The 71875-nt window shown below is 46.0% G+C and overlaps 2 protein-coding genes and 1 pseudogene across 2 annotated transcripts; 1 reads left to right on the top strand and 2 right to left on the bottom strand.

The window, feature by feature from the left end:
* Positions 1–24116: 24116 nt before the first annotated feature.
* LOC147956768 (uncharacterized) lies at positions 24117–37245 on the bottom strand. The gene is made up of 3 exons (XM_087531447.1): positions 36645–37245; positions 24686–25123; positions 24117–24253 (listed from the first exon to the last, which is right to left on the bottom strand). Exons 1-3 carry the CDS (start codon positions 37243–37245, stop codon positions 24117–24119), a joined length of 1176 nt encoding a protein of 391 aa, XP_087387573.1.
* Positions 37246–52371: 15126 nt separating this feature from the next.
* LOC147956767 (uncharacterized) lies at positions 52372–53546 on the bottom strand. The gene has a single exon (XM_087533037.1). It carries the CDS (start codon positions 53141–53143, stop codon positions 52418–52420), a length of 726 nt encoding a protein of 241 aa, XP_087389163.1. The 5' UTR covers positions 53144–53546; the 3' UTR covers positions 52372–52417.
* Positions 53547–58440: 4894 nt separating this feature from the next.
* LOC147956766 (uncharacterized) lies at positions 58441–60173 on the top strand (annotated as a pseudogene).
* Positions 60174–71875: the final 11702 nt, after the last annotated feature.

Below are 71875 nucleotides of genomic sequence, written 5' to 3'. Positions count from 1 at the left end.
TCTTCTTCTCCTCTTCCTTTTCTTCCTCTCCTCTTCTTCTCCTTTTTCATCTTCTTATTTTCCTTTTTCCTCTGCTAAATATATAGAACTTTTCTAAAAATGAAACTAACCTAAAATGTACTAAATCAGAGAACATATATAGATAATCCTTTTCTAAATATATAAATCTAACTTTTGCATATATGAACATATATACACAGAGAACATACAAACATATATACATTTTTATAAAAAAGCAAAATACAAATCATCATATGTATGAAAAAAAATCTGAAAAGAAGCAATATACACAATACATATACTCACACATATATATATATATAATCTGAAAAAAAAACAAGCATATAATATATGAAAAAAACAGGGGAGGGGCGACGGCCGGACCAACGGAGGGGCAGGGGCGCGGGTTCGGAGGCAACGACGGCGACGGGGCAGGGGGCGCGCGTTCAGCGGCGAGGACGGCGACGGGGCAGGGGCGACGATCGGCAAGGAAGGGGGCGGGGCAGGGCGACGGCGACGACGGGGGCGGGCCGGGGCGCGCGACGCGCTTCGGGGTTGGGCGGCGAGCAGCGACGGTGTCGGGCGAGGGCACGGGCAACGGCGAGCGGGCGGCGACGGCGACCTCTGGCGGCTAGGGGAGGCGACGGTCACGTCGGGGCAGGGGCCGGCGTTGAGGAGCAGCGCAGCAGCCTGGCGGCGTTGGAGAGAGAGAATGGCGGGTGGGGGGGGGAATTTCCTAAGTGTTTGCTTATATAGGAAAGGCTTTGGTCCCGGTTCGTGGCACAAACCGGGACCAATCCGCCCCTTTAGTCCCGGTTGGTGCCACCAACCGGGACCAAAGGCCTCTTTTCAGCAGCCCAAAGGGCGGGAAGCGGCGGCCTTTGGTCCCGGTTGGTGGCACCAACCGGGACTAAAGGGGGGGCATTGGTCCCGGTTTGTGCCATGAACCGGTACCAATGCACCCCTTTAGTCCCGGTTGGTGGCACCAACCGGGACCAAAGGCCTTGTGCTGGAACTGGCACGGTGCGGTGGGATGTTTAGTCCCACCTCGCTAGTCGAGAGGCCTCGACAGTGGTTTATAAGCGCTGCTGTGCTGACCACTTCGAGCTCCTCTCAAATGCAGGCTTACGGGCCTAAAGTCACTTATCTGCCTGTGGGCCTACTCGGCCTCCTGCGGGCCTGAATCCTGACCCATGGTAGGGTTTCTAGTCGTATTCAGGCCGTTGGGGCCCACTAGGTGGCACTTTTTTTGCTTTCTTTGTTGCTTTATTTATTTTATTTTGTTTCTACTTACAACAAAATACTTATTGTTGCTATTTTTTTCAGTTTTTTGTTTTGTTTTCTGCATTATTTATTTTCTTTTGTTTTTTGCTTTATTTTTAAATTCTTTTTGCTTTTAGTTTTAGAAAAATTATAAACTTTCTATTAGTGCCATTAGTTTTCAAATTTGAAAATACTTTTTTTGTTTTTTTGTTTTCTTTGTTTCTTTATTTATTTTATTTTGTTTCTACTTACAACAAAATACTTATTGTTGCTATTTTTATTTTTTTTCCAGTTTTTTTTTGTTTTGTTTTCTGCATTATTTATTTTCTTTTGTTTTTTGCTTTACTTTTTAATTCTTTTTTCTTTTAGTTTTAGAAAAATTATAAACTTTCTTTTAGTGCCATTAGTTTTCAAATTTGAAAACACTTTTTTTGTTTTATTTGTTGCTTTATTTATTTTATTTTGTTTCTACTTACAACAAAATACTTATTGTTTCTATTTTTATTTTTTCCAGTTTTTTTGTTTTGTTTTCTTCATTATTTATTTTCTTTTGTTTTTTTCCTTTATTTTTTTAATTCTTTTTGCTTTTAGGTCAGCAAAATTATAAACTTTCTGTTAGTGCCATTAGTTTTAGAAAAATTATAAACTTTCTGTTAGTGCCATTAGTTTTCAAATTTGAATAGTTAAAATTTGATGTTCTACCGACACAGGGCTTCGCCTAAGCACCACTACGATATTATTGAGGTGGATTATGGTGGAGGGGGGCACCGCACACGGCTAAGAGATCCAAGGGATCAATTGTTGTGTCTATGGGGTGCCCCCTGGCCACGTATATAAAGGAGTGGAGGAGGGGGGAGAGGGCCGGCCCCTATGGCGCGCCTTGGAGGAGTCCTACTCCCACCGGGAATAGGATTCCCCCCCCCCCTTCCAAGTAGTAGGAGTAGGAGTCAAGGAAAGGGGAGAGAGAAGAGAAGGAAGGAGGGGGCGCAGCCCCTCCCCCTAGTCCAATTCGGACTAGGCCTTGGGGGGTGTGCAGCCTCTCCTCTCTCTTTCTCCTAAATCCCAATAAGGCCCATATACGCCCCGGCGAATTCCCGTAACTCTCCGGTACTCCGAAAAAAATACCTGAATCACTCGGAAACTTTCCGATGTCCGAATATAGTCGTCCAATATATCGATCTTTACGTCTCGACCATTTCGAGACTTCCCATCATGTCCCCGATCTCATCCGGGACTCCGAACTACCTTCGGTACATCAATACACATAAACTCATAATATAACTGTCATCGAACTTTAAGCGTGCGGACCCTACGGGTTCGAGAACTATGTAGACATGACCGAGACACGTCTCCGGTCAATAACCAATAGCGGAACCTGGATGCTCATATTGGCTCCCACATATTCTACGAAGACCTTTACCGATCAAACCGCATAACAACATACGTTGTTCCCTTTGTCATCGGTATGTTACTTGCCCGAGATTCAATCGTTGGTATCTCAATACCTAGTTCAATCTCGTCACCGGCAAGTCTCTTTACTCGGTCCGTAATACATCATCCCGCAACTAACTCATTAGTTACAATGCTTGCAAGGCTTATAGTGATGTGCATTACCGAGTGGGCCCAGAGATACCTCTCCGACAATCGGAGTGACAAATCCTAATCTCAAAATACGCCAACCCAACAAGTACCTTCGGAGACACCTGTAGAGCCCCTTTATAATCACCCAGTTATGTTGTGACGTTTGGTGGCACACAAAGTGTTCCTCCGATAAACGGGAGTTGCATAATCTCATAGTCATAGGAACATGTATAAGTCATGAAGAAAGCAATAGCAACATACTAAACGATCAAGTGCTAAGCTAATGGAATGGGTCAAGTCAATCACATCATTCTTCTAATGATGTGATCCCGTTAATCAAATGACAACTCATGTCTATTGATGAAACGTCAAGCCGGATGTGCTGACGTTCGCAGAACTCCTTCATGGCACCCTTGGACAAATTGGTACCATTATCTGTGATGATACTGTGTGGAAAGCCAAACCGGAAAATCACCTTTTTGATGAACTGGACCGTCGTGGCCGCATCACACTTGCTAACAGTTTCTGCCTCCACCCACTTTGTAAACTTGTCAACCGCCACCAGGAGGTGGGTCTTCTTATCCTTGGACCTTTTGAAAGGTCCAACCATATCCAGCCCCAAGTTGCAAACAGCCAAGTAATTGGAATCATTCTCAATTCTTGAGCTGGCACATGAGCACGTCTTGAAAACTTTTGGCAACCGTCACATCGTCTGACCAGATCTTTCGCATCAGCATGAGCAGTTAACCAATAGAAACCATGGCGGAACGCTTTAGCCACCTAAGATTTTGAACCGGCGTGGTGACCACAATCTCCTTCGTGGATCTCACGCAAAATTTCATAGCCTTCCTCAGGAGACACACAGCGTTGAAACGCCCCTGACACACTGCAATGATGCAATTCGCCATTAACAATAGTCATAGATTTGGATCGCCGGATTATCTGCCAGGCCAAAGTCTCATCCTCTGGTAACTCGCCCCGGTTCATGTACGCAAGATAAGGAAGCGTCCAATCCGGAATGACGTGGAGAGCTGCCACCAATTGAGCCTCTGGATCAGGAATAGCCAAATCCGCTTAACCAGGGAGCTTGACCGACGGGTTGTGCAGTACATCAAGAAAAACATTAGGCGGGACCGGTTTACGTTGAGAGCCCAGCCGGCTTAAAGCGTCAGCCGCTTCATTCTTCCGGCGGTCCACGTGGTCCACCTGATAGCCCTTGAAGTGACCTGCAATAATATCCACCTCACGACGATATGCAGCCATGAGTGGGTCCTTGGAATCCCAAGTGCCAGACACCTGTTGAGCCACCAGGTCCGAGTCACTGAAGCACTTAACTCGGCTTAGATTCATCTCCTTAGCTATTCGGAGACCATGGAGCAAGGCTTCATACTCAGCTGCATTGTTAGTACAAGGGAACATTAAGCGGAGAACATAACAAAACTTATCACCTCGTGGGGAAGTTAATATGACTCCAGCCCCCGAGCCCTCCAATTGCCTGGATCCGTCAAAATGGATGGTCCAATATATATGATCCGGCTTCTCTTCAGGTGCTTGCAGCTCCGTCCAATCATTGATGAAATCAACAAGTGCTTGAGACTTCACCGCCGTCCGAGGCATGTACTTCAACTCGTGCAGCCCAAGTTCTATAGCCCACTTGGCAATCCGGCCAGTCGCTTCCCGGTTCTAGATAATATCGCCCAAGGGAGCAGAACTGACCACCGTAATGGGGTGCCCTTGGAAGTACTGCTTAAGCCTCCGGCTTGCCATAAAACTCCATATACCAGCTTCTGCCAATGCGGATACCTTTGCTTGGACTCAATAAGTACCTCGCTGATATAATAGACCGGACGTTGAACCGGATGCTCCTTTCCTGCCTCCTTCCGCTCCACCACAATAGCCACACTGACCGCACGAGCATTGGCGGCAACATATAGCAGCAACGGCTCCTTGTCAATGGGAGCGGCGAGCACACACGGATTGGCCAGTTGCCGCTTTATGTCCTCAAATGCCTTATCAGCAGCAGAACTCCAGACGAATTGATTCGTCTTCTTCAACATCTGATACAAAGGGATTGCCTTCTCACCAAGGCGGCTGATAAACCGGTTCAACGCGGCAATCCAGCCTGCCAGACGTTGAACATCATTGATACACTTAGGCTTAGCCAGGGAGGTGATGGCTGTGATCTTCTCCGGATTAGCCTCGATTCCCCTGTTGGACACCAGAAAACCCAATAACTTGCCTGCCGGTACACCAAAGACACATTTAGCCGGATTGAGCATCATCTTGTACGTCCTCAGATTATCAAAGGATTCCTTCAAATCGGAGTCTCTTTCTCCCTTGACTTAACCACGATATCATCCACGTAAGCATGTACATTACGGCCAATCTGCTTGTGAAGGCAATTCTGTACACACCGTTGATAAGTCGCCTGGGCACTCTTGAGCCCAAAAGGCATAGATACAAAGCAGAAGGCTCCAAAGGGACTGATGAACGCCGTCTTCTCCTGGTCCTTAACTGCCATTTTGATCTGATGATAGCCGGAATATGCATCCAAAAAGCTCAAACGTTCACAACCCGCCGTAGCGTCGATAATTTGATCAATACGGGGGAGGGCAAAAGGATCTGCTAGACAAGCCTTATTAAGATCTGTGTAATCCACACACATGCGCTAGGTGCCGTTTTTCTTAAGGACCAGCACCGGATTAGCAAGCCACTCAGGGTGGAAAACTTCAATGATAAAGCCAGCTGCTAAGAGCCTGGCTACCTCTTCTCCAATAGCCTTGCGCCTTTCTTCGTTAAACCGACGGAGGAACTGTTTTACCGGTTTGTATTTAGGATCCACATTAAGAGTGTGCTCAGCGAGTTTCCTCGGTACACCTGGCATGTCAGAAGGCTTCCATGCAAAAATGTCCCGATTCTCACGGATGAACTCGATGAGCGCGCTTTCCTATTTCGGATCCAAGTTGGCACTGATGCTGAACTGCTTGGACGAGTCACCAGGCACGAAGTCAACAAGCTTAGTTTCAGCTGCCGATTTGAACATCAGGGCCGGATCATGCTCCGTAGTTGGCTTCTTCAATGGAGTCATGTCCGCCGGATCAACATTGTCCTTATAGTACTTCAGCTCCTCGGTGGCACAAACCGACTCTGCGTAGGCCGCATCTCCTTCCTCGCACTCCAAAGCGACTTTACGGCTTCCGTGAACCGTTATTGTCCCCTTGTGACCCAGCATCTTGAGCTGCAAATACACATAACAGGGCCATGCCATAAACTTGGCGTAGGCCGGTCGCCCAAACAGGGCGTGATATGGACTTTGGATTTTTACCACTTCAAACGTCAATGTCTCCGACCTGGAATCATGATCATCTCCAAAGGCCACTTCCAGAGCTATCTTACCAATAGGATATGCTGACTTGCCAGGTACCACACCATGGAACACCGTATTGGACGGTTTGAGATTTTTATCTGTTAGTCCCATACGATGAAAGGTTTCATAGTACAAGATATTAATGCTGCTCCCTCCATCCATGAGTACCTTGGTGAAGTTGTAACCTCCCACCTGAGGCGCCACCACTAAAGCCAACTGACCCGGATTGTCAACTTGGGGAGGGTGATCCTCTCTACTCCATATGATTGGCTGTTCAGACCAGCGTAGATAACGGGGCACGGCCAGTTCAACAGAGTTGACTGCCCGCTTCTGAACCTTCCGGTCTCTCTTGTCCAAGCTAGTGGTGAAGACATGGTACTTCCCACTATTCAACTGCTTTGGGTTGCTCTGGTAACCCGACTGTTGCTGCTGCTGGTTGTAACCACCCTAGTTATCCTGATTATTTTGATTGTTATGTCCGCCCGGATTACCATTAAATCCTGAACCGAAATTTCCTCCACCGTAACTCGGCCCGGATCCTGAGCCACCGCCGGAGCCGTGATCATACCGTAAAGCATTAGAATTCTTGAACTCCTGCATAATGTAGCAATCCTTCCAAAGGTGGTTTGCTGGCACCTCCTTCGTCCCATGCTTTGGACAGGGCTGGTTCAATAGATAATTTAAGCGGTCCGGGTTAGGGTTAGGCGCTCCACTGCGATTCGGCGGTTTACCCTTGCGTCGCTGGCCCTTGTCCTGCGCGTTGGTATTAGCCAAAAAGTCCATGTTGCCATCCGCTTTACGCTTGCCTCCGCTACCATTACCTGCCGAGTGATGCTGCTGACCCTTGGAGTTGTTGTTCTTCTTTCCCTTCCCTGTCTTGTCATCATCAGACTCGGGATCCTTGGTACTATCAGAATCAGCATACTTTACCAAAGCCGCCATGAGAGTCCCCATGTCAGTGCAATGGCGCTTCATCCGTCCTAACTTCAGTTTTAGGGGCCCAAACCGGCAATTGCCTTCTAGGGTTATAACCGCGGTGTCAGCGTTGATGCGGTCTGATGAATGCAGAACTTGCGAGACCCGGCGCACCCAATGAGTCGTCGATTCTCCTTCCTCCTGGACACAGGCAGCTAAGTCCACTATCGACATGGGCTGCTTACATGTATCCTTGAAATTACTGATAAACCGGGCTCGTAATTGGGCCCATGAATTGATAGAATTGGCCGGTAAGCTTTTTAACCAAGTATGGGCCGTTCCTTCGAGCATCATGGTGAAGTACTTCGCACATGCCGCATCATCCACATCAAGCATCTCCATGGCCATCTCATAGCTCTCCACCCATGTCTCTGGAGGTTGATCCGCCGTGTAATTTGGTACCTTGCACGGGCCCTTGAAATCCTTGGGCAGGCGCACATTGCGTAAAGCGGGGACAAGGCAAGGCACCCCCAAAGAGCTAGAAGCAACACCAGGCTCGATCGAGATAGTGGGACGAACCGGCGTAAGTTGCCAAGCCTGATACTGGGCGGCTAACTTGGCCTCCCTGCGCGCTCGGGCTCAGTCCACCACTTCCTGAGCATTATCAGCACCACCCGCCGGGTTGTTGCTGCGGGGTGCTCCATGTCGTTCATTACTTGACACGGCCGGTTCATCCATATGTCTGCTATAGCTCTGGCTTGGCTGAGGAGTGGAATGGATCCGGTCGCGGCTGTACGAGTATGCTTCCTGTTGGACCAACGCTGTCCTAAGAAGCTCCTTGACCTGGCACGTCTCCACTGCCTGCGGCGAATCACCTTCAATTGGAATGGCCTCCAACCGTGCAGCAGCTGCAACAAGGTTGTCCATCGGGTTGGAGTAGTGACCCGGAGGTGTTGGAACAGCCTGAGGTGCAACAGTGTTATGACAAGGCAGATCTATCAAACGGGGCTGAACCGGTGCGCCCGTCCCAGGTTCTTCCGCCCAGTTTACCACTGGCGGATTACTGGTTCCCGCCCCTGGGGTATTGAAGAGATCTCTGGCTTCGAAAACTGGAGGCAAACGGGATCTGTATTTCCTCTTCATGACTTCATGCGATGCGCTTTGATCCAACATAAGCCTATTGAAAGTGTAACTATCCCTGGGTGGTTTTGGTAATTCCTAACAACATATAACTCATTGAGCTAACATTTTTCCAAGATGAATATTTCAAAAAAGCTCAATGGATGGCATGGCATGGATGAGGAAAGTGGATCCCTCAAAATTATAAGGACAAAGAATTGGCTCAAGCTTCAAGATCAAGACTCTACATTTTATATTTTAGTGATCCAAGATCACATTGAGTCTATAGGAAAAGCCAATACTATTAAGGAGGGATGAGGTGTTGCTTAATGAGCCTCTTGCTTCATGTGCTCAGTGATATGCTCCAAAATTCTCAACTACCTTTCCATATCCACATATGACCTAAACCAAAAGTCAAACTCGGCCCCACCGATTCTTTCTATCCAGAGCCACCGAGTTTCACATGTCATAGCCACTTCCACAAACCCTAGCAAATCGGTTTCACCGATAGGGATCTCGATCTCACCGAGATGGGATTGAAATTTCTCTGTTTCCCTTCGTAACGTTTCGGTCCAACCAAAGTGAACGATCGGTCCCACCGAGATTGCAATGTAAACTCACTGTTTCCCTTTCGTAACATTTCTTTCTCACCGAAAAGAGCGAATCGGTCCCACCGAGTTTGCCTGACCAACTCTCTGGTTAGCTTATTACCAAATCGGTCTCACCGAGTTTGTGTAATCGGTCACACCGAGATTACGTTATGCCCTAACCCTAACCATATCGGTCCTACCGAGTTGCATCTCAGTCCCACCGAAAATCCTAACGGTCACTAGGTTTGCTAAATCGGTCCGACCGAGTTTAACGATTCGGTCCCACCGAGTTTACCAGATTGTGTGTAACGGTTAGATTTTGTGTGGAGGCTATATATACCCCTCCACCCACTCTTCATTCGTGGAGAGAGCCATCAGAACAGATCTACACTTCCAATACATATTTTCTGAGAGAGAACCACCTACACTTGTGTGGAGCTCAAGATATTCCATTCCAACCATATGAATCTTGATCTCTAGCCATCCCCAAGTTGCTTTCCACTCAAATCTTCTTTCCACCAAATCCAAATCCTGTGAGAGAGAGTGTAGTGTTGGGGAGACTATCACTTGAAGCACAAGAGCAAGGAGTTCATCATCAACACACCATTTGTTACTTCTTGGAGAGTGGTGTCTCCTAGATTGGCTAGGTGTCACTTGGGAGCCTCCGACAAGACTGTGGAGTTGAACCAAGGATTTGTAAGGGCAAGGAGATCACCTACTTCGTGAAGATCTACCGCTAGTGAGGCAAGTCCTTCGTGGGCGACGGCCGTGATGGAATAGAGAAGGTTGCTTCTTCGTGGACCCTTCGTGGGTGGAGCCCTCCGCGGACTCGCGCAACCGTTACCCTCCGTGGGTTGAAGTCTCCATCAACGTGGATGTACGATAGCACCACCTATCGAAACCACACCAAAAACATCCGTGTCTCCAATTGCGTTTGAATCCTCCAAACCCTTCCCTTTACATTCTTGCAAGTTGCATGCTTTACTTTCCGCTACTCATATACTCTTTTGCATGTTTGCTTGAATCATGTGAGATTGCTTGACTTGTGCTAAGATAGCTAAAATCTGCCAAGAACTAAAATTGGGAAAGTCTAGATTTTTATTTGGTCAAGTAGTCTAATCACCCCCCCCCCTCTAGACATACTTCTGATCCTACACCTATAAGCTTGCGCATCCAAAGCGGCCTGCTTTGCAGTCATCCTGGTATTTTCAGCTGCTAGGTCCACCTTGGCCTGAGTGATCTGTTCCCTCACCTTTGCAATCTCCGCATTGTGAGCGTCCTGATCCGCCGGGTTAGCCTCCGCCATGAGCGCAGCCAACGCATCAAACAGATCCGATAAAACTTGAGCCGGCGGGCGCACAGAGCCTCCTGCCTCGCCAGCCGTCGTAGCTACTGAACCGGAGATCATTGCCGTAGCGGTCGAAGAATGAAGCACTTCTTGTGTACCGGCCATGAATATTCCAACCCGGTTGGGCAGATCAGAGGGGTCCGGAATACTGTCGCCATCGGAACAGCCCCCAATCCGGCCATCTTGTAGCTGATATAGAGATTCAGTTTCTCCGGTTGACGACTCGTCGCCGGAGTAAACGACGGTCTCGCCACCAGATTCCGATCCATCCTCATAACTTCCTCCATGGATGACTCCCACGAAGGCACGCTTCACGGCCGGTTTAACCTGGGCAGATCGCGCACGCTGAGCCGTTTCGACGAGGTCGGTGCAGATGTCCGGCTCAGGGCCCGGTTCACCGATCTTGCCAATGAAGACGTGTATGCCACCAAAGGGGACCCGGTATCCGTACTCAATTGAGCCGGCCTCAGGGCCCTAGCCCGCGTCGTCGATGTAGAGCTTGGCGACGACTCTTAGTCATCTGGCCCACAGCATAGCCCTGGAGTCCTTCGAAGCGGCCCTCCAAGAACTTGAAACCATCGTGCGATAGCCCCACGGTGGGCGCCAACTGTCGTTGTTTTGTCACGGCAGATGTCCTCATGAAAGGACTTCGTCGTGGAGCCATCGCGACGGGTTAGCTTGAAGGGGTTAAAGCGGACAAAGGGACGTAAGAGAGTTTATACTAGTTCGGCCCCTTCGATGAAGGTAAAAGCCTACGTCTAGATGTGATGGAATTGATAGGGTTTCGATGACTAGGGAGCAAACAAGCTTCGCCTAAGTCTCGAGTTGTTGTCTGTCCTTGAACCGTCTCCGGGTCGTCCCCTTATATACACGGGTGACGCTTGTCGGTTCACAGAGTCCCAACACCGGTTCATATTTGTATCCGGGTTGGTCTCTCCTTATTCCTAACTTATAGTACAAGTTTATATACAAACGCCGGTTTACGGCTACGGGTTTTAAACCGACTACGGGCCTTAGGCCCTTGTCTGCCTCTTTGGGCTTTAACACCTTTGAACTGCTGATGAAGTTAACCCGGCCCAGATAGGACGGTTTACGCCTAGTAGTAATATCCCCAACAGTTAGGAAAATTAACCATCTTTGATTAACGAGCTAGTCAAGTAGAGGCATACTAGTGACACTATGTTTGTCTATGTATTCACACATGTATTATGTTTCCGGTTAATACAATTCTAGCATGAATAATAAACATTTATCATGAAATAAGGAAATAAATAATAACTTTATTATTGCCTCTAGGGCATATTTCCTTCAGTCTCCCACTTGCACTAGAGTCAATAATCTAGTTCACATCTCCATGTGATTTAACATCAAATATCTTTATGTGGTTAACACCCATAGTTCACATCGACATGTGACCAATACCCAAAGGGTTTACTAGAGTCAGTAACCTAGTTCACATTGCTATGTGATTAACACCCAAAGAGTACTAAGGTGTGATCATGTTTTGCTTGTGAGATAATTTTAGTCAACGGGTCTGTCACATTCAGATCCGTAAGTATTTTGCAAATATTCTATGTCTACAATGCTCTGCGCGGAGCTACTCTAGCTAAATGCTCCCACTTTCAATATGTATCCAGCTTGAGACTCAGAGTCATCTAGATTGGTGTCAATGTTTGCATCGACGTAACTTTTTACAACGAACTCTTTATCACCTCCATAACCGAGAAATATTTCTTTAGTCCTCTAAGGATAATTTTTACCAATGTCCAGTGATCTACTCCTAGATCACTATTGTACTCCCTTGCGAAACTCAGGGCAGGGTATACAATAGATCTGGTTCATAGCATAGCATACTTTATAGAACCTATGACTGAGGCATAGGGAATGAATTTTCATTATCTTTCTATTTTCTGCTGTGGTCGGGTTTTGAGTCTTACTCAACTTCACACCTAGCAACACAGGCAAGAACTCCTTCTTTGACTGTTCCATTTTGAACTACTTCAAAATCTTGTCAAGGTATGTTCAATATGTAAACAGCGTCACCAAGGTCTTTCTTTGAATAACTCCTTTCAAACACTCCTTTATGCTTTGCGGAATAATTCTACATTATTTCCGATCAACAATATGTCATTCACAATACTCATCAGAAATGCTGTAGTGCTCCCACTCACTTTCTTGTAAATACAGGCTTCACCGTAAGTCTGTATAAAACTATATGCTTTGATCAACTCATCAAAGCGTATATTCCAACTCCGAGATGCTTGCACCAGTCCATAGATGGATCGCTGGAGCTTGCATATTTTGTTAGCACTTTTAGGATTGACAAAACCTTCTGGTTGCATCATATACAACTCTTCTTTAATAAATCCATTAAGGAATGTAGTTTTGTTTATCCATTTGCCAGATTTCATAAAATGCGGCAATTGCCAACATGATTCGGACAGACTTTAAGCATAGATATGAGTGAGAAACTCTCATCGTAGTCAACACCTTGAATTTGTCGAAAACCTTTTGCGAGAATTCTAGCTTTGTAGATAGTAACACTACTATCAGCGTCCGTCTTCCTCTTGAAGATCCATTTATTTTCTATGGCTTGCCGATCATCGAGCAAGTCAACCAAAGTACACACTTTGTTCTCATACATGGATCCCATCTCAGATTTCATGGCCTTAAGCCATTTCGCGGAATCTGGGCTCATCATCGCTTCCTCATAGTTCATAGGTTTGTCATGATCAAGTAACATGACCTCCAGAACAGGATTACCGTACCACTCTGGTGCGGATCTTACTCTGGTTGACCTACGAGGTTTGGTAGTAACTTGATCTGAAGTTACATGATCATCATCATTAGCTTCCTCACTAATTGGGGTAGGAGTCACAGGAACAGATTTCTGTGATGAACTACTTTCCAATAAGGGAGCAGGTACAGTTACCTCATCAAGTTCTACTTTCCTCCCACTCACTTCTTTCGAGAGAAACTCCTTCTCTAGAAAGGATCCATTCTTAGCAACGAATGTCTTGCCTTCGGATCTGTGATAGAAGGTGTACCCAACTGTCTCCTTTGGGTATCCTATGAAGACACATTTTTCCGATTTGGGTTTGAGCTTATCAGGATGAAACTTTTTCACATAAGCATCGTAACCCCATACTTTAAGAAACGACAACCTTGGTTTCTTGCCAAACCACAGTTCATATGGTGTCGTCTCAAGGATTTAGATGGTGCCCTATTTAACGTGAATGCAACTGTCTCTAATGCATAACCCCAAAAAGATAGTGGTAAATCAGTTAAGAGACATCATAGATTGCACCATATCTAATAAAGTACAGTTATGACGTTCGGACACACCATTACACTGTGGTGTTCCAGGTGGCATGATTTTGTGAAACTGTTCCACGGTGTTTTAATTGAAGGCCAAACTCGTAACTCAAATATTCGTCTCTGCGATCAGATCGTAGAAACTTTTTTTTCTTGTCACGATGATTTTCCACTTCACTCTGAAATTCTTTGAACTTTTCAAATGTTTCAGACTTGTGTTTCATTGAGTAGATATACCCATATCTGCTCAAATCATCTGTGAAGGTCAGAAAATAGCGATACTTGCCGCAAGCCTTAACACTCATCGGCCCTCATACATCAGTATGTATTATTTCCAATAAGTCAGTTTCTTGCTCCATTTTTCCGGAGAACAGAGTCTTAGTCATATTGCCCATGAGGCATGGTTCGCAAGCATCAAGTGATTCAGAATCAAGTGATTCCAAAAGTCCATCAGCATGGAGTTTCTTCATGCGCTTTACACCAACATGACCTAAACGGCAGTGCCACAAATAAGTTGCACTATCATTATTAACTTTGCATCTTTTGGCTTCAATATTACGAATATGTGTATCACTACGATCGAGATCCAACAAACCATTTTCGTTAGTGTGTATGACCATAGAAGGTTTTATTCATGTAAACAGAACAACAATTGTTCCCTAACTTAAATGAATAACCGTACTGCAATAAACATGATCAAGTCATATTCATGCTCAACGCAAACACCAAATAACACTTATTTAGGTTCAACACTAATCTCGAAAGTATAGGGAGTGTGCGATGATAATCATATCAATCTTGGAACCACTTCCAATACACATCGTCACTTCACCCTTAACTAGTCTATGTTCATTCTGCAACTCCCGTTTCGAGTTACTACTCTTAGCAACTTAACCAGTATCAAATACCGAGGGGTTTCTATAAACACTAGTAAAGTACACATCAATAACATGTATATCAAATATAGCTTTGTTCACTTTGCCATCCTTCTTATCCACCAAATACTTGGGGTAGTTCCGTTTCCAGTGACCAGTCCCTTTGCAGTAGAAGCACTCAGTTTCAGGCTTAGGTCCAGACTTGGGCTTCTTCACTTGAGCAACAACTTGCTTGCCGTTCTTCTTGAAGTTCCCCTTCTATCCCTTTGCCCTTTACTTGAAACTAGTGATCTTATTAATCACCAACACTTGATGCTCTTTCTTGATTTCTACCTCCGTCGATTTCAGCATCACGAAGAGCTTGGGAATCGTTTCCGTTATCCCTTGCATATTATAGTTCATCAAGAAGTTCTAGCAACTTGGTGATAGTGACTAGAGAATTCTGTCAATTACTATCTTATCTAGAAGATTAACTCCCACTTGATTCAAGCAATTGTAGTACCCAGAATATCTGAGCACATGCTCACTGGTTGAGCTATTCTCCTCCATCTTGTAGGAAAAGTACTGTCAGAGGTCTCATACCTCTAGACACGGGAATGAGTATGAAATACCAATTTCAACTCTTGGAACATCTTATATGCTCCGTGGCGTTCAAAACATTTTTTAAGTCCCGGTTCTAAGCCGTAAAGCATGGTGCGCTTAACTATCAAGTAGTCATCATACCGAGCTTTTGTCAAAACCTTCATAACATCTGCATCTGCTCCTGCAATAGGTCTGTCACCTAGCGGTGTATCAAGGACATAATTCTTCTGTGCAGCAATGAGGATAAACCTCAGATCGCAGATCAAATCCGCATCATTGCTACTAACATCTTACAAATTAGTTTTCTCTAGGAACATATAAAAAACATAGGGAAGCAACAACGCGAGCTATTGATCTATAACATAGATATGCTAATACTACAAGGACTAAGTTCATGATAAATTAAAGTTCAATTAATCATATTACTTAAGAACTCCCACTTAGATAGACATCCCTCTAATCGTCTAAGTGATCACGTGATCCAAATCAACTAAACCATGTCCGATCATCACGTGAGATGGAGTAGTTTCAATGGTGAACATCACTATGTTGATCATATCTACTATATGATTCATGCTCGACCTTTCGGTCTCCGTGTTCCGAGGCCATATCTGTTATATGCTAGGCTCGTCAAGTTTAACCTGAGTATTCCGCGTGTGCAACTGTTTTGCACCCATTGTATTTGAACGTAGAGCCTATCACACCCGATCATCACGTGGTGTCTCAGCACGAAGAACTTTCACAACGGTGCATACTCAGGGAGAACACTTATACCTTGATAATTTAGTGAGAGATCATCTTATAATGCTACCGTCAATCAAAGCAAGATAAGATGCATAAAAGATAAACATCACATGCAATCAATATAAGTGATATGATATGGCCATCATCATCTTGTGCTTGTGATCTCCATCTTCGAAGCACCATCATGATCACCATCATCACCGGCGCGACACCTTGATCTCCATCGTAGCATCGTTGTCGTTTCGCCAACTATTGCTTCTACGACTATCGCTACCGCTTAGTGATAAAGTAAAGCAATTACAGGGCGATTGCATTGCATACAATAAAGTGACAACCATATGGCTCCTGCCAGTTGCTGATAACTCGGTTACAAAACATGATCATCTCATACAAAAATATAGCATCATGCCTTGACCATATCACATCACAACAAGCCCTGCAAAAACAAGTTAGACGTCCTCTACTTTGTTGTTGTAAGTTTTAGGTGGCTGTTACGGGCTGAGCAAGAACCGTTCTTACCTACGCATCAAAACCACAACGATAATTCGTCAAGTTAGTGATGTTTTAACCTTCTCAAGGACCAGGCGTAGCCACACTCGGTTCAACTAAAGTTGGAGAAACTGACACCCGCCAGCCACCTGTGTGCAAAGCACGACTAGTCTCGCGTAAGCGTACGCGTAATGTCGGTCCGGGCCGCTTCATCCAACAATACCGCCGAACCAAACTCTGACATGCTGGTATGCAGTATGACTTGTATCGCCCACAACTCACTTGTCTTCTACTCGTGCATATAACATCAACGCATAAAACCAGGCTCGGATGCCACTGTTGGGGAACGTAGTAATTTCAAAAAAATTTCCTACGCACACGCAAGATCATGGTGGTGCATAGCAACGAGAGGGGAGAGTGTGTCCATATACCTTCGTAGACCGTAAGTGGAAGCGTTAGCACAACGCGGTTGATGTAGTCGTACGTCTTCACGATCCGACCGATCAAGTACCGAACGCACGGCACCTCCGAGTTCAGCACACGTTCAACTCGATGACGTCCCTCAAACTCCGATCCAGCCGAGTCTTGAGGGAGAGTTTCGTCAGCACGACGGCGTGGTGACGATGTTGATGTTCTACCGACGCAGGGCTTCGCCTAAGCACCGCTACGATATTATCGAGGTGGATTATGGTGGAGGGGGGCACCGCACACGGCTAAGAGATCCAAGGGATCAATTGTTGTGTCTATGGGGTGCCCCCTGGCCACGTATATAAAGGAGTGGAGGAGGGGGGAGAGGGCTGGCCCCTATGGCGCGCCCTGGAGGAGTCCTACTCCCACCGGGAGTAGGATTCCCCCCTTCCAAGTAGTAGGAGTAGGAGTCAAGGCAAGGGGAGAGAGAAGAGAAGGAAGGAGGGGGCACAGCCCCTCCCCCTAGTCCAATTCGGACTAGGCCTTGGGGGGCGCACAGCCTCTCCTCTCTCTTTCCCTAAAGCCCAATAAGGCCCATATACTCCCCGGCGAATTCCCGTAACTCTCCGGTACTCCGAAAAATACCTGAATCACTCGGAACCTTTTCGATGTCCGAATATAGTCGTCCAATATATCGATCTTTACGTCTCGACCATTTCGAGACTCCTCGTCATGTCCCCGATCTCATCCAGGACTCCGAACTACCTTCGGTACATCAATACACATAAACTCATAATATAACCGTCATCAAACTTTAAGCGTGCGGACCCTACGGGTTCGAGAACTATGTAGACATGACCGAGACACGTCTCCGGTCAATAACCAATAGCGGAACCTGGATGCTCATATTGGCTCCCACATATTCTACGAAGATCTTTATCGGTCAAACCGCATAACAACATACGTTGTTAACTTTGTCATCGGTATGTTACTTGCCTGAGATTCGATCGTCGGTATCTCAATACCTAGTTCAATCTCGTTACCGGCAAGTCTCTTTACTTGTTCCGTAATACATCATCCCACAACTAACTCATTAGTTACAATGCTTGCAAGGCTTATAGTGATGTGCATTACCGAGTGGGCCGAGAGATACCTCTCCGACGATCGGAGTGACAAATCCTAATCTCGAAATACGCCAACCCAACAAGTACCTTCAGAGACACATGTAGAGCCCTTTATAATCACCGTTGTGACGTTTGGTGGCACACAAAGTGTTCCTCCGGTAAACGGGAGTTGCATAATCTCATAGTCATAGGAACATGTATAAGTCATGAAGAAAGCAATAGGAATATACTAAACGATCAAGTGCTAAGCTAACGGAATGGGTCAAGTCAATCACGTCATTCTCCTAATGATGTGATCCCGTTAATCAAATGACAACTCATGTCTATGGTTAGGAAACTTAACCATCTTTGATGTACGAGTTAGTCAAGTAGAGGCATACTAGTGACTCTATGTTTGTCTATGTATCCACACATGTATTATGTTTCCGGTTAATACAATTCTAGCATGAATAATAAACATTTATCATGAAATAAGGAAATAAATAATAACTTTATTATTGCCTCTAGGGCATATTTACTTCAAGCTTAACTAGTGTGGCTCGGGCATTTCATCGAACACCTCATGTGCATAGGAGGTGAGCTAGAGTACCACAAAGCTCTCCCCTCGCCGGCCAGAAAAAACAGAGCACTGTGGAGTGCTTTGCTCGCGGGCGAGGGGTATATATAGGCAACTCATTGGTCCCGGTTCGTGGCAGGAACCGGGACTAAAGGCCCCCTTCCGTCCCAGTTCTAGGCACGAACCAGGACCAATGGCTGTGGGCCAGGAGCGAGGTCCAATTGTCCCGGTCCGTGGCTAGAACCGGGACAAATGGGTCCACGCGAACCGGGACAAATGCCTCCCGAGGCCCGGCCGGCCCCGTGGGCGCACGAACCGGGACGTATGCCCCCATGGGTCCCGGTTAGTGACAGAACCGGGACTAATGGGCTGACCAGGCCCCAACCAAAGCCCTGTTTTCTACTAGTGGGATGGGGCAAATATGTAGCTTGCAAAAAGAAACATAAATGATCATAAAGTTAATTTTTCAGACAACGATACAACTATTATTTTTTTATTTCCAAAGATTCAAGGCTTGGCATATTAAACTCTTCCTCTACCTTCAGAAATTGGTTGGCAATGTCCTGTTGTAAAGGCCCAACTTAAGCAATGCATTTTCAGCTCCCATGATGTCATGTGGTGTCGGAAACCTTCCAAAGATATTACTCTTCACCAATGTGGATAGATGACGAGGAAAGAAATAATCCAGTGAAACCAAATCACTTTGTTTTTTACGGTTACTACGGCGGGCTTGTGTCGGCCTTAACTTTCATTAAAAGGGTGAGAAAACCAGTAGTGGTTAGCAAAGTTGCACCAAATTTAGAAGCTAATTAGAGGGCATAAGGACCAGCCCAAGGCAGACTAAAATGGAGTGAAAATGAAAAGCTAAATTCTCCCGGCCAAATGATACAACATAGAACACCAATCGCTAAGAAGATATTGGATTGCATCGTTAGTGCATCTGTTAGACAATAGATCGATGTCATCGATGCAACACCGAAGAGAGACGTGCAGATCTTCCCAGATGTTGCGGAACACCAAAGCGTTCCTCCTCTTCCGAATGTGCTGAAGATACGAAACATGGTCAATGGAACCTAATTTTAGTAAATTTCATGTCCTTTTCGAATGAGTTGTTGTTTATGGAGCGTGCAAACTGCCCTTATCTGGCATCACAGACGGCAGCTGAAGTAAGAAATCTTATAGTTCTAAAACCTCATATAATTGCAAGCATTGCATATTTATAACCTGGAATGCCATATTATACCGTGTAATCTCCGCGTTCAAGTTTTATGCGCTTAGCACCATTGCTGAAATTTATTGAAGCATCTTGAGTATTTTGTTGATGGTCTTGCTATATGGACACTTGCAGATGGAGGCATTTTCAAGAACCGAGGGTTTTCCAAAGATTGTCGAGGCATATTCGAGGCCAGTTAGAATTTCACGTGGAAAGAAAATCAAGTCTGCTTGGGAGGTATTGGATTGGATGTTTTCACATAGACAAACTCAGAGTGCAGCTTGAGTCATTAACCAGACTTGCCCATCACCAACAGTGTATATAGTATCGGTGGCCACTGCGTCAACATTTCTTGCCTTACTGTGGAAGAGGGCCTTGTGGAGCGTATTTGACAAGGACGAAGAGAAGGCCTTGTGGAGCGCAAACTTAGAGGCTGCCGATAAGATCCATCCTGGTACACAAGTCTACTATTCTCAGTCCTCAGGGCGACAAATTTCAGTTGTGCAGGTCATACTGTTGGCATCTATTATGCTCACCATGATTTCTTGCAGGCGTCCACGTTAAAACCTTCGCTGAGGCCTCCCTTATTCTGACACAGCCCCTGGAAGATTTCTTCAACAACGTTTTTGTCATGGCGGTGATGTTATGTGTCGCGTTCAGCAGTCCTCAATTACTCGCTGGAATTCGAGTTTTAGAGTTGATACAAGAGGATCAGGGAAGGAATTGGGGAGGAGGGGAGAAGGTGAGGAGAGGAGAGGTACAGTAGTCTGAATAAAACACACAACACTCACACTACATACGCTTCAGATCTCAGGAGTTCCCTAGCGTCAGCAATGATAAACATTCAGACAGAAAAAGGCACTACAAAATTGACTGGCTATATATTCAAGATGCTTCTGAAATCTACTCAACATAAGTAAGTAACTTGGGAACCTTGTTCTAATTCACTGCTCTCCGTAGCCTTCTTCACTTTATCGAGTAGGAACTCCAGTTTCGGACAAGTGCAGGGAGCAAACAACAGCGATAGCTTTAGCTTGGGGGGTTCACGCGAAGAACGCTCTTTCCGTCCCTAAGCAGAATTGAGACATCGAGTGCACGGCCAGTGGCATCAGGGCCACCTCGCTCGTTTGAGCATCCAACAGCATCAAAGTCTCCTGCTTGTCTTCGCATGCAAGGCGACATCCTTGTTCCCGAGCTTCAGTACCGGAGCGGTGATCTTGTCGCGCACCCAGGCATGGAGGGCCCGCGCATGGCCGGCGCCTTGGAGAGCGAGACCGCCGTAGGGGCGCCGGCGGCTGCGTGGTTGGAGGACCCTAGTAGGAGCCTCCGGAGGTCGGCGGCGACGTCGGCCCTCTCCTTGGAGGCGGCGGGCGCTTCGGGGACGGCCCAGGCGCGCGTCCTCGCAGGAGAGCGCGGCGACGACGTTGGTGGCGCAGGAGAGAGGGGTCGCGCGGTAGTCGAAGACCGCGGCGATGGTGTGGACTGCCGGCGCGGACGCCGCTGCGACGGTGGCCTGTCCGCTGGTGAGCGTGCCGGCGTTGAGTGACCCGGCGGCGAGGGCGTGTGGCCGTGTGGGCCGTGGCGGCGGTGAGGACGAGCCCACAGGAGGAGGAGGCGGAGTCGGCCGGCCTGAGGAGGAGCTTGTGCAGCAGCACCACTGCGGCGCAGCTGGGGTCGTCAGAAATGGGTCGGGCTGGCGCAGGGGTTTAGTCCGGTGAGGAATAGCAGCAGTACAAGATAGTCTTTTAATTTATACTAGCACATATGCCTGTGCGTTGCAACGGGAGATAAAATAATATGCATTTAAAGTCAGTGAGAATTATATGTGCATACAAAACCATGTGCACACACGAAAAAGAAACATTTAGCTTCTCGGTTTCATCGTGTGTGAAGGAATCAATCCGCTATTTTTTATTCATTGATCAAGGGCATTTAAGAGTTTTGTTACGTCAGCATACGTCAGAGCTTGATGCGGGATGTTGTGGCGGCGCAGGTGGCGGTGGATCATGGGATCCAGTTTCCGAGCTCGTGCAGGGCACGCATGACGGCCGGAGCTTTCTTCGGTGTCAACCGCGCTTGATGCGGGATTGCGGCGGCGGTTGCCATTGTATGGGCAACGACAGCGGCTGACGCGGTGGTGGGTGCTCCGTGTAGCACCTGGAATCGGGGTGGCGGCCCCTCTTCATCAACAGTGGCGGACACCGGGGTCGTGTGGGCGACTCGGAGTCTGGATCTCGAGGTGGTGACAGCCTTCTGAGGCTGATGGCGGTATGGGACGTCCCTTCCATTAACAGATCGGGTTCGATGCGGCTCGGCAGGTGAGACTTGTGACTTTTTCAGAGTTGTTAGGCAGTACCTGTCGTCGGCAGGTGAAGCTACCGGGTGGATGTGCTACCGGAGGATGTTACGCGCAACATCTTATGTGGAGACGTCAAATCATGCCTGCTATCGGCAGGTGACACACAATGGCTCTGGTGGAGGGCTCCTGCTTAGCCTGTTAGCGGGAGGCAGGCGGTATGGGACATCTTTATCTTCCATTGTCTTCTCCAGAGGTATCCGAATATCGAGGCGTTGGTAGACGGATAGGCTTCAACGATGATTTTATGCACTTCGGTGGAAACACAAGATCTCAGATCGGGCTATGTCATGTCGCGCCTGTGTCGTGTCCTTGTTGAAGGTGGTGGATCAAATGAGAATCCAGAGTTCAACCTTGTGGTGGACTCGCCATCATTGGTGCACGTCCGACGTTTTCTTCTTGAAGGTGTAACCTAGGAGTTGTGTAATTTTTGTCTCTGTTGTGTCTTGTAACATATGGTTAGTGGCTATCTAGGGAAGTTGTTGTCACGAGGTATTTGGCCTCAGGGTTTGCTTTTCTTTTTATTTTCGAGTCGAGTTTCATTAGCTGCTGGATTTTGGATTTTCAATAATATATGGCTGCATGCATCGTCCTGTGCAGACCCTAGGGGTTATGCTCCTTTAAAAAAATGTACGTCAGAGAAGGCTCATGAGTTATTCAATCTAATTTTGCTTTCAAATCCTTTTAGTGGAGGGGGTTTTAAGAAAAGAAATTTCTAAAAATATTAAGAAACATGAACAATTTTCTAAATCTTGATTTTTTTTTCAAAATTATATACACTTTCAGAAAATCACAAACGAAATATGAAAGGGAACTTCTTTTAAAATTCTAAAAAAAATTCTGAAAACACCAACTTTTTTGATCAAAACATCAACATTATTTGAATTTCTGAACTTTTTTTAAAACGGGAATATGTGTTCTAAATTCATAAGCTTTTTAGAAAATGTGTATCTTTTATACATGAACGTTATTTTAAATAGTGAAAAATTCACTAAAACAAGAATGTTTTTCGAATTTAGACCATTTTTTTAAATACCATTTTCTTTTTAGAAATCTCGAACAATTTTGAAAAAAATAATTGTTTTTGAAAAATTGGAAACATTTTGCAAGTACCAAATATTTTTCAATATAACGACGAAAATTCGGAATTCTGAACATTTTCCATTTTTTTTATTTTGAACGGTTTTTGACAATTTTTAATTTACTATATAAATTCTCAAAGAAAAATAAATTTCAAAAGGAAAAATGAGATAGAGAAACAACAATAAAAATGAAAGGAAAACTCAGAAACATAGAAAAATGGCACAACCCATAATTTGTTGGCCTGGGGGAAACTTCAACTAAAAAACATGATCATTATTTAAATTTATGAACATTTTTTCAAATCAGGAACATGTATTGAAAATTCATAAGATTTTCAGAAAATGTGTATCTTTGATACCCAAACATTATTTTTAATTGGAACATTTTTAAATATAACTAATATATTTTTCGAATTTGGAGGATTTTTTTGAAATGCCATTTTATTTTTCTAAATCTGGAACAAATTTAAAAAGAAATTATTTTTTAAAAAATAGGAAACTTTTTGCAATTTTCGAATAATTTTGAAAACAGAAACAATTTTTTGGAATTTGAATTTTTTATAGTATTTTTTATTTAAGAAATACATTCTAAAAAAATTGGATTGAAAAAAAGAGATAGGTAAAGGAGAATAAAAATATACTCCCTCCATTCCACAATGTAGTGCTTCCTCTATCCCCGTGCTTCAACTTTGACCATAAATTTAACTACCAAGACCGATTGCGGCGGGAGCAAAAATTATATCAGTGAATTCGTATTCGAAAGAAGTTTTCAATTATATATTTTTTTCTTCGGCCGCAGTTGGTCTTGTTGGTTAAATTTATGGTCAAAGTTGAACCTCGGAAAGCACGGACGCACTATATTTTGGAATGGAGGGAGTATGTAAAACACACGAATTAAGAAAAAGCCAGCCAATAATTGGTTGTCCTGTGCGAAACTCTAATTATTTCTTGCCTAGTGCGTAAAATAGAGTTTGCCAGCTACGTGGGTGGAGTAAATAAGTGGGCTGGCTTCGCTGGTCCATAGAGCAAGGCCCACGCACGAAAATTCATTTTCTAGTAGACAAACGCATAAGAATTTAGTACCACCTCGAATAGAAAACAAAATATTTTTGGCGGTGAACGGATGAAAAAATTAGCGAAACACATCTTGCTTTATTAGTAGGTATAGATAAAAGTTTGTCAGATTTACTCATGAAATTTGCCCAGAAAGTTGGTTCTGGCCAAAGTCCAATTTATAAAGGTTTGACAAATTTCCAAGGCTATTTGGGATGGGACCTGTCAGTGAATTATTTCTGAGAGACAAGTCCTCTAAGTTGACAAAATAACCTAATTCTCGGGGAATTTGGCCAGAAAGTTGGTTATTATCAAGGTACAAGTAACGGAGTTTTGTGAGATTGCCTAGGTTTTTGGCGATGGAACATGTCAGTGTGTTGTAGTTAAGCTCCAAGTAGTCTAAGTTGGCTAAATAACCTAGTTCTCGTGGAATTTGCCTAGAAAGCTGGTTATTCTCAAGGTGCAAATGTGTGAGTTTGGTCAAATTTCCTATACTATTTGGGAGGGAACCTGTTAGTGTGTTGTTGCTAAGCATCAACTCCTCTAAGTTCTCAAGGTAGCCTAGTTCTCGAGGGATGTGTCCAAAAAGTTGGTTGCTGAAAAGGTACAAGGCCGTGAGTTTGCTCAAATTTCCTATGCTATCTGGGATGGAACCTATTAGTGTGTTGTCTCTAAGTGCTACCTCTTCTAAGTTCTCAAGATAACCTAGTTCTCGAGGGATGTGTCCAGAAAGTTGGTTTTGAAAAAGGTACAAGGTAGTGAGTTTTGTCAAATTGCCTAGACTATTTGGGATGGAACCTGAGAGTATGTTTTCACTAAGATCCAGGTACTGCAAGTTCCCAAGGTAATCTAATACTTGTGGAATTATCCCAGAAAGTTTGTTGCCCCAAAGAATTAGCACGGCGAGCTTGGTCAAATTACGTAAATTTCTTGGAATGGAACCTGAGAGTGTGTTGATGCCAAGTTGCAGGTCCTCTAAGTTTAGAAGGTAACCTAGTTCTCGTGGAATTTGTCTATCAAGTTGGTTACAGTAAAGGTATAAGGAAGTGAGTTTGGTCAAACCACCTATGCTACTTGGTATTTTACCGGAAAGCTTATTACTAGACAAATCTAATGCAACTAAGTGCTTCATGCGTCCTATTTCAGAAACTAGTAGAAAAGGGGGCAACGGTTCAGGCCGGGGTAGCCCATTAGTCCCGGTTCAGTCTAGAACCGGGACCAATGGGGGCATTGATCCCGGTTCGTGAGCCCAGGGGGCCGGTCGGGCCACGTGGGCCATTGGTCCCGGTTTGTCTGGACCTTTTGGTCCCGGTTGGTGGGACGAACCGGGACCAATGGGCCTCGCTCCTGGCCCACCACCATTGGTCCCGGTTGGTGGCCTGAACCGGGACCAAAGGCTCCCCTTTAGTCCTGGTTTATGCGACGAACCGGGACCAATAGTGCTGCCTATATATAACCTCGCCCGCGAGCAGAGCGCTCCAGTGCTCTGTTTTTCTGGGCCGGCGAGGGGAGGGGTTTGTGGTGCTCTAGCTCACGTCCTATGCACATGAGGTGTTCGATGAAATGCCCGAGCCACACTAGTTAAGCTTTCTCCTCTCGAAGCTCGACCTCAAAGCTCCATTTTCCTCGAGATTTGTCTAGATTTAGCGGTCCGTCATGCTCCATCCCCGTCTTCACCGCTGTCGATCACCCGCGCTGATCTCATCACCGACACCACCATGGTGAGCCTCTTGTTCTTATCTTCTTTCTGAAAGGAAAAATATTGTTACTTGTATGTTTAGATAGATACTTGTATCATTTTCTTACTTTTATTATTGCATCTTATATAGTGCGAAGGTTTTGGTATCTGCCCCCGTCGGCCCTCGTCCTGTCTATGATTCGGATGTGGTACATATATTAATCTTTATAACTATTGGTTCATTTATTGTTTATGAAAATTATGCGGACCAACGTGACATAGATTTTATTTATCTAGGATGTATGTGAACCGGAAATTCCAACCGACCCTATTGTCGAGAGGTTAAATTTAGTTGAAGAAGAAAACAATTTCTTGAAGGAAAAAATAAAAAAAATGAGGAGGAGAAGATGATATTGGAGTTGCATGTTGCGGATGTCGTCGATGATCACAAGATCAATTTGGATGCAATGCGCTTGAAGATTAGAAAGATTAGAAAATATGTCATTCATACCGAGGCTTGCTATCATTATGCCGTTGGATCAATTGTTACCTTTGTTGCGATTATGATCACCTTTGTTTTCGCATTAAAATGTTTTACATAGTTTCAATGTATGGTTTAATTAATTAGATGCTCTGGAGAGCTATATGTTGTTAGATGAGAACTATGTATGTACTTTGCTTTTAATGTGATGATGAACTTCTATTAATTTGGACACTTAATTATATATAATGCATGCAGATGAACCGGCAATGGATGTACGGTGACAGACACACCTCCGAGTACATTAAGGGCGTGCATGAGTTTCTAGATGCGGCTGAGGCAAACAAGCAGAATGGTTTTATGTGTTGTCCATGCCCTGATTGTGGGAATACGAAGTCTTACTCTGACCGGAAAATCCTTCACACCCACCTGCTTTACAAGGGTTTCATGCCACACTATAATGTTTGGACGAGGCACGGAGAAATAGGGGTTATGATGGAAGACGACGAAGAAGAAGAGTACGATGACAACTACGTGCCCCCTGAATACCGTGATGCTGCAACGGGGGGAGCTGGTGAAGATCAAGAGGAACCAGACGATGTGCCAAATGATGCTGCAACGGGTGAAGGTGCTGAAGATCAAGAGGAACCAGACGATGTGCCCGATGATGATGTTCTCCGCCGGGTCATTGTCGATGCAAGGACGCAATGCGAAAGTCAAAAGGAGAAGCTGAAGTTCGATCGCATGTTAGAGGATCACAAAAAAGGGTTGTACCCCAATTGCGAAGATGGCAACACAAAGCTCGGTACCGTACTGGAATTGCTGCAGTGGAAGGCAGAGAATGCTGTGCCTGACAAAGGATTTGAGAAGCTACTGAAAATATTGAAGAAGAAGCTTCCAAAGGATAACGAATTTCCCGACAGTACATACGCAACAAAGAAGGTCGTATGCCCTCTAGGATTGGAGGTGGAGAAGATACATGCATGCCCTAATGACTGCATCCTATACCGCGGTGCATACAAGGATCTGAATGCATGCCCCATATGCGGTGCATTGCGGTATAAGATCAGACGAGATGACCCTGGTGATGTTCACGGCGAGCCCCACAGGAAGAGGGTTCCTGCGAAGGTGATGTGGTATGCTCCTATAATACCACGGTTGAAATGTCTGTTTAGAAACGGAAAGCATGCCAAGTCGATGCAATGGCACAGTGAGGACCGTAAGAAAGACGGGAAGTTGAGAGCACCTGCTGACGGGTCGCAGTGGAGAAAAATCATGAGAAAGTACTGGGATGAGTTTGCAAAGGACCCAAGGAACATATGGTTTGCTTTAAGCGCGGATGGCATTAATCCTTTCGGGGAGCAGAGCAGCAATCACAGCACCTGGCCGGTCACTCTATGTATGTATAACCTTCCTCCTTGGATGTGCATGAAGCGAAAGTTCATTATGATGCCAATTCTCATCCAAGGCCCTAAGCAACCCGGCAACGACATTGATGTGTATCTAAGGCCATTAGTTGAAGAACTTTTACAGCTGTGGAATGGAAACGGTGTGCGTACGTGGGATGAGCACGGACGGGAGGAATATAACTTAAAGGCGTTGCTGTTCGTGACCATCAACGATTGGCCCGCTCTCAGTAACCTTTCAGGACAGACAAACAAAGGATACCACGCATGCACACACTGTTTAGATGACACTGAAAGTATATACCTGGACAAATGCAGGAAGAATGTGTACCTGGGCCATCGTCGATTTCTTCCGACCAACCATCAATGTTGAAAGAAAGGCAAGCATTTCAAAGGCGAGGCAGATCACCGGAAGAAGCCCGCCATGCGTACCGGTGATCACATACTTGCTATGGTCAATGATTTACACTACGTAATCTTTGGAAAGGGTCCCGGCGCAGTAGCTGTTCCGAATGACGCTGAGGGACATGCACCCATGTGGAAGAAGAAATCTATATTTTGGGACCTACCCTACTGGAAAGACCTAGAGGTCCGCTCTTCAATCGACGTGATGCACGTGACGAAGAACCTTTGCGTGAACCTGCTAGGCTTCTTGGGCGTGTATGGAAAGACAAAAGATACACGTGAGGCATGGGAGGACCTGCAACGTTTGCACGAAAAAGACGGCATGCCTCAGAAGCAGTATGAAGGTCCTGCCAGCTACGCTCTTACGAAAGATGAGAAAGAAATCTTCTTTGAATGCCTGCTCAGTATGAAGGTCCCGACTGGCTTCTCGTCGAATAAAAAGGGAATAATAAATATTCCAGAGAAAAAGTTCCAGAACCTAAAGTCTCTTGATTGCCACGTGATTATGACGCAACTGCTTCCGGTTACATTGAGGGGGCTTCTACAGGAAAACGTCCGATTAGCCATTGTGAAGCTATGTGCATTTCTCAATGCAATCTTTGAGAAGGTGATCGATCCAGAAATGGTACCAAGGCTAAGGAGTGATGTGGCGCAATGTCTTGTCAGTTTTGAGCTGGTGTTCCCACCATCCTTCTTCAATATCATGACGCATGTCCTAGTTCATCTAGTCGACGAGATTGCCGTTCTGGGGCCCGTATTTCTACACAATATGTTCCCCTTTGAGAGGTTCATGGGAGTCCTAAAGAAATATGTCCGTAACCGCGCTAGGCCAGAAGGAAGCATCTCCATGGGCCATCAAACAGAGGATGTCATCGGGTTTTGTGTTGACTTCATTCCTGGCCTTAAGAAGATAGGTCTCCCTAAATCGTGGTATGAGGGGAGACTGACTGGAAAAGGCACGCTAGGAGCGGACTCAATAATATGCAGGGACGGGCATTCTTGGTCTCAAGCACACTACACAGTTCTACAGAACTCTACCTTGGTGACCCCATATGTCGATGAACACAAGAACAGTCTGCGCTCCAAACACCCGGAGCAGTGCGACGACTGGATTACATGTGAACACATTAGGACTTTCAGCAGTTGGTTGGAAGCACGTCTCAGAGGTGACAACACTGTTTGTGATGAGTTGTACTTGTTGTTCAGGGGACCATCTTTGACTGTATTGATTTACAAAGGATACGAGATAAATAGGAATACATTTTACACGATTGACCAAGATTAAAGGAGCACCAACCAAAACAGCGGTGTCCGCTTTGATGCAACAACCGAGAAGGGAAAGGACACATATTATGGTTACATAGTGGACATATGGGAACTTGACTACGGACAAGATTTTAAGGTCCCTTTGTTTAAGTGCAAATGGGTCAATCTGTCAGGAGGCGGGGTACATGTAGACCCACAGTACGGAATGACAACAGTCGATCTGAAAAATCTTGGGTACACTGACGAACCGTTCGTCCTAGCCAATGATGTGGCACAGGTTATCTATGTGAAGGACATGTCTACCAGACCGAGAAAAAGAAAAGATAAGGAAACGAATACATCATACGATGAGCCAAAGCGCCACATAGTTCTTTCAGGAAAAAGGGACATCCCAGGAGTGGAGGGCAAGAGAGACATGTCTGAAGATTATGAAAGGTTTCATGAAATTCCTCCCTTCAATGTCAAGGCTGACCCAAGCGTCCTGATAAACGATGAAGATTATCCATGGTTACGGCGCAATAAGCAAATGACACAAGCGAAGAAAAAGTGAAGACTTTCTCCCACAACTATTATGATGATACCATGCCAAATTTGTAACAGACGAGTATGCTATGCCAACTTTTTCAGAGTTCATTTGAAAACTATGAATTAAAAAATAAAGCAAGAAACAAAATAAAATAAAGAAAGCAACAACGAAAACAAAAAAACTAAAAAAGTGTTTTCAAATTTGAAAACTAATGGCACTAACAGAAAGTTTATAATGTTGCTGACCTAAAAGCTAAAAGAATTAAAAAATAAAGCAAGAAACAAAAGAAAATAAATAATGCAGAAAACAAAACAAAAAAACTAAAAAAGTGTTTTCAAATTTGAAAACTAATGGCACTAACAGAAAGTTTATAATTTTTCTAAAACTAAAAGCTAAAAGAATTAAAAAATAAAGCAAGAAACAAAAGAAAATAAATAATGCAGAAAATAAAACAAAAAAACTGGAAAAAAAATTAAATATAGCAACAATAAGTATTTAGTTCTAAGTAGAAACAAAAAAACAAAAAAGTGCCACCTACTGGGTCCCCACGGCCTGAATACGACTAGAAACCCTACCATGGGCCAGGATTCAGGCCCGCGGGAGGCCCAGTAGGCCCACGGGCACAAATTGCAGTGTTAGGCCCGAAAGCCTGCATTAGAGAGGAGCTCGAGAGGGATGGCGCACCGCACCTTATAAACAGGTGCGCCTCCCTCTCAACTAGCGAGGTGGGACTAAATATTTGAGTTCGGGGCAGCACAGGCATTAGTCCCGGTTAGTGGCACAAACCGGGACAAATGCCCCTCTTTAGTCCCGGTTGGTGCCACCAACCGGGACCAAAGGCCGCCGCTTCCCGCCCTTTGGGCTGCTGAAAAGAGGCCTTTGGTCCCGGTTGGTGGCACCAACCGGGACTAAAGAGGGGCATTAGTCCCGGTTTGTGCCACTAACCGGGACTAAAGGCTTTGCTATATAAGCACCACTTAGCAGTTTCTCCAAAATCCATCCCTTTCTTCTCCGCCCGACGCCCGCTGCTCTGCCTCATCGCCGTCGCCGCCGAGCCGTCAGGCTGCTCCACCTCGTCGTCGCCGCCTCCTCCGACGCCGTCAGGCTGGTCCACCTCACCGTCGTCGCCGCCTCCGACGCCGTCAGGCTGCTCAACTTTGCCGTCGTGGCCGCCCTCGACGCCATCTGCCCCGACGCTGGCGCCGCTCCCCGCGCCCCGACGCCGCCCGCCGTGCTCCGCCACCCCTCTGTGAGCACCTGCCTCGCGCCCTGCCTTGCCTCGCTCCCGCGCCCCTGCACTGCCCTGCCCCGCCGGCGCCACCGCTGCCGCCATGCCCCCCTCTGCCCTGCCGGCGCCACCACTTTTTTTTATTAGTTTAATTTTTTTTTCATATATATATAATGTATGTGTATGTATGTGGCTATATGTTTTTGTTCATATGTTGCAATATGTTTTTTTATTTTTATTAGTTTATTTTTTTGTTCATATGTGATGTATATGTGTATGTGGCTATAATGTATATGTGTATGTGATGTATGTGGCTAGAATTTGCAAAATATATATGTTAAAAATGTTTTTTTGTTCATAGAAAGTTTTTTGTTCATATATAGAAAGTTACAATTTAAGAAAAGTTTTATATATGCAAAAGTTACAATTTTAGAAAAAGAAGGATAGGAAAGAAGAAAATAAGAAGAGGAAAGAAAGAAGAAGAGGAGAGGAAAAGAAGATGAGAAATAAATAAGAAGAAGAAAAAAGAAGAAAAAAGAAGAAAAAGGAGAGGAGAAGAAGAAAGGAATAGTGGAGAAGAAGAGAAATCTCTTCCTCTCCACTATTCCTTTCTTCTTCTCCTCTTTTTTTTCTTCTTTTTTTTCTTCGATCTTCTCCTCTTTTTTTTCTTCTTTTTATTTCTTCTTCTTCTTCTTAATTTTTATCGGGAACGAGGGTGTCGAGGATCGCCGAGGGGTTGAGGGTCGGGAACTAGGGTCGAGGGTTCGAGGGGTCGAGGATCGCTCGGCACTAGGCAACCTCCCGACCCCTCGGTGATCCTCTCGAACATGAGAGGACGAAGAGGATAAAAAAAGAAGAGGAAGAAGAAAAAAAAGAGGAGAAGAAAGAATATTCTTTCTTCTCCTCTTTTTTTCTTCTTCTTCCTCTTTTTTTTATCAGGAACGAGGGTCGTCGAGGGACATAGATGTAGTGTCGTCGTTGTCGATATACCCCCTCCCGATAGCTTCAACACGTGGGGGGGGTCGTTATTACCCCCTTCTTGAAGCGTTCTCGAGGCCACCCCAAACCCTTGAAGCGTTGTCGAGGCCACCCCAAACCCTAGAGAAGCAGCGTCGAGGCCACTAATTAATATATATGATTCCTTACTATATGATTAGCTAGCTAGTTCTACGTTTGCCACTAATATATCCATTTGTCATGCTTGAATAATAATTGCCATGTTGTAAATATTTGTAGAAACTATGGACACCGCCCGAGACGAAGCAAATGAAGCGATGTTGAGGGACATAATCGCACAAGGAAGTGATGTCGTCTTGTTGTATATCAACGACACCGATGGTACTGTGGAAGGAGAGGGTGAAGAAGCTGGCTCTGGTGACCTAATGCTGGTGCAAGAAGAAGAATGTGAGGACGGCTCCGGTGACCCAATGCCAGTGCAAGAAGGAGACCGTGATGACGGCTCCGGTGACCGAACCGAGTCCGGCCAGGTATATATATTAGTTAAGCCTGTGCTGACTAGCTAATTAATGCATTCATTGTTTTGGTATGTACACATATTAATTAAGTCTTTGCTCTGTTTTCTAGCCCTCCGAATCGAGCACAACTGAGGTAAAGAGACGAGGCTCGGAGAAAAAGTTAAGCTCGGATGAATGGTTTGAGATCATAGCAATCGCGCCCGACGGCCAACCTATTGAACCCATCCGAACAAAGAAGGCATTTGTTGCTCAGTGCGGGGTTCTGGTTAGGGACAAGATCCCGATCAGCATCCAGCAATGGTTCAAGCCGGCTACAGAAGACCCTGAGGTGTCTTACATCAATGATATGCAGAAAAATGATCATTGGACTGAGCTGAAGACAAATTTCACCCTACCGCCAGAGGATGATCCGGAGAAGCCAGTTAAAGAGCAATTAATCAAGTCTTTTGCTCTTAATAGGATGGCAGACCTATTCAGGAGGTGGAAGAATGACCTGAATAGGTTTGTCGAGAAAAATGAGACACCAGAATTCAAGGGCATATATGAGAAGATCAGAGATGACTGGCCTGCATTTGTGGCCTACAAGACATCGGAAAAGAGTAAGAAGATGTCGGTGACAAACAAGAAAAATGCTGCGAAGAAGAAGCTTCACCATCGCACGGGGTCAGGTGGCTACCTCGTAGCCCGGCCTAAGTGGGCCAAGGCTGAGAAGGATCTACTTGATAAAGGGATCGAACCAGAGACAATGAGCTGGCCAGACCGTTGCCGGAATTGGTTCTTCGGGGTTAGCGGAACCTTGGACCCTGTAACAGGGAAGTGCATTTGGACGGATGAGCAACTTGACATACCCTTGAAGAAGCTTCGGTACTATATCGCTGCAGCGCAGAAAGGGACGTTCCTTCCAGACAGAGAGAATGACGAGCTCACAAAGGCCCTTGGAAATCCTGAGCACCCTGGATGGACACGAGGCACGCCAGGCTCCATTCCATGGAAGGTTGGGTTTCCGGACACAGGCGGTTACAAAAGCCAGGAGAGGAGGAAGAAAGTGCAGCAGTCCGAACTGCAGGCGCTTAAAGCAAGGGTACTCGGGATAGAGGAACGAGAAGCAAATCGCAGCAAACGAACTGCCGAAGCTTCCCCTGAAGCTACCCCGCCATCTCAGCGGAGAAGCAGCATGGCTTCCACCGAGCTGCTTCAGCCGGAGCTTGTCTTGACGGCTCCTGCCAGCTATCCCATGGATGCTATCATGGAGGCTCAAATTTGCCACCTTATGACGCAATGGATGAATATGAAGGTCAAGGCGGATGTTGGCTCATTTTTTCCTAATGAACCCGACGCAACTTTTCACTGCCAGCCGATTCCAGAAGGATATGCTAAGGTGATGGTGGATGAAATAACGGAGGGATTTGAGGACCTCCCGCTTGACCACCCTACCGGAGAAGGGGAGACTCGGCTGGGTTCTGCTCTGAAGACTCCATGCCTATGGCGGAAGGAGCTCATCAACCTTCCAAACTGGACGCCTCCGCCTCCTCCTCCTCCTCCGGCGAGTCAGGGCACTCCGCCTCCTCCACCGCCTCCTCCTCCGGTGAGTGACGATCAGGGCCCTTGGCCGGCTCCTTCTCTGGCGCGTGGCGGCACTCCGCCTCCTTCTCCGCCTGCACCGGCGCGCCCGAGCAGCCAGCCTCCTCCTTCTCCGCCTCGTCAGCAAGGGCGGAAGAGACCCGCCGCCGCTCCGGCAGCTGCTCCGGCGCGTCGTAGTCCTCCTCCGCCTCGTAAGCAAGTCAAGAAGACTGCCGCTCCGTCTGCTCTGCCGGCGTCTAGCACTACAGCCAGAGGCGGGAGGAAATACAGATTCGGTCCTTCTCTGAAGACTCCAGAGAAGTTACCATACGAGAGGACCCTGGAGGAGAACGCGAGGATCGCGCAAACCGAGGTGGATGACTGGTTTGAAGGGTTGAAAGCAAAGAGAAATCCACCTCCGAAGGAGAAGCTAGATCCGGCGAAAGTGAAGCGCACTCTGGCTGCCCTGGCAAAACCACCCAAGTCTCCGCCGAAAGGCAACTATGAGCGCATTATTGGAAAGGCATTTGCCGAAGCGGAGCGGTCGGGAAGTACTGTCAGTGATCAAAGGATGAAAGAACGACGAGCTGGGAAACAAATTGCCCATCTCGACGAACAAGCAAAGCAATCGTGCCCCCCGCTCAAGGTGCCTAGCGTCGATCCGAGGATGGTGCCCGGTTATAACAATCTTGACGATTACCTGCCTGACGCTGTACATTATGATTTCATGGACGTGCAGATACACAGATACGAGTACGGGAAGCCTCTCGTCAAAGATGAAAAATCTCTAACAACGATGATGCGAAGATTGCATGATTGGTACTTGAAAATCTGCAGAGAGTCTGGGGGGAGGAGTACTTTGTATGCGAGAGTTAAACCGGAGCATGACCTCATTGGAATTGAACTGTTGCCTATTCCATTTGAGGAGTTCTATCAGTTTTTCAATCAATTGGCCCTCGATAAAGCAACGGTCACCTGCTACTGTCTGTAAGTACTACTACTTCTGTCATTAAGTCTCTCTATATAGCTCAGCTCTTTCATTGCATGTATTTATAATTATCCTCACTATATTATGCAGATTGAAGATCGCCGAATTGAAGAAAAGACAAATCGGTGATATTGGGTTCATTAACACAAATCTCATAGATGCAGTTCAGGTTAAAGATCATGCCGCAGAAACCGAGGCCAACTTGCTACGATCATTCAAAATAAATGAACACAAAGATATAATACTCTTTCCTTACAACTTCAAGTGAGTGATGTGTTGTGCATATTCGGTTTCCCTTATATATTAGTCCAGGTTATAGTAATGTAATTGATGAGTTATGCATGCGTGCGCAGTTTCCACTATATTCTCCTAGAGATTAGGCTTGAGCAGGGAGTAGTAACTGTCTTGGACTCGAGACGAAAAGATCCCCAGGAGTATGCGGACATGACTTTAATCCTCAAGAAGTAAGTTAAATCGATCATTATCCACCATATCAGCAAATTTGTTCATTTCCTGATATCAAGTAATTGTTTTCTTTTGTCTGGCAGGGTTTGGAGAAAATTCAGCACAAAATCTCCAGGACTCCCGAAGGAGCTGCAATTTAGATACCCGAAAGTAAGTACATATAGTACCATGTTCTACGCGTCTCCTAGCTATTGATTCAAGCGCTAGTTTCATCAATACCATTTGGCATTCTTGCTTATCTGTTTGATTGACCTCTATTTCTTGTAAAGTGGTTGTGGCAGGAACAAGGGAATGATTTCTGTGGATACTACATCTGCGAGTCCATCCGCCACACGACCTGTGAGCGGGGCTACTCTGACAAACAATATGAAGTGCGTAAGAAATAATATTCACAATTTTTGTTTATTACCATCATTTGTGTTGAGTTCCATTCATTCATATATATATGTATTGACCCCCTTCTTCAAATTAGATGTTTCGGCAGTGGGATGAACTCCTAGAACCAGATCGCTTGCGAGCAATTCAAGAGGAATTGGCGGCATTCTTTCTTGACCACGTGATCGCTGAAGACGGAGAATACTATGTGGACCATGCGTCCATAATGTAGGAGATTATAAATGTAAGAGATAATTATTGTATATATGTAGCCGGTAGTGTCGGAATACATATACGAGAACTTGTTGTTCGACCAATCTCTCAGAGAAGGAGAGGTGGTCGATATCACTTCTCTCTGTATGCATATATGTTCATGACGATCTTCTGTTTCCTTCGTTTGCTTACTAGCTAGTTAGCGTGCCTAGTCCTCTCTATACGTATGTATAGTACGTAGCGTCGACCAAGCATGGACATAAGAGAGGACACTTCTCTCTATTAGCTAGCTAATAACAACCTAAAAATAACCCCCTAAACCCCTAAAACAGCCACTTTTTTTAAAAAAGAAAAACCTCAGCTCCAGCCAGCTGCTGACGCGTGGAAGCCTTTTGGTCCCGGTTTATGTCTTGAACCGGGACCAAAGGCCCCCCTGCCTGGGCTGCCGGCAGCGCCCACGTGGAGCCCCATCTGTCCCGGTTCTGGTTTGAACCGGGACTAAAGGGTGAGGGTATTAGTAATGACTCTTTAGTCCCGGTTCGGGAACCGGGACTAAAGGCCCTTATGAACCGGGACAAATGGCCGGTTTTCTACTAGTGACAAGGGATATGACCAGCAAAGTGATGGCTTGACAAAATGAGGGTAACAAGACTACTCATGTTGCCTATCTGGCTTGGTATTTCACCGGAGAGTTCATTTTCGTGAAGCATTAAGGAATGCAATTTTGTGTGATAACCTAGACCAAATGGGATTGAGCCTCTTATCTGGTTGCCTTGCAGAAGGAGAGCGTGGAGCTCTCCGAGGACCTCGATACTAGGAGGAATGCTCCCAGCGAGGAGGTTGTGTGAGAGGTCGAGGTGTGTCAAGGTCCTCAAGGACGAGAAGTTGAGGGACTCCAGAGCCCCTCTCAGCCGCATACCCCGCAGAGAGATGCTATTGATCATGGGCTGGTGCTGGCCCCAATGCATGACAATACCGCAACTGATGCCGCGCCAGTTGCATGGCATCGACGTGTTGCCCCAAGAGTGCAGTGTCCTTTGGCTTTTGTTGTCGAGGCTGGCTTTCCAGCCGAGGAGCGTTGTTGCTTGTCCTCCAAGCACCACTTTGTCCGACGCAAGTGCGACGGAGGTGGCCATCATCATCATGAGCATGGTCATGGTGTGGGGGGCAGGCATCTTGGGTGGTGGCTGCATCTCCATGGCTAGCTAGCTAGGCTGGAATTGGTTGTGGCTCTGAGAGGCAATGGTAGCCCATTAAATAGTCCAGCACAGAGCACACCGGCCTCTATGCATATGTTTGTGAAAATAGCTGGAAGCGCTTGCACGATGCAGGGGCGCGTTGCGTGTTAATAAAGGGCCAAGAGCCGGCAGCTTACAGGGGTTAGGGTTTAGGTTAGGTGTGGATTGATCTCCAAGCTAACTATAGGATCATATCTCAACAACCTAACCTAACAGATTACAACGCACACACACCACGCCCTGGCTAACAGACTACAATTACAATGTTTAACACTCCCCCTCAATCACAACTATCTAAGTTGAGATTGCGTCTGAGAACCTCCAGTTGCCGCAATGATAGTGGTTTAGTGAAACCATCCGCTACTTGATCACCAGTGGGAACAAACCGAATGTCCAGGAGCTTATTGGCAACCCTCTCACGAACAAAGTGATAATCAATCTCAATGTGCTTTGTCCTAGCATGTAAAACTGGGTTGGCAGAGAGATAGGTAGCCCCAAGGTTATCACACCAAAGAGATGCTGCAGATGGATGACGAATGCCTAACTCTGTTAACAGATTCTGTACCCAAATGATCTCAGTAGTGGCATTTGCTAAGGCCTTGTACTCAGCTTCAGTACTTGATCTGGACACCGTAGCTTGCTTGCATGCACTCCAAGAAACCAAGTTACCACCAAAAAACACTGCAAAGCCTCCAGTAGATCTCCGGTCATCGGGACAACCTGCCCAGTCTGCATCTGAAAAGGCACTAACAAGCGCAGAATTTGATTTAGCAAGTTTAAGACCATGACTTGCCTCAAGATACCTCAGAATTCTTTTTACAGCTATCCAATGCGTACTAGTGGGAGCATGCAGGAACTGACAAACTTTGTTAACTGAGAAGCAAATATCTGGCCTGGTTAAAGTCAAATACTCCAAGGCTCCTACAACACTCCTGTACCTGGTGGAGTCCTCGGCTCCAAGCTTCAAACCATCATAAAGAGACAACTTCTCTGAGGTAGACAAAGGAGTTGGAGAAGGTTTGCAGCCTTTCATGCCCACTCGCTCAAGGATATCTTGTACATATTTTTCTTGAGATAGAACAATGCCACTAGCAACATGCTTTACCTCAATCCCAAGGAAAAAAAGAAGAATGCCCAAATCCTTGAGCGCAAAATCCATGCGCAGGTCCTTAAGGAGTGCATCAACTGCTCTAGTGGAGGAACTGGTGACAATAATATCATCAACGTAAATAAGCATAAAGATAGTTATTCCATGGCGATGGTAAAAGAACAGTGAAGTGTCTCCCTTGGACGCAGAAAAACCAAGAGACTGCAGCTTGGAGTACAGACGATAGTACCAAGCTCGAGGTGCTTGTTTCAAGCCATAAATTGCTTTATCAAGCTTGCAGACATGTCGTGGCAAAACAGAACTTTCATACCCAGGAGGCTGCTTCATAAACACTTCTTCTTCCAGAACACCATGCAAAAACGCGTTCTTAACATCTAGTTGTCGCATGCACCAATTTTGAGATACTGCAACTGAAAGAATTAACCTGATAGTAGCAGCTTTGACCACGGGACTAAAAGTGTCCTCATAATCAATTCCGTACCTTTGCTTGAAACCTTTTGCCACAAGACGTGCCTTATACCTGTCAATGGTGCCATCAGATTTCCGCTTGACCTTGTACACCCATTTGCAGTCAATGACATTCCTCCCCCTAACTGGAGGCACGAGGCGCCACGTGTTATTCTCAATGAGAGCAGAAAATTCTTCATCCATGGCCTGTCTCCACTTGGGATCTCCCAGAGCATCTTGCAACGTGCTTGGTTCTCCTGTGGAACAGAAGGAAGCCCAACGAACACACCCATCATTATAAACCTTGGGTTTAGTAATACCACTTTGCGACCGAGTACGGGGACAGGCGGGAGGAGGCAGAGCTGGCCGAGCGTGCTAGAGCTGCGGTTGTGCGTAGACGATACAGCAGAGTCGGAAGAAGCAGACGCGGGCACAGAAGATCCTGAAGCCGCTGCCTGTGGAGAAGCAGGCGGATCCGGTGTGGCAGCGGATGGCGAACTGCCACTTGGCAGTTCCGGGGTGGGCGCTGGGCGGGAGGGAATCCGCGCCGCACCGGGTTCCGGGCTCCCAGCCCCACCGCCCCCACGTGGGCCTCGTCCAGCCGACCCGCCAGGAGAATGCGCATCGTCCCACGCGGGAGACAGCGCGGGGTTCGGCCCGTCAGGGGACAGCGCATCGGTGCGCCCGCCGGGTACGCCTGGCCGCCTGCCTGACCGCGCGGATCCCGGTGCAGATTCGCCTGCCGCGTCAGAGGGCGCTGATCCCGCAGTGGATTCGCCTGGGGTCGCTGCGGCAACAGATCCCGAGAGATCCTGTGGATCTTCTGTGGAGCTTCCTGTTGGCTGCATAAAATCATACGAGTTTTCGCCAAAAATTTCAATATTTTCCTGCTCTGTTTCCTGCACACTTTCAGCTGGGTTATTGGCATTAGGCATAGGCATATGATCAGCAGCAAAATCAACTCCCCCTTGACCAAAGCTAGGAGACGGTAAGAGGTGAGATGGCAAGAGGAGTAATTCCTTGCGAAGTTGGGCGCCGGCGTTGGAGTGTAGTGTGGCGAAAGGGAAAACTTGCTCATCAAAGACAACGTCACGGGAAACACTGTTGGAAATATGCCCTAGAGGCAATAATAAATAAGTTATTATTATATTTCCTTGTTCATGATAATCGTTTATTATCCATGCTAGAATTGTATTGATAGGAAACTCAGATACATGTGCGGATACATAGACAACACCATGTCCCTAGTAAGCCTCTAGTTGACTAGCTCGTTGATCAATAGATGGTTACGGTTTCCTGACCATGGACATTGGATGTCGTTGATAACGGGATCACATCATTAGGAGAATGATGTGATGGACAAGACCCAATCCTAAGCATAGCACTAGATAGTGTAGTTCGTATGCTAAAGCTTTTCTAATGTCAAGTATCATTTCCTTAGACCATGAGATTGTGCAACTCCCGGATACCGTAGGAATACTTTGGGTGTGCCAAACGTCACAACGTAATTGGGTGACTATAAAGGTGCACTACGGGTATCTCCGAAAGTGTCTGTTGGGTTGGCACGAATCGAGACTGGGATTTGTCACTCCGTGTGACGGAGAGGTATCTCTGGGCCCACTCGGTAGGACATCATCATAATGCGCACAATGTGATCAAGGAGTTGATCACGAGATGATGTGTTACGGAACGAGTAAAGAGACTTGCCGGTAACGAGATTGAACAAGGTATCGGGATACCGACGATCGAATCTCGGGCAAGTACAATACCGCTAGACAAAGGGAATTGTATACGGGATTGATCGAATCCTCGACATCGTGGTTCATCCGATGAAATCATCATGGAACATGTGGGAACCAACATGGGTATCCAGATCCCGCTGTTGGTTATTGACCGAAGAACGTCTCGGTCATGTCTGCATGCTTCCCGAACCCGTAGGGTCTACACACTTAAAGTTCGGTGACGCTAGGGTTATAGAGATATTAGTATGCGGTAACCCAAAAGTTGTTCGGAGTCCCGGATGAGATCCCGGACATCACGAGGAGTTCCGGAATGGTCCGGAGGTAAAGAATTATATATAGGAAGTGCTATTTCGGCCATCGGGACAAGTTTTGGGGTCACCAGTATTGTACCGGGACCACCGGAAGGGTCCCGGGGGTCCACCGGGTGGGGCCACCTGCCCCGGGGGCCACATGGGCTGTAGGGGGTGCGCCTTGGCCTATATGGGCCAAGGGCACCAGCCCCAAGAGGCCCATGCGCCAAGAGAAGAGGGAAAGGAAGAGTCCTAAAGGGGGAAGGCACCTCCGAGGTGCCTTGGGGAGGAGGGACTCCTCCCTTGGCCGCACCCTTCCTTGGAGGAAGGGCCAAGGCTGCGCCCCCCTCTCCCTTGGCCCTATATATAGTGGGGGAAGGGAGGGCAGCAACATCTAAGCCCTGGCGCCTCCCTCTCCCTCCCGTGACACATCTCCCCCCTCCCACACCGCTTGGCGAAGCCCTGTTGGAATCCCGCTACTTCCACCACCACGCCGTCGTGCTGCTGGATCTCCATCAACCTCTCCTTCCCCCTTGCTGGATCAAGAAGGAGGAGACGTCGCTGCTCCGTACGTGTGTTGAACGCGGAGGTGCCGTCCGTTCGGCGCTAGGATCATCGGTGATTTGGATCACGACGAGTACGTCTCCATCAACCCCATTCTCTTGAACGCTTCCGCTTAGCGATCTACAAGGGTATGTAGATGCACTCTCCTTCCCCTCGTTTCTGGTCTCTCCATAGATAGGTCTTGGTGACACGTAGGAAAATTTTGAATTTCTGCTACGTTCCCCAACAGTGGCATCATGAGTTAGGTCTATGCGTAGTTACTATGCACGAGTAGAACACAAAGTAGTTGTGGGCGTTGATTTTGTCCAATATGCTTACCGTTACTAGTCCAATCTTGTTTCGACGGTATTGTGGGATGAAGCGGCACGGACCGACCTTACACGTACTCTTACGTGAGACAGGTTCCACCGACTGACATGCACTAGTTGCATAAGGTGGCTAGCGGGTGCCAGTCTCTCCCACTTTAGTCGGATCGGATTCGATGAACAGGGTCCTTATGAAGGGTAAATAGCAATTGGCATATCACGTTGTGGTTTTTGCGTAGGTAAGAAACGTTCTTGCTAGAAACCCATAGCAGCCACGTAAAACATGCAAACAACAATTAGAGGACGTCTAACTTGTTTTTGCAGGGTATGCCATGTGATGTGATATGGCCAAAGGATGTGATAAATGATATATGTGATGTATGAGATGATCATGTTCTTGTAATAGGAATCACGACTTGCATGTCGATGAGTATGACAACCGGCAGGAGCCATTGGAGTTGTCTTAATTTATTTATGACCTGCGTGTCAACATAAACGTCATGTAATTACTTTACTTTATTGCTAACCGTTAGCTGTAGTAGTAGAAGTAATAGTTGGCGAGACAACTTCATGAAGACACGATGATGGAGATCATGGTGTCATGCCGGTGACGATGATGATCATGGAGCCCCGAAGATGGTGATCAAAAGGAGCAATATGATATTGGCCATATCATGTCACTATTTGATTGCATGTGATGTTTATCATGTTTATACATCTTATTTGCTTAGAATGACGGTAGTAAATAAGATGATCCCTCATTAAAATTTCAAGAAAGTGTTCCCCCTAACTGTGCACCGTTGCGACAGTTCGTTGTTTCGAAGCACCACGTGATGATCGGGTGTGATAGATTCTAACATTCACATACAACAGGCGTAAGACAGATTTACACACGCGAAACACTTAGGTTGACTTGACGAGCCTAGCATGTGTACAGACATGGCCTCGGAACACAGAAGACCGAAAGGTCGAGCATGAGTCGTATAGAAGATACGATCAACATGAAGATGTTCACCGATGTTGACTAGTCCGTCTCACGTGATGATCGGACACGGCCTAGTTGACTCGGATCATGTAATCACTTAGATGACTGGAGGGATGTCTATCTGAGTGGGAGTTCATAAGATGAACTTAATTATCCTGAACATAGTCAAAAGGTTTTCGCAAATTATGTCGTAGCTCGCGCTTCAGTTCTACTGTTTAGATATGTTCCTAGAGAAAATTTAGTTGAAAGTTGATAGTAGCAATTATGCGGACTAGGTCCGTAAACTGAGGATTGTCCTCATTGCTTCTTAGAAGGCTTATGTGCTTAATGCACCGCTCAGTGTGCTGAACCTCGAACGTCGTCTGTGGATGTTGCGAACATCTGACATACACATTTTGATAACTACATGATAGTTCAGTTAAACGGTTTAGAGTTGAGGCACCGAAGACGTTTTTGAAACATCGCAAAACATATGAGATGTTTCGAGGGCTGAAATTAGGATTTCAGGCTCGTTCCCACGTCAAGAGGTATAAGACCTCCGACGATTTTCTTAACCTACAAACTAAGGGAGAAAAGCTCAATTGTTGAGCATGTGCTTAGATTGTCTGAGTAAAATAATCGTTTGAATCGAGTGGGAGTTGATCTTCCAGATAAGATAGTGATGTTTCTCTAAAGTCATTACCACCAAGCTGCTAGAGCTTCGTGATGAACTATAATATATCAGGGACATATATGATGATCCTTGAGATATTCGCGATGTTTGACACCAAAGTAGAAATCAAGAAGGAGCATCAATTGTTGATGGTTGGTGAAACCACTAGTTTCAAGAAGGTCAAGGGAAAGAAGGGATACTTCATGAAACAGCAATTCAGCTACTGCTCTAGTGAAGAAACCCAAGGTTGAACCCAAACCCGAGACTAAGTGCTTCTGTAATAAGGGGAACAGCCACTGGAGCAGAATTACCCTAGATACTTGGTAGATTAGAAGGCTGGCAAGGTCGATAGAAGTATATTGGATATACATTGTGTTGATGTGTACTTTACTAGTACTCCTAGTAGCACCAGGGTATTAGATACCGGTTTGGTTGCTAAGTGTTAGTAACTCGAAATAAAAGCTACGGAATAAACGGAGACTAGCTAAAGGTGAGCTGACGATATGTGTTGGAAGTGTTTCCAGAGTTGATATGATCAAGCATCGCACGCTCCCTCTACCATCGAGATTGGTGTTAAACCTAAATAATTGTTATTTGGTGTTTGCGTTGAGCATAGACGTGATTGGATTATGTCTATCGCAATACGGTTATTCATTTAAGGAGAATAATGGTTACTCTGTTTATTTGGATAATACCTTCAATGGTCTTGCACCTAAAATGAATGGTTTATTGAATCTCGATCGTAGTGATACACATGTTCATGCCAAAAGATATAAGATGGTAATGATAGTACCACCTACTTATGGCACTGCCACTTAAGTCATATCGGTATAAAACGCATGAAGAAGCTCCATGTTGATGGATCTTTGGGCTCACTCGTTTTTGAAAAGTTTGAGACATGTGAACCATGTCTATTGGTGTTTATGCATGAAGAAACTCCATGCAAATGGACCGTTTGGACTCACTTGATTTTTTGAATCACTTGAGACATGCAAATCATACCACATGGGCAAGATGACTGAAAGCCTCGGTTTCAGTAAAATGGAACTGGAAAGCAACTTGTTGGAAGTAATACATTTTGATGTGTGCAGTCCAATGAGTGCTGAGGCGTGTAGTGGATATCGTTATGTTCTTACTTCACAGATGATTTGAGTAGATGTTGAGTATATTTACTTGATGAATCACGAGTCTGAATTATTGAAAGGTTCAAGTAATTTCAGGGTGAAGTTGAAAGATCGTCGTGACAAGAGGATAAAGTATATATGATATGATCATAGAGATGAATATCTGAATTACGAGTTTGGCACAGAATTAAGACATTATGGAAATTGTTTCACAACTGATACAGCCTGGAACACCATAGTGTGATGGTGTGTCCGAACATCATAACTGCACCCTATTGGATATGATGCATACCATGATGTCTCTTATCGAATTACCACAATAGTTTATGGGTTAGGCATTAGAGACAACCACATTCACTTTAAAAGGGGCACCACGTAATTCCGATGAGATGACACCGTATGAACTATGGTTTAAAGAAACCTAAGCTGTCATTACTTAAAAGTTTGGGGCTGCGACGCTTATGTGAAAAATTTTCAGGCTGATAAGCTCAAACCCAAAGCGGATAAATGCATCTTCATAGGACACCCAAAACAGTTGGGTATAACTCCTGTCTCAGATTCGAAAGCAATAAGGGATTGTTTCTAGAATCGGGTCCTTTCTGGAGGAAAAGTTTCTCTCGAAAGAATTGAGTGGGAGGATGGTGGAGACTTGATGAGGTTATTGAACCGTTACTTCAACTAGTGTATAGCAGGGCACAAAGAGTTGTTCCTGTGGCACCTACACCAATTGAAGTGGAAGCTTATGATAGTGATCATGAAACTTCAGATCAAGTCACTACCAAACCTCGTAGGATGACAAGGATGCGTACTACTTCAGAGTGGTACGTAGTCTTGTCTTGGAAGTCATGTTGCTAGACAACAATGAACCTACGAGCTATGGAGAAGCGATGGTGGGCCCGGATTCCGATAAATGGCTCGAGGCCATAAAATCCGAGAGAGGATCCATATATGAAAACAAAGTGTAGACTTTGGAAGAACTACTTGATGGTCGTAAGGCTGTTAGGTACATATGGATTTTAAAGGAAGACGGACAATGATGGTAAATGTCACCATTAAGAAAGCTTGACTTGTCGTTAAGAAGTTTCCCGACAAGTTCAAAGAGTTGACTACGATGAGACTTTCTCACTCGTAGTGATGCTAAGAGTCTGTTGGAATTATATTAGCGATTACTGCATTATTTATGAAATCTTGCAGATAGGATGTCAAAACATTGTTTCCTCGATGTTTTCTTGAGGAAAGGTTGTATGTGATATAACCGGAAGGTTTTGTCAATCCTGAAATATGCTAATAAGTATGCAAAGCTCCAGCAATCCTTCTAGGGACTGGAGTAAGCATCTCGGAGTTGGAATGTATGCTTTGAGTTGATTAAGACGAAGGTCGTCCCCTATGCTTAAGACGTAGGCTCTACAGTATGCTATGATGTGTACCGCACCTGAAGTGTGCCTTGCCATGAGTCAGTCAAGGGGTACAAGAGTGATCCAAGAATGGATCACAGGACAGCAGTCAAAGTTATCCTTAGTAACTAGTGGACTAAGGAACTTTTCTCGATTATGGAGGTGGTAAAAGAGTTCATCGTAAAGGGTTACGCCAATGCAAACTTTGACACTAATCCAGATTATTCTGAGTAATAAACTGGATTTGTATAGTAGAACAGTTATTTGGAATAGCTCCAAATAGAGCGTGGTAGCTGCATCTAGGAGATGACATAGAGATTTGCGAAGTACATACGGATCTGAATGTTGCAGACCCGTTGACTAAAACCTCTCTCACAAGCAACATGATCAAACCCAGAACTCATTGAGTGCTAATCACATAGTGATGTGAACTAGATTATTGACTCTAGTAAACTCTTTGGGTGTTAGTCACATGGGGATGTGACCTTGAGTGTTAATCACATATCGATGTGAACTAGATTATTGACTCTAGTGCAAGTGGCAGACTGTTGGAAATATGCCCTAGAGGCAATAATAAATAAGTTATTATTATATTTCCTTGTTCATGATAATCGTTTATTATCCATGCTAGAATTGTATTGATAGGCAACTCAGATACATGTGTGGATACTTAGACAACACCATGTCCCTATTAAGCCTCTAGTTGACTAGCTCGTTGATCAATAGATGGGTACGGTTACCTGACCATGGACATTGGATGTCGTTGATAACGGGATCACATCATTAGGAGAATGATGTGATGGACAAGACCCGATCCTAAGCATAGCACTAGATCGTGTAGTTCGTATGCTAAAGCTTTTCTAATGTCAAGTATCATTTCCTTAGACCATGAGATTGTGCAACTCCCGGATACCGTAGGAATACTTTGGGTGTGCCAACCGTCACAACGTAACTAGGTGACTATAAAGGTGCACTACGGGTATCTCCGAAAGTGTCTGTTGGGTTGGCACGAATCGAGACTGGGATTTTTCACTCCGTGTGATGGAGAGGTATCTCTGGGCCCACTCGGTAGGATATCATCATAATGTGCACAATGTGATCAAGGAGTTGATCACCAGATGATGTGTTACGGAACGAGTAAAGAGACTTGCCGGTAACGAGATTGAACAACGTATCTGGATGCCGATGATCGAATCTCGGGCAAGTACAATACCGCTAGACAAAGGGAATTGTATACGGGATTGATCGAATCCTCGACATCGTGGTTCATCCGATGAAATCATCGTGCAACATGTGGGAACCAACATGGGTATCCAGATCCCGCTGTTGGTTATTGACCGGAGAACGTCTCGGTCATGTCTGCATGCTTCCCGAACACGAAAGTTGTTTGGAGTCCCAGATGAGATCCCGGACGTCACGAGGAGTTCCGGAATGGTCCGGAGGTAAAGAATTATATATAGGAAGTGCTATTTCGGCCATCGGGACAAGTTTCGGGGTCACCGGTATTGTACCGGGACCACCGGAAGGGTCCCGGGGGTCCACCGGGTGGGGCCACCTGCCCCGGGGGCCACATGGGCTGTAGGGGGTGCGCCTTGGCCTATATGGGCCAAGGGCACCAGCCCCAAGAGGCCCATGCGCCAAGAGAAGAGGGAAAGGAAGAGTCCTAAAGGGGGAAGGCACCTCCGAGGTGCCTTGGGGAGGAGGGACTCCTCCCTTGGCCGCACCCTTCCTTGGAGGAAGGGCCAAGGCTGCGCCCCCCCCCTCTCTGTTGGCCCTATATATAGTGGGGGAAGGGAGGGCAGCAACACCTAAGCCCTGGCGCCTCCCTCTCCCTCCCGTGACACATCTCCCCCCTCCCACACCGCTTGGCGAAGCCCTGTTGGAATCCCGCTACTTCCACCACCACGCCGTCGTGCTGCTGGATCTCCATCAACCTCTCCTTCCCCCTTGCTGGATCAAGAAGGAGGAGACGTCGCTGCTCCGTACGTGTGTTGAACGCGGAGGTGCCGTCCGTTCGGCGCTAGGATCATCGGTGATTTGGATCACGACGAGTACGACTCCATCAACCCCGTTCTCTTGAACGCTTCCGCTTAGCGATCTACAAGGGTATGTAGATGCACTCTCCTTCCCCTCGTTGCTAGTCTCTCCATAGATAGATCTTGGTGACACGTAGGAATATTTTGAATTTCTGCTACGTTCCCCAACAACATAGACACGGCCGGAAGCAATATCGAGGCACTTATACCCCTTGTGAAGGGTACTGTACCCTAAGAAAGCACATTGCTTGGACCGAAACTCGAGTTTATGTTTATTGAAAGGACGCAAATTGGGCCACACAGCACAACCAAAGATGCGGAGAAAAGAATAGTTGGGTTTAGTGCCGGATAATTTTTCCAGTGGAGATTGATTCTTGATAACTCTACTGGGTATGCGATTAATGAGATAAACTGCCGTGAGGAACGCTTCGTCCCAAAATTTGAGCGGCATGAAGGCGTGAGCAAGTAGAGAGAGACCAACTTCTACTATGTGTCTATGTTTTCGCTCTGCGGAGCCATTCTGTTGATGAGCATGTAGGCAAAAGACATGGTGTGTGATGCCAATCCGTTCAAAAAAAGAGTTCAACCGTTGGTACTCCCCACCCCAATCGGTTTGCATCGCAATAATCTTGCGATCAAAGAGACGTTCAACATGAGTTTGAAAGAGATGAAATTTCTCAAAGACATCAGATTTATTTTTGAGCAAATATATCCAGCTAAACTTGCTGAAATCATCGATAAAACTGACATAGTATTTCTGTCTGCCTACAGAGACGGGTCCAGGACCCCAAACATCTGAAAAAACAAGCTCTAAAGGAGCTGTAGACTCACTAGTTGAATGAGAATACGGTAGCTGATGGCTCTTGGCCATCTGACATGCATCACACACCAGGAGATGATCTTGTTTATTGGAGACAGGAAGGTTGAAGTCACGGAGAATCTTTTGGACTACTGGAAAAGCAGGATGCCCTAGGCGCTTGTGCCACCGTGAGGTGGATGGCTTGACAGCAGCAAGGACTTGACGTTGAGGGGCACTTTGCCGTCCGGTCACGGGGAATAAACCCCATCTACTCTTGTTTTGCAGAATTGTTCTCCGGGTAGCCTGATCCTTAACAAGAAAGAATTCCGGGTGAAGTTCAATAAAGACATCATTATCACGCATAAGATTATAGGCAGAAAGAAGGCTTTGATCGGCACTAGGGGCATGGAGAATATTGTTCAAGTGCAAGGAACCTGAAGGAGTAGACAGTACTGAATGACCAATATGCTCTATATCCATACCTTGACCACTAGCCGTGTGGATTTGGTCGGTGCCAGTGTAGCGATCGCGGACAGCTAGCTTCTCCAGTTCACCTGTGACATGGTCCGTGGCACCAGTATCCAGATACCAGTTAGTATCCACGCCATAGGAGTGAGCAGAATTGGCAGCGCGAGGGTTGCCGCCCCCGCCGCCGCCACCACGCCCACCATTGCCGCGTCCACCACCACCGCCGCTGCCGGCGGGGTTGCGGACATTGTTGTTGAAGCCTTTGTCGAACCGTTTCTTGCAGCGCCACGCACCGTGGCCCTCTTCCTTGCAGATTTGGCAGTGTTCACGGTCACCGCGGTCAGCGCGATCACCTCCCTGTTGACGCGGCGCACCACCTCCGCCACCGTGCCCTGAGTTGTCGGAGTAGTTGCCGCCGCCGTAACCACCGCGTCCGCCGCCCTGACTGCCGCGTCCGCCGCCATAACCGCCCCGACCACCCTTTGCAGCTAGGTTGGCGGAGTGATGAGCGGTGTAGGCAGCGTGTTGGGCAGCGATCCGGGCCTCCGCAGACAGAAGGAGCGAAAAAAGTTCGCTGAGACCGATCGGTCGATCGGTGGCAGCGCGCGTGGAGATGGAGGTGACGAACCCGTTGTAGTCGGGCTCGTGCATGAGTCCCTCGAGGATGTGCGAGACGACGTCGTCCTCGTCCAAGGGCTTTCCTGCAGCAGCGAGTTCGTCCGCCAGTCCCTTCATCTTCGTGAAGTAGGCGGAAGCAGAGAGATCACCCTTGCGGGCGTTGCCGATGGCCGAACGGAGCTGGATCTGGCGCGCCCTGGACTGTGCGGAAAAGCTTTCCACCAGAGCTTGCCAGACGCCCGCGGCCGTGGTGTGATTGGACACCTGCATTAGCACTTCGCGAGACAACGATGCAAGCAGAAAAGTAAGCACCTGTTGGTCTTGAGTAACCCAGATCGCATGCTCTGGATTGGGTATCTCAACGGTCTCTTTCTTCCCTTTGGTTTCCTTCTCGGTGACGATGACGGCAGCGGGTTCCTTGATCGAGCCATCAAGGTAACCCATCATCGCCGCGGCCCTGCCGTGCGGGAGGACTTGGACCTTCCACACCAGGAAGTTGTCGCGTGTCAGCTTCTCCGTGATGGTGTGGCCGAGCGAAGCGAGCGAAGGCATGGCCATGGCGGAGGAGGAGGAAGAAGACATAACCTAGATGAGATGGAAGAACTAGGCTCTGTATACCATGTGAAAATAGCTGGAAGCGCTTGCACGATGCAGGGGCGCGTTGCGTGTTAATAAAGGGCCAAGGGCCGGCGGCTTATAGGGGTTAGGGTTTAGGTTAGGTGTGGATTGATCTCCAAGCTAACTATAGGATCATATCTCAACAACCTAACCTAACCTAACAGATTACAGCGCACACACACCACGCCCTGGCTAACAGACTACAATTACAATGTTTAACAATGTTAACCGAATCTACATGTCAAAGAATAGAATAATAATCAGTTTTGCACAAGTCTAGACCGTATGAGTTACGGCCAGCTCCAGCGGTGCGGTTAACCGCTGGGCCATGGAAGTCTGCAGAACCTGCCATGAATGCTTGATGGAGAGTATTGGATGAGAGTTACGGTCAAGTCATTCGTGCATACCGATCTGCGGATGGCTGTGTTGCATGCATCCCACGGCATTGTACTAATATGATAGCTGTAGATTCCAGTACTACTACTTGATAGGTGTGTTGCATGTCCCAGTCCCACACGGCAATCTATATAGTAGCCGTAGATTCTAATTAATTTACGACTCCAATATTGAGCGAGGGTCGGATCTGGAGCAATGCCAGCGCGAACGAATCGTCCATGTATATTTGGGTTAATTTATATATACCATAGGACGTATAAATTCAGTTATGGATTTGCCAATCCTCTTCGATGAGAACTAGTCATGTCACATCCAAATCTTCCACCATCCGATTTATTTGTTGTAAAATTCGCTCGATGGAGATCTCGGCTGTGTCGCGCTTGTCTGCGTCGCGTTGTCGGCCCCGTCAGGCCTTTTTCCTACTCCGTAGAGAGATTAGGAGGGCCGTTTTCCATTTGTTTTTTGGGCCATGTCGCAAGTCATGCGATGCGGTCGGGTTTGTTCTTCGCAAACGCATGGGAAAGAGGAGAGCTCCTCCTCAGCGCTCGTTGCGCCGCCTAGCGAAAGCAGCGCTCACGCGCACGCTCGGGTGGGCCGGCCCAACAGCGTGAGGTCACGCCCCGCTCGCTCGCCTGTTTGTTCCTTCGATCAACAGTGGCGCTCGATCAAACACTTTGTTCCGTCGTTGATCAGCTTAGTTGACCACATTGACCATCTCTTTAAAAAAAGTTCATCTCTTTAACAAAACTTCATCAATTTTTGGAAAAAGTTCATCGATTTCAGAAAATTTGATCAATTTTAAAAAAAGTTCATCAAATCTGAAAAAAGTTCACCGAATTTGAAAAAAGTTCATCTAGTTTGAGAAAAAGTTCATCGAATCTGAAAAATTTCACCGAATTTGAAAAAAGTTCATCGAATCTGAAAAAAGTTCACCGAATTTGAGAAAAAGTTCATCGAATTGGAGAAAAAGTTCATCGATTAGAAAAAAAGTTTATCGGATTTGAAAAAAGTTCATCGATTAGAAAAAAAGTTTATCGGATTTGAAAAAAGTTCATCGATTAGAAAAAAAGTTTATCGGATTTGAAAAAAGTTCATTGAATTTGAAAAAAAGTTCATTCGGTTTCGAAAATGTTCTTTCAATTTGGAAAAAGTTCAATGGTTTAAGAAAAGTTCATTCAATCAGCATCAAGAAAGAAAGGAATAAAAAAACGAATAAAAGCATTCTGAATAAAAAAATGATAAAAGGAAAAAGACGTCAGATGAAAAGCGGGAAGAAGTTTTTATTGAGCATATAATGTGGACGTAGCACGGTGGTTGACGTAGCGAGTATTGACCGGAAGGTCCACAGTTCGAACCCTGACTCTAGAGTCACGGCCGTGCCTCTCAGAAAGGAAAAAAAACGTGTTACATGGATTCGTCTTGACTACAAGACTACGACTACAATACAAGCCATGAGCGATAGCGAAGCCTTCAGCCTTTTTTTTTTCGAAAGCCCCACAACTAGCTATCTTATAGGAGATAAGGCAAGCCTACTCAACTAATCTCATGTAAACGCATGTTCGCTAAAATCCAAATAGAAAAAGACAACTACTTATTAAACATGTAGTTGAGTGCTCCGTCGTTGTTCGGATCTTGACCGAGTCCGAGCTTCCCAAGCTCTATGCTGTTTGGGAACTCAGCAAGGGTCTTACCACCTTCTTGATTGACTATATTTGAGTCTTTGGGGTACTTTAGGATTATATTCCGCGCCGAAGATTTGTGCTTGTGGGCTAGGGTGAATATAGCGGACCAGCGGATCTGGTAGTTGACAATCGTTCGGACTTGGTAAAGGTTGTCGCAGCACCTGTAGTAGGACAGAGGACTTATCGCGATGCCCGCGGACCAATTTACTATGTCTCTGTCGCTGACGTTGGTCAAAGAGGCCACGTGGATTGGCCTGGGTCTTCTTCGGCTAATGAGACCTCGATCCCGAAGCCTTCGGAGTATCTTTTTGATAGGCGCCTCTATCTGTATGGGGAATTCGCTGCTGAAAGATCCCGCCCAGTGTCCCCTTCCTTCCCCCGCCGCCTTCCGACCAAAGGGAGTATACAATTTCTTCTTCAGGACACTCATGCCCGATCGTGAGACTGCCTGTTGAACGCCTGATGGCACCTTGCTCTGACCTGAGCTATGCAACAACGAGATCCCCCTCGATCTTTGCCGGATGTGCTTGACGGTCCCCCATAATACGCTAACTTGGGGACTTTTTAGTCCATCTTTTCCAAGAGTCTCCGCTAGTTGAACCGCGTCCAGTAGACGACCTCTTCCGCTCATCCCCTTCGTCAGCTCTTTGATAGGGATACTATAACCTAGGTCCCTAAACTTGGAATGGATGGCGGAGCGTAGGTGGCAGGCAGTTATATGGATACGGTGCTTTACCCGTAGACGCTTCTCCAGCTCTCGCAAGAATTGTATGGGAGTCGTCCTCGGGGGGACTTCCCGAATGACCGTACCGGGGAATTCTACCGTACTCCGTGCAGCTATGGTTGTTGATCCTGCGGAGCCTACCCAAAGGTTCAGACCGGATTGTAGGAAGTGGGTGATACGTTTTTGTATTTCTATGAGAAGAAATACGGCACCCACGATTCCCAGTAGTAAGTCGTCGGCATATCGCGCGTAACAAATCCTTATTAATAAGGAATGGCTTTTAAAGGGGGCCAGCTTACGGGCCAGGCCTCTCTTTGACCTGATAACTAGTATCGCCTCCCCGCCTAGCTCTATCAGCAGGCCCCTTCTTTTGCAATACTTAAGAAGGTCTCTCATGGCCAAATTCTTATTAAAGCCTTCTCTACCATTGAATTCGGCCTTCGGGGTCAACCCAGCGGCTTCTATGAGGAAGGCGGCGCAAAGGAGGCTCGAGGGCTTGTTAAGGAAGGCGGCTAGGGCCGCTGAAGGGGGGAAAACGAAAGGCGTTTTCTGGTCTCCCCTTCACCTGGGGGTGCTTGTGGGGGGGTGTGCCACGACGAAACAAGGGAATGAAAGGTCGCTTTGCGTTGGATGCTCTTTACCCTCCCCACTATGAGAGCTCTGTTGTCTTGGGGAGCGTTGAAGCTTGCTTCTTTTCCATACTTTTCTTGGTCATCAATATGACGACCTATTCTTAATAGAACCGATCTTATTTTCACTACAAGAGGAATTTCGTGCTTTTGCCGGATCCTCCCTATCTCCTGATCGAGCTTGTGTAGGTAGATATTGCCTGGTAGGGCCGATAGTAGTACACTGTTTGGGATGGAGTCAGGGCCCTTCTCACCCCCTACGAGTCGTCCGGCGGAAAACTTTTTCTGAGTGGGGTAAAAGAACTTGGAATCGTCGATCTCTTCCTTCAAGATTGAGATGAATCGATGTCGGTCGATGGTGTGAAAACACTTCCTGATGTCGAATTCCAAAAACCAGCGAGAGGTTCCCCACTCTTCTTTGATCCGTCTGAGGGCCGAGTGGCAGCCTCGACCCGAGCGGAAGTGCGATGTGTCTGGAAACTCAGGATCGTAAATGGATTCGGGTACCATTCTGATCGCCTCTTTCATGATCTTTTCTATGGGTAGAACTACTGTGAGCGGTCTAAACTTCGACCCTTCTTTCTTTCTTCATTTAAAAAAGGGGGAGCAAAGCCTGTTTTTTGCTCCCTCAATTGATAGATCAGGGCCCCTCCTGCCGGCCCGAATGAAAGGCTCTTTAAGGAAGTAGTCCCATCACTCTCGGGCCCGGCACCAACCAAGAGGAGGCGGGGCTCTCTCCAATCATTCCGAAGAGCCGAGATCTCGTAAAGGAAAAATTAGCTAGCTCAGCAGGTTTGGACCCGGGTGAATCAGTTCAGTGAAGGAAGGGAGCCTAAACTTAAGGCTTTTCCAAGCCTTGCCGGTAGGCGCCTCATGGCTCGCTCAGTTCGCTCGCGGAGTTCTTAGATCAGTAGATCTGGATAGAGTCTCGCTCATAAAGGAAGAGTAGCGCGCTAGCGCGGCTCGCTTCGCTTTTCGACGCGGAGCTCGCTGCTGTCTTTTTAGCTTCAAAACTACAGGGCGTGCGTTAGCACTACGGCTTTTCAGCCTCCCTTTGCTGGTTCCGAACTATCACTGATCCCAGAGATCAACCTTCAAACCTTTTTCTTTGAATCTCAGGAAGGCTTTCTCGGGGAGAAAGCTGGTTGGGGAACTGCTAAACGACCTAAAAGAAAAAGAGGAGACTGACTCTGACCTTTCAAAGCCCTATCTCATCTGGTTGATAGTAGAAGGTACGTACGATGATACCATGGACATAAACGAGGTCGAGCATATCTTTAATGATTTCAAACTAAAGCGTACCTAAAGCCTGCCCTGGATATGAAAAAGGGATTTGAGCCAGAAGAAGATGAGGATCTATCACCAGATGAGGAAATGGAAACAACTAAGTATTAGTTAGGTTTAGGTTCCGGAAATGGAAATGGTAACAGCGGCCCAAAAATGGTAAGGTTTTCTTTTCAAAGAAAAAGGAACGCAAAAGTTTTGCGAAATCCTTATCTTTCGGCTTTTTAAAGAAGATAGGCCATTACAAAAACAAGGTATAACAGTCGACTTTCCTATCAGGATTTTACAACCTGAATACCAAGGGACCACTATTAGAAGAGAGCATAATAAGTAAATGCCGACGCCATCTTTGACTTTTTGGATGGTCGGCGGCGCCATAAACTCGATAACCAGCACCGCGGAGTCAAGAAATTCAACTAAATAGAATCCTAAAACAATCTTATTCGAGCACACACGGGACCCACAGCAATGAAATTCACACAAGCGGCAATCATCCGAGCAGAGAATGGAGAAGGGAAATATACTTGAAATTGTTTTTTTCCGAATGAGAAAGCCTTTGGCAAACTCCTTGCAAATCTGTTTTTGCCGGGCACAATAGACATATCTGCTCAGTCACAACATAAGGAACCCCCAATGTTCCTCAAAGCCTACCCGGCCTGACAGCTTTAGTTGAATGATCTGATCCCGAAGCAAGCTTTCTACTTAAATTGCTATGACTGGCCAACTAATGATAGGACTACCTATCTTGATGCTTTGAATCTGTATTCAGAGCTTTTTTCCAACTACCGGGACTACTAATTTCAAGTACAAAGCTCTCCTATGAATATGCTACTGCTCTTACTTTCTACCTGAATCCGAGCATTGAAGCAAGCTCTTTATCGCGCCATAACCGAGTCTCTCCTTGCAGCTCTGACCAATCCACCCGTCATTGCAAATAACTGCTCCTTACTCTTTGATTGTATGTCCATTTTTGCTTGATGTCTGGCTCACCGGATCTGGTACATGAAAAAGCCATTCCTTTTCGCTTTCCTTCAACCACTCAGTATACTTTTTTACTGGAAGAGTCAAGCGAAAGCAATTAGTTTAGAAGGAAGAGGAAGACCTAGGGGGCTTACGTCCTCATTTCACTCTTTTTGCTCCTGCGAGACACGACTCAACTACTTTTTACAATTGACAGGGTAGCCCGGAGGTCAGATGAAGGGTCTTCCCCATAAAGATAGATTAGTACTTGGAAGGTTCAGATGAAGGAAGGGCTGAAACAAGGCAAAAACTATTCAATGGGGTAAATAAATATGAGCAATCCGTGAGAATAGCAAACCCCTATCTCTTAAAAAGAAGAAGATAGATAGGTCCACGAGTTGAGACAGAGAAGTCCTAACTAATCAAGTAGGAGTTTACCCACGAGAGTCAGAGGCTGCATCATCAAAGCGGTATAGAAATAATTCAGAAGCACTATGGCCTGAAGCGAAGGGCAGGAACGAACGGAATCAATGTGTTCCAATTTATCCGGAGTAAGGACAGAAGCTGAGAAGGGACAAAAAAATAGCGTAGACAAAAGGTAGGACCAGATCATGCGAAGAGCTCTTCGCCCTATTGATTAGGAATCTCGATCAGAAACCACCAGGCCATGTCTCCCGATAAAAGATGATCCCCACAATGGATGTCAGGCCTTGGCTTTGTAAAATCTGATTGGATCTGCACTAGAGGATAAGAATACAGATAGGCTGACTAAGAAGATCTTCAAATTGTCTTACCTGAAAAGATGAGCTATTCAAAGGAATACCTGAAGAATAGAATAGAATAGAATAAACACATGGCACAGCTGGGTGCTAGAATAGTAGTTGATAGAAGTTCTAGTCACTTAAAAAAAATAACCACTACTTAACTTAATTAGATCGTAGAAGATAAGCAAGCGGGTTCGGGCAGTTAGTCCTATTTGAAGGTAAGAAGTTCGGGTAGTAAGGGCTAGGTTTATATAGGGGCTATATTTTTGAGAAACATATGGTCTTGCTCATTTCTCATCAAGGAATGGAGATTGGGTTGGTGTTTGGAAGGGGGATTCAGTAAACTGACCTTGGCCAGCAAGCAGAAAAGGACTGACGTCTTGGGGCGCGCTAGCGCGCGTACTCTTCTTCTGCGAGACTCCATCCAAATCCACCACTTACTTGTTGGTTGGTGTTCCATTCTGTTATCTTAGACTATGCTGCCTTCTTCAATTCCATTCTTCGTCTCCCTAGTCGAAGTCTTCTTGCTGGCCCAACCCAACATGCATTTTAGAGTGCCGTGCCAGGGCGATAGGCGCTCCGCCAGTCACGCATGATCGCCAGAGCCTTTCTTGGCTATGTAAATATAGGGCCAGAATAAGTGCAAGATCCTCAACAAAATGGATTAAGGTGGGCTTCGGATTTTTCATAATTTTTTTCTATCTTTTCATCAAGTTCTTGTTTGATCTGCCGCTATTATCACAATATCCCTCCTTTTAGGGTTAATGCTATCAATGGTGAATCGATCATTCGCTATCCTTTTTTTTAGAAGAGCTTTTTTGAATGGAAGAAAAGTAATGAAACCCGCGATGGCTACTGAATAACCTCCTTTGATTTTTTATAATAAACCCTTTTACCTTTTTCTTCGTTCGCCAAATCTTCTTCAGTTCTATCCAAGCTCGGTTTTGTCTGAATCTTTGTGGAAGAAGAAGCGGTTCGCCAGCCGCTACATCCAGGGATCCCACAAAATCATTAAACCTGGCGGCTGCTCGCTCTTTGATCAGTGATTCACCGGCCACTAGATCGATGAAGAATCTCTCAAAAATCCGCTTTTTGATCAGTGATTCACCAGCCACTACATTCTTGGATCCCACCTTATTCTCAAACCTGGTGGCTCGCTTGATTGGCAGTCCTGTAAGCTCATCTTGCATACAAATTTTGGGGGTACCAGGGCCTGCATCCACCAAGAACATTTCTTCCCTTAAGCGTAAGCGTAAAACTGAAGATTGTGAGGCGTTTCCACTACATAATAAGAAACTAGAATTAGATCTTGGAAATGATCGACTCCAATAGATGCTCATCATAAGCTTTTTTCCCTCCTATTCCTATTGATCAGAAGTATCCAGCAGCGCCACGCCAGAGTGACTTCCGAAGCGCTACGGACGGGACGAAATCCGGCAGCCAGTTGCTGGCTCTGAATAACCAGCCCAGCAAGAAGCTAAATTCTTCCATAACATAACATAACGGGGTGGGGTTGCGCGCGAGCCGAGTGACGTAGGTGCATAAGAGTACTTCGCGCCACAACCATCTCTTTTTATAGGTTCTACGGACCGATGCCTCCTGCTTCATCTGGTAAAAAAGAGTCATAGATATGCCTGTAATTAGAAGGAAGAACCGCCATAAAAATCTTCCTCGTGTATCGTTTGTAGCGGAACTATGAACGGGAGCTAGCAATCCGGACCGTATTGAAAAGGTTCCTAAGACACAGCATGGAAGAGTCAAAATATTCAGAAGCGAGGTCCAAGAATGAAGAAGGGGTAGAATTACTGAATGAATACGAGCTGTGGCTAATACCCGAGGCATAAAAGACGCATTTTCTACGGGATCCCGAAACCACCAGCCACCCCGACCTAATTCATGATGAGCCTACCAACTTCCTGGCGAGATGCCTACGGTTAAAAACAACCGACATGTCAAGATCCAAATTCGAATTGGTTCCTGGTCCTGGTCAGAGACCACCGTGTTCGCGCCGGCGGTCCAACAAAGAGGCGAAGTAGTGGTGTCTTTCTTTCCATTACGAACGACACGCTTCGCCTGCTCCCTCCCCGTGTCCATTAGCGCTCCTGTCCAGAGCGAAGAGAAGGCGAAAAAGCGCCGCCGAAGCAGCATGAGCAGGCTTCTATTGCTACGCAACAATAGAGCAGGCGCGCCGCCCACAAAATGTTTGAATGATCGGGTAAAAAGCGAGCTTCTTATATGGGATCCGACGCATCCAGCAGAGCGAAGCAGCGTTCCATTCTTTTCGGCGGCATCCTTCCGCATTGGCGGCGAGTGGAGTGCCACAATCCCATTCATCATTTTTGATCTACATAACCCAAAGCCCATAGCACTGGCGACATCTCCGGCATAAATGCAAGGAGGATGTATAGCTGATATAGGATCTTGTGGAACTGGATTTGATTCTGCAAGCGGTTCGGTACGAGCGAAGAAATTTCGAACAAAAGGATCGGAACTCGCTGATAGGAAAGGAGAGAAAAACAAAGCAATGCCAAGAGCTCCGTCAATCTGCTGTTCATCGATAGACGAAGCTCTCTCTTTTTCATCTCGTGCCAGATGTAAGAAAAGATTAGTCCTTTTTCCTTCTCGCGAACCACGGGAGCGCCCAGAAGAGCAAAGCTCATTTTCAAAACAGGGTCAAGCGGCGCATTAAAAAGGGCTGGCCCGTTAAAAGGACGCTTACTTTGCGAACGAAGTTCAGAATCAACAAGGGTTCTCCGAACGAAGGGAGTGTACAACTGGGGCGCAGCCCGACTTTTTTGTTGGAGAGATAGAATGGAGTTCTTCACGAAGTTCGAGACAAAGGAAAAAATAAAAGTTTCTCTATAGCCTCTTCGTTTTGAGACATTATGGCTTTGGGGTCGACCCCGGTAACAAAAAAGGAATCCATAAAAACTTGGGATCCAACACCATGATAAAATACTACCCTCATGATTAGACCATGTCCCTGAGATTTGATAAAAAAAAAGGTGCATTAGCGGTTAATACGTTGTAATTAGATAAGTTATTTGGAATATGACGGAACGAAAGACCAAGGAAAGGAAGAAGAATGCACCAAAATGCAAGTGCTGCACCAAACGCTGGTGGTTGTTTCTTGTTGTAAGTGAATGCAACGAAAAGACCCGGAAATAACGAATAATGAGAAAATTCATTTATAGACATTTCGTGCTCATTTCCAAATTTATGCTTAGTTATTCCCATCATCCGGTAACCACAGGATGATCCCAATCTCCTTTTAGTAATAGATCTTTTTGATATGTCTCAGTCTCAGCGGCAAGGAAGAGAAAATGCATCGAGTCGTTTATCAAGAAAGTGGACGAGCATGGCGGTCCCTATATCTCTGAGGGGTGTACCACTTTTTTTTTCAAGTCAGCTTAAGAGGTTCAAAAGAGAAAGTCACTCTCCTTATTCTTGGCTAGTGGAATGGAAGCAAGACTCTTTCCTATCCACTTTGCCGAGGGGAGAGAACTAAAAGATAACTCAAGCTAGACAGAAAGGTGCAAAAGTCCACAGTTTCTTAAGGATCCTGTAAGCAAGTAGGTTAAGATTGTCATTTAGCTTCAATTTCTTCAGTCTCACAAGCGGGTCCGCATGCAACAAAAGAAATTGTATTTTCCTACTACTCCGACCTTGCCTTGAAAGGATAAGGAAATTGGATAAGAGCGAGAGCTAGACTGACTGTTGGTCCAATGCTAGTGGAGGATTCAGACTGAGGACCCCCTGTGGCGGCTACTCATAAGAAGATGAAGGATTGAAAGAGGACTGATCACCCCTCTGATTTGTGATCTTTTAATAGAAAGAAAAAGCCTTCTCTCAGACTTAAAGGTAAATGAAAGCGGGATTTTTTTTCTCTCCTCTAAGCTAGCAGCAAGTCAAGTAATCTGAGAATGCTGCCCCCAATCCGTAGCTGAGGACGAACTCAACTCATAAGCTTTTTTTGAACCAAGCACCTGTTGTAGAAATGAAAAACCACCCACTAGCAGAGGCTGGAACAACCCATAGATGTGTAGGGGCTGCTTCAACCAGGCGTACCCGTATCCATTGATTTACCTCCTCTAGAGAGTATTGAACTTTGTGACAAATAGGTTATAGTTACACTCCTTAACTCCCTATTCGCGAGATATAAAAGCTAGCTAGTAAGAAGACTTTCCCTTCTTTTCTGGGAGGGTGAGAACTTGAAAGACTGGCAGAGAAAAGGAAGAAAAGCGGCTAATGCTATCTAAACGATTATTTCAAAGTTTACCAAGTTCGATTGTTCACGAGACAGGGGACTCTTTTAAATAAGACAGTGTATGGCTGCGAATAAGTCTATTCGGCAAGTCATAGAGAAGGACTGGATATAAGCTATTCCCCGGTTCTTCATTGGATCCTTTTAGTTTCATATTACTTTTTGGAAGCAATCTCATAATAATATGTATTAGGGACAGCATTTAGGATAGCAAAAGCTTTTTTGGAGCAAGAGGGATTACCTTCCAGATTCTTTTGTGATACCCTCTGTGTCGCCTTCTCCTGGATGGTCAGCCCAGTGTCCTGAATCCTTGAGCTCTTCCTCATGGCTTTGACTGGTGACTTATATTTCATCTTATTTGCTGCTCTCTTGGTCCTTGGATATGATGTCTTCTGCCACTCTCCTTGGTGGCTATTCTCCACCATCTCAGTCCCCTCTGAGGTCAGCTGAATCTGATCAGTGGCTGTCTCTGCCTAATCCACCAAGTGTGTACAAGACAAGATCTTTGTCTGTCACAGGTTCTCCTGCTGCTGCAAGTTGATCAGACTGGAATTTGATCCTGCGCAGATAATCTTGAGCAGTCTGGGATCCTTTCTTGATCGTTTGGATCTGAATACGCAGCTCAATTATTTGAGCATTTGTCATACAGCCAAGACTTCCGGTTTTTTTTCATCCATGCCTATAAGTATAATTATCTTTTCCAATCCGAGTGTTCCATCGGACTTACTCCATTTGCTTCTAGGGTCCATTTGCTTCTAGGGATAGATAGGGCTGGAGTCGTCAGTGCTAGAATGAAATGTGAATGAGAGCATAGATTGATTTTCTCACTGCATGTACGTATAGTAACCGGTTAATAATACTAAGGGTCCCTAATACTAATCTCGACATGAGAGGAACGTGTCCTCTCAGCCTTGATATATACTAACAAATATGGTTTTTTCACTCAGACATGAGAGGTGAGATCGATTATATGATGGAGACAGATGGAGGAGCAGAAAGTGAGAGATTGTGGCGTGAAGCACATGTAAGGTGTACAACTCTTGAGACGGATGCATCGAGGTGCCGGCCTGTGAGAACGCTCGTCATAGCGTTGCGCCATAATTTTGTGATGGGTCTTTCGTTTTAAAAATAGGAGTTTTTCGGGTCTAGTTTACCGGTCCGTCAATAAATGCGTATGAAAAGTGAAATAGTTGATGTGATGGATGTGCCCGGTATCGATCAATGAAACATCGGCTCGATGCAGGATTTCAATAGAACGAAAAACATCGTAAGTAGTAGAGGGATAGGTACTTATTCCCGGCCAGCGGTATCATTGCTGCTCCCCGCCTAATGCGGATCATTGTGCAATGCTTATGTGAAATCTCAATCCAAAAAATATTCGTTTCGTCGGAAAAACCAACGCCGACGTCAAGATCAGTCTCCTTTCCTTTCAAAAGTGAGCGAGCAGAGCTGAAAAAGATGGAGTTACCTGGAGATGAACAAATTCGATTTCATAACACAAACAGCACAAAGCGTCTCTCACGTCCATTCTTTAATTTTTCCCAACCTGCGTTGGATCCGCAGCTTGTGAACCGGCTTTTGGAAGGGGTGGAGGCACCTACCTTGAAAGACATGAACCTCCTTTTAAAAATGTATGGAATTGCGCCCGGAAATACAGAGGCTTTGCTTTTTGAAATCACAAAAATGGTAGAATCATACATGCAGCAGGCAGAATTGGCTTTGCCACCTGCATACGATGTTACCTGGTTTTGTAACCAGTTTCTGGGCGTGGATTCTTTCCCGTCTCTAAGGGATACTTTCGCGGATTTACATTTCAAGGGGCGCCAAAGCTTCACTTGGAACGCGGGCTTTGTTAATTTTTATAACGAAATATGGAGGGCCGAAGACTCCCCGCCGGGTAGCGTTGTAAGTGCTTCGAATCAGCTTTTTTTGGAAACCCCATTGGATCAATTTGTCATTTACCCAATAATTTATCTTCATGTGGGCAACTTTTATTTTACATTTACAATTTCAGTCTTGTATATGCTGCTCACTGTCGTTTTGGTCGTTTTTCTTTTTTTTGTTGTTACGAAAAAGGGAGGTGGAAAGTCAGTGCCAAATGCATGGCAATCCTTGGTCGAGCTTATTTATGATTTCGTGCTGAACCTGGTAAACGAACAAATAGGTGGTCTTTCCGGAAATGTGAAACAAAAGTTTTTCCCTCGCATCTCGGTCACTTTTACTTTTTCGTTATTTCGTAATCCCCAGGGTATGATACCCTTTAGCTTCACAGTGACAAGTCATTTTCTCATTACTTTGGCTCTTTCATTTTCCATTTTTATAGGCATTACGATCGTTGGATTTCAAAGACATGGGCTTCATTTTTTTAGCTTCTTATTACCTGCGGGAGTCCCACTGCCGTTAGCACCTTTCTTAGTACTCCTTGAGCTAATCTCTTATTGTTTTCGTGCATTAAGCTTAGGAATACGTTTATTTGCTAATATGATGGCCGGTCATAGTTTAGTAAAGATTTTAAGTGGGTTTGCTTGGACTATGCTATTTCTGAATAATATTTTCTATTTCATAGGAGATCTTGGTCCCTTATTTATAGTTCTAGCATTAACCGGTCTGGAATTAGGTGTAGCTATATTACAAGCTCATGTTTCTACGATCTCAATTTGTATTTACTTGAATGATGCTACAAATCTCCATCAAAATGAGTCATTTCATAATTGAATAAAAACGAGGAGCCGAAGATTCTAGGGGGCTACAGCTGCGCTTTTGCAGCACTGAACATGGTTCCGGGTACTCAAGATATTGCGTTTGTGTTTGGAGAGGTGTAGATTGTAGATTCCAGCCGAGAAGACCAGGAAAAGATAAGGATAAAGAATGTCATATATCTCAGGAGCTAGATCACTTCCCGATGAACAAGTCAGAATTGCCTCAACAAAAATGGATGGAATTGGACCGAAAAAAGCCATTCAGCTTCGTTATCGATTAGGTATCAGTGGGAACATCAAGATGAATGAGTTAACTAAGTATCAGATCGACCAAATTGAACAAATGATAGCTCAAGATCATGTTGTTCATTGGGAATTGAAGAGGGGAGAACGAGCAGACATCGAACGATTAATTTCTATTTCTCGTTATCGTGGAATTTGTCATCAAGATGGATCGCCCTTACGCGGTCAACGAACTCATACTAATGCAAGGACTGCTCGCAAGCAAATTCGGAAATGAAAGAAGGCTACCGAAAGAACAAGCAACGGATTTCGCGCTCATCCCTTGCTAAAGCGCATACGTTTTCTTGCTCCTTGGTACTTGTTTGATCAATCACACTGTTCATTAGTTCACTTGATTTTTCGTTCGATGTCTTGAACCGCTTACTAATCACGTATACGTATAGTAGGCCCCCTTCGCCACTCCACGTCTGGCCCGTCTTGGTCTCGCTCACTTCGCCCGCCTATCGTATCGGCTCGGCTTCGTCCGTCAAGCGACAGCTTCTGCCTCTGACGGCTTCACTATCGCTCATGACTGGTAGTAGTTGTCTCTATGTAGTAGTCGGCCTTTGTTAAGCTTCGCCAGAAGCGACTAGTCGCTTCCCGAATGCCTCTTTCTTGTACTAATTAATGTGTATGGTCTAGTCTTTCCAATGCCTCCTTCCTTGCCGGCAACGCACGCTAGATGGAGAGTAAGCAAGCTACCTTGCTTGCATTGCATTCGTTAAACGGTAGCTTCCACGCCCTTCCTGCCTGCTTCAATTGATGTGAATGATCGTGTCTTCGACATCAATTTCAGTCTGATTACATATGTCATTGAAACAAATCTGTTTTGTCTCTGTTTTCTTTTCGGATGATGAGGATGAGCCAGCCGATCCTAACATAATTTTGGAGAAGCCGGACGACGAAGCCTCAAAATCAGATAAAGATGTCTCCGACGCGACCGGACTTCCACTAGATTTTTATAGGGGTCAGGAGGGAAAAGATATGCTGTTTTCTATCAGTCCCAAGCGGATACTCCCCAGCTTCCACGGTCCGCTTACCGAGGAAGAGATGCGGGAGGACTCAGGGCCAGAGCAAGTTGGGTTGGGGTATAGAGCCGTAAGCGCGGTGGGGGTGACAGAGGATGTGCTCGTACGGTTCATAGTTGGGTATGATATTCTCGTGGATTGTTGGGAACGTCCTCTATATTCGAAATATGCCTTTCTAGGAGCATTACGATCTGCAGCTCAAATGGTCCCTTATGAAGTCTCTATTGGTCTTATTCTTATTGTGCGCCTTGTGAGCACGTTTGGATCCGCGAAGGCAATCACTCGGATCTTCCCCTAACCCAACCCGGGAACGGACCGGAGGGAACCGCAGCATGAGGAATGTCCGCGTCTCGTCGCAAGGCTCATTTTGAGTTTTGGGTCATAGGGCGGGCAGTGCAGTCCGGGGCACAAGGGTCCTGGTACTACCCAGGTGCGAAGAACCCCGGAGGCGACTGCAATGAGCAAAAATGTAACTCACCGGCCTAAACGACGAGCAAACACTCGAACGTGAGAGCAAGGGATCACCCAACGAATGGACGAGCTCCAAGGAGGGAGGAGAGAGGGAGGCAAGAACCATGCTTTCAGAGAAGTGGCGGTCCGAATCCACTCTGACAAAAGAAAATAACAGACTAAGTCGTGCCGTAAGGGGGGCATTCTCCACACGGGATGGGGCCAAGGCCTTCATGTATGGGTGACAGATCGGCCATAGGAGTACTCCGGGATATACACCAGGGCAACTAATGTCGAGCATACGATGATGCCGCCCATTTTCATTTCGTGAAAGTCCCCGGCAGAGGAAAGGGCTGTAGGTGATGGCGCGTTCTACTTCTTAGGGCGATGAAATCGTTCCTATGGGATCGTGCGTGGCAGCTGGTATAGATGATGATGAAAGGCGGTCCGCTTGAACCGGGACCTATTCTCATAATAGGCAGCAAGCAAAGCTAAATAGGAAAGGGGGCGACTGATGACTGCCTTTTTCGTCAGAAATCAAAAAGGGTGGAATGTGGAGCTAATATGGCTGGCTACAAGTATAGCCAAAGAAAGATGAGACGAGACGGACTGTTAGAGGACACAGCGGGACTACCAGGGGAAAGCCCGCCCCCGCTAGCTAACATAGATATCTATTCTCGGTGCGCATATTCGAGATTTAGAATCTCTTTCCGACCAGGCCAGGCCGAATCGGGCCACCACTTGGGATGGGAATGGCTCAGCCCACATGCATCATTTGATGAAAGCACTCCAGTCTAGTCGCCTCCGATCAGTGGCTTTTCAACCACCGGACCGTAGCTCCTCACCAAATGCCCCTGCGTTGGGGCAACACAGCACATGACTAGTTCACTCAAGGACCACACCCTCTCGAGAGCAGGATGCCGGCCGAGATGGAGCGCCAACCTAGACTTTCCTTGGGCTTGCCTTGCCCCAACATCTAAATAAAGGGCGGGCGCCGAAAAGGAAGCAGTGACGCCTTTTCGACGAAAGCTTAGCTTGGTAGGCGCAGCTTACTCACCCTACTCCCTTAGACAATGCAATGCTCTGAACACGAAAGTTTGCAGTTCAGCCCTCTTCTCCCATGCAGAGTCGCAGGCAGCGCCTCGGATAAAAGCACGGACGAGCCACATGCAGGGAAACTTGCACGTGTGGTTCTGGCCGGGGACCCCGGTATACTGTACTAATATGTGTAGGTCCCTGTAATTCGAGTGAGATTGTCATGGCGCAAAAGCATATATGGTCCGGTATTCCCTTGTTCCCCGTATTGGTTATGTTCCTTATTCCTCGTCTAGCAGAAACTAATCGAGCTCCGTCTGATCTCCCAGAAGCGGAAGCTGAATTAGTTGCAGGCTATAATGTAGAATATGCGCGGGATGCGATCCTTAATAGTTCACTGTTGGCGGAAGCCAATGTCTCGGGGACTCATTCTGACTTAAACAAGGGGTGGGTCTTTACCAACTTCCAAATCCAAGATTTAGGGAAAAAAAAAGAGGGGCAGGGCACTCTTCATTCTTCATTCGAAACTCATGAATGTCGGGTCGGAGGTTTTTGCCTTGTTATCAAAAAGGGGAGTTGGGTAAAGCAAACGCCCTCCTTGGACGAGCACGGGGCTTAGTCAAGTAGAACCGGGTTGCGCTGCTTGATGCTCCGATCGAAAACAAATCAGTGGGGCCATGCCGGTACGACAGAATATGTGTTAGAAAGGTCAATCCCTCCCCCCCCTTTTTTATTTTTTTAATGAAAAACCGGGCCGAACTTCTAAAAAGCAGCCCACCCGCTTCCATAGAACAATATCGCGGCAACATAGACCTAAGTGGATTTATTGGATCCTGGGGAACCATCACAAGTACGGCCGGCCTATAGAACGAGAATGCCGTGTCGTCCAGCGGATCTTAGAAGAAGGTGACTCGGAGCCTAAGGAAGGTGACTCGCGCAGACAGCTGACTCCTTTTCAATAGAAAGGAATAGCCAAACCTACCCAGCTGGCTGGTCAATCTCAGTGATCTTATCGGCCGGCAAAGCGGAGACGGACGACCACGGTCCCGACCTTACCAGCACCGTAGGTTTACTAATCAATGAAGCCCCTCAACCTACTATCTTTTCTTACAAACTCAACCAAGCCTAACCAAACCCCATGCTCACGACATGTTCTTGATATTGATTGAGTTGGAGGGAGTCAGAGACTACCACGGAATCCTTCCATAGTCACCCCGGTGACCTTCGTCACCAAAGCGTCACGACAGTTTCCAAGACCCCTCATATAATCTCCAGTGGGGATCAGTCGGAGCACGTAGGAATGCCGACCACTACATAAGCCACGTCTGGATGAGGCGAGCAGCAAGCGGGGGAGAGTATTTTGAAGTACAAGAACGTTGGGGTGGGACGCTAGTACTTAAACTAGGGTTGCTTCTTAGCGCTAATCTTGCGTTTTTCAGCAGTTAGTTGTAGCGCGCCTTCCCTCCTTCTCTCATTTCGGAAAGATTTGGCAGTATTTTCTTATGATGACCTGGTCGAGAGAGTACGAAACATCGGTGTAAAAGATTGAGTGGGATGGTTATAGTAAGGGGCGAACCAAGTGCTTGCGCGAAGAAGCGAATCAATCAGAATGGAGACAAGGAAAGGAATCGAGGCCCGGCCCGGTAGCGATGCCTCTCACGCGGATGGGAGTTACTTTTCTTTATCACCGTAAGCGTTACGAAATGGACCCGCATTCCCCTTTGCTTTTCTTTTGCAACTAAGCTTAAAAGAAACATAGTAGTCTTTCAAGCCATTAGAAAACTCATTAAGTGCTCTGTTGAGTGAATGCCTGTTGAGAAGCTTAGGTCATACATTTCCAGCTAATTAGAATACAACCATGAAGGTGGGGTTCGAATGCCATACAACTATTTATTCTGGTAAGTAGGATTGGAATGTAGTCCCTTTTTAGTGGATCCGCCGCTCCGTTAAGTTAAATTCAAAGTAGGTGTGGGTCTAGGTAGAGGAAGTCATAAATCAAGTATCAAGTATTGTTATAAATATCGTATATAGTAGTTGCCAAACTCACAAGCATCACACACTTCGATCTACTTTATTGAATAACTTAGCTAGATAGAACCGACTCAAGCTTTTAAATGAAAGAAGCAATAATGGCATAATTTCTGTCTCAAGACCTCTTGCAGCTACAGCCAATGCAGCACCTGCTTGATCAACATACCACACAGCCCATTACGCCTTGCTCCAGTCGCAGTATAAAGAGAGACTAGAACCTACCGGGGAGCCCTCGGCAGAGTCCCTATCGTTGTTGCAACAATTACACACAGAGTTCCGGAATTTCACATTTGTGAGAAGAAAGGGTATGTGTGTTTGGAAGGAGTGGTGCAAGAACGTATTCTGAGCCTCAGTCAACACAACTTGTTTCGCCTTTTTCGAACAGCATTCTTATCAGGACCCTCCTTTATATAAACCACTCGTAGATATATACCTGCCTGTGGCCTCAGATGAATACATCGATAGATAAGAAGGGAAATGCATCATCTAGAAAGGCTTACTGAGGTTTAGGGACATTTGTGTGATGGTGAGTAAGCGTACGATCCATCACACAAACGTCACCCTTGAAACGATTGTCGAAAATGCAGTGGATTATCTCAAGTATTTGAAACATGACGTCGAGCTTTTAGGTCATATCATGGTCAGGGCGCAACAGATCTTTTTTGAGTACTACAAAGTTGACATAGTTGATAAAACTACCATTGCGGCTATGGCCTTTACCATATGGCGAATGAGGTATCATGACGATAAGAGATGGAAGTTGTACATTCCAACTAAGGAAGAAGACGCATTCATTAGGCGGGCATACTATGGATGGTGGACGTAGAGTTAGGTTTTGGCGTTCCTTCTCGTATATCAATGCTACATGAATGATTCACACAAGGGAATTCCAAGTGGGTCGAATAGGACTAGGGAGCTCGCTTCCATCTACTAAAAGTTCTCTACGGGTGGGGACAAGGTTGGTTTACAGTACAGACAGTTTCCTAGCTGGCACTTGAGAAGTGCTCGTCTAGTTTAGTGATTCCTAGCGTAGAACCCTTCTGTGTTGGAATAGTTTCCAGATTATGACCTTCTCTTTTGATTGAGTGAATAGCCATGCCATGGATTCTCTTTTCTGGGCTAGCTCTATACCATTTCCATAGTAATACTGCCTTGGTGAATCCCTTATCTTGTTTGCAGCATCATTCTCGATCCCCTTATTCCCTTCCCAAGAAGGAATCATATCCTACGGCTAACTCATCCTTATATGGCTCCCGGATCCTTAAAGAGAATCAAAGGCTATCTCGAGGGATGGTCAGAGAATCGGTTTATCTTCACGGCACTAGACGGCACCTTTATGAGTGCGTATAAGCTTGCTTTAGAGCTAGAGCGTGCATCTAAAATAGTTTCATATCCCTTTCCATCGATCTTTCTTGGTGCTGTAGTACCCATTCCTGCTAGCTTGATCTGGTGGCCTTCTCTTGGCCAGGACTATATATAATAGTTTATTGAGTGCTTCTTGGGTTGGTTCTCTTGAAGTGCATAGCCCGGCCCCTTTTCTCTTTCTTCCAACGGAAAGAGTTCTCTTCTCTTCTGGTATGGAGTTCGACTAGAGCCTGCCGCTTTTCCAGGTTTGGGTGTGGGTGGATCTCATATCTTAGAGGACAGGGCGGGGCTTATTCCCAAGGTCAGGTCCCATGCCGGTGGACTTGAAATATGAAGATCTTAAGCTAAGCTACGGGGCCGGGAATATACTCCAGGTTGGGAGATCTGTCCTGCCACCGGGCATGCAAGAAGCCATGTGCGCAGGGCATCAGAGGCTTACTCAAATGGAACATACGAATCCAACCTTGCTTGACTCTCTTTTTCATACTTGCCCTCGGGATCAGTGGTAGATTCGTAACGTTATTACTCATGGGTAGCAGATGATGGATCCATTTCTGTTGAAGCAGTATAGTGAAGAGGAGGGTTGGGTCCCGCCTCACAACGAGCCCCGGTAGCTAGATAGGTAGATAGTAGATAGCAGTCCGGATAGTGATAAAATATGAAATAATCTTCTTCTTGATTGAAAGAAAGCCTGTGCCGGAAATAGAGAGAGTTCTGCTCTTGGTTGACATAGATCGCTCTACTCTCGAATTGACATACATAGAGTTGAAAACATACTCCTCACAAATGATCATAGTTCACTACTAATGAACAAGTAACTACTAACGTTACGAGCAAAAAGACGAATCTACTTGGTTCATATCATATGTTCTGCTCCGTTGACAGGTTCATATATGTACCTGATGTTCATGGAAACAGGATGATAATCCGTTGATGGGAAACTCACTTTGCTATGCTAGGAAACTGACTAATGAAACTAACAAGTTTAAGTGCTCTAGTCAAGTAGTAAGCTCCAGTGGGAAGCGCTAGTCCAGATAGAAACAATAGACAGGAGGATTGCCAGGTTGGTCCGCACAGGTGCATATCTGTAGGTTTCAGCACGGGATTCCAGATCGTTGGTACCCGATGTTCAGTTCATGGGAATGGGAATGTAGGAAACTCTCTCTTCCGTCCGGAACATATAGATAGATTGATTGCTGTAGCAGCAAGTCAACTAGATCCAGTGAGGAATGAGAACCTTTCCGGGGGCAAGGGGGGGCGAAGCTACTAGCTACTATTACTATTGGCTATGGATGTCCTAACACGAACGGAGTCTATACGAGCAGAGGAAAGCGAAGCGTATTGGTTGGTTCGGATTTCAGAGTGCACTGGTTCTATTCTAACTAGACTCGCATCATAAGTTTGCCTGCTTTAAAATCCCGCGAAAGTACTACTGGCAGCTCCTATATGAGGTTGATGCCACGAAGATTATCATATCTACATGAAAGGCAAATTCATGGAAAGGAAAATGAATGTGATGTACACTAGAAAAGATACCAAGCAAGAGGATGTGCACAACGTCGCGCTCGAAAGTCTTGTCTATGAAACCAAACCCTAGTTCCGTGAGGAGGAAGACTCTCTTTGGTCGAGGGATGGATGGACTAGTGCCGTAAGGATGAGTGATGCTAGAGGGAAGTAGATCAATAGGTGCCGCTTGCTTACTACAGTGACAAGGAAATCAAATAAAGTAGTGGCCAGGCCAGTCTCAAGAATGGGTGAGTCAAGTAAACTTGCCAGTATGCCGGGAAGCCGGTAATGCTAGGGTATCTCCAGTCGAAAGGATGCCGGATCCAACTAATACGGCTATGC

Source organism: Triticum urartu, chromosome 7A (assembly GCF_056163025.1).
Source record: "Triticum urartu cultivar PI428250 chromosome 7A, HENAU_Tu73, whole genome shotgun sequence".
NCBI classification, from domain to species: Eukaryota; Viridiplantae; Streptophyta; class Magnoliopsida; order Poales; family Poaceae; genus Triticum; species Triticum urartu.
Note: the sequence above shows the minus strand (reverse complement) of the source record. Positions and strands in the feature narration are given on the sequence as shown.

Coding starts and splice junctions, on each gene's coding strand:
- LOC147956768 (XM_087531447.1), bottom strand. CDS start 37,245: ATGGAGATGCAGCCACCACCCAAGATGCCTGCCCCCCACACCATGACC. Junction 25,124..36,644: donor TGCTGGTCATATCCCTTGTC/ACTAGTAGAAAA, acceptor TACTAGTTTCTG/AAATAGGACGCATGAAGCAC. Junction 24,254..24,685: donor ACACATCCCTCGAGAACTAG/GTTATCTTGAGA, acceptor CCCGAGAATTAG/GTTATTTTGTCAACTTAGAG.
- LOC147956767 (XM_087533037.1), bottom strand. CDS start 53,143: ATGAGCGGAAGAGGTCGTCTACTGGACGCGGTTCAACTAGCGGAGACT.